Source organism: Zea mays, chromosome 7, assembly GCF_902167145.1.
Source record: "Zea mays cultivar B73 chromosome 7, Zm-B73-REFERENCE-NAM-5.0, whole genome shotgun sequence".
In the NCBI taxonomy this organism is placed as follows: Eukaryota; Viridiplantae; Streptophyta; class Magnoliopsida; order Poales; family Poaceae; genus Zea; species Zea mays.
In genome coordinates, this window is record NC_050102.1 from 21922665 (window position 1) to 21994753 (window position 72089).

Consider the following 72089-nt stretch of genomic DNA (forward strand, 5'->3'; position numbering starts at 1 on the left):
ACCTGTGACTTGGGCATAACCTTTTGCCACAAGTCGAGCCTTGTTCCTCGTCACCACCCCGTGCTCGTCTTGTTTGTTGCGGAACACCCACTTGGTTCCCACAACATTTTGTTTAGGACGAGGCACCAGTGTCCAAACTTCATTGCGCTTGAAGTTGTTGAGTTCCTCCTGCATGGCCAGCACCCAATCCGGATCTAGCAAGGCCTCCTCTACCCTGAAAGGCTCAATAGAAGAGACAAAGGAGTAATGCTCACAAAAATTAACTAATCGAGATCGAGTAGTTACTCCCTTGCTAATATCACCCAGAATTTGGTCGACGGGATGATCCCTTTGAATCATCGCTCGAACTTGGGTTGGAGGTGCCGGTTGCGCTTCTTCCTCCATCACTTGATCATCTTGTGCTCCCCCTTGATCAAGCGCCTCCACTTGAGGTACCTGTTCATCATCTTCGGTTGGGGGATGCACCATAGTTGAGGAAGAAGGTTGATCTCGTCCATCTTGTTCCTGTGGCCGCACTTCTCCCATCGCCATGGTTCGTATAGCGGCCGTCGGAACATCTTCTTCATCTACATCATCACAATCAACAACTTGCTCTCTTGGAGAGCCATTAGTCTCATCAAATACAACGTCGCTAGAGACTTCAACCAAACCCGATGATTTGTTGAAGACTCTATACACCTTTGTATTTGAGTCATAACCTAACAAAAACCCTTCTACAGCTTTGGGAGTAAACTTAGAATTTCTACCCTTCTTCACTAGAATGTAGCACTTGCTCCCAAATACACGAAAGTAAGATACATTGGGTTTGTTACCGGTTAGTAGCTCATACGAAGTCTTCTTGAGGAGGCGATGAAGGTAGACCCTGTTGATGGCGTGGCATGCCGTGTTCACGGCTTCCGACCAGAAACACTCGGGGGTCTTGAATTCTCCAAGCATCGTCCTCGCCATATCGATTAGCATCCTGTTCTTCCTCTCTACCACACCATTTTGCTGTGGTGTGTAGGGAGCGGAGAACTCGTGCTTGATCCCTTCCTCCTCAAGGAACTCCTCCACTTGAAGGTTCTTGAACTCGGACCCGTTGTCGCTCCTTATCTTCTTCACCTTGAGCTCAAACTCATTTTGAGCTCTCCTGAGGAAGCGCTTGAGGGTTCCTTGGGTTTCAGACTTATCCTGCAAAAAGAACACCCAAGTGAAGCGGGAAAAGTCATCAACAATAACTAAACCATACTTACTTCCTCCTATGCTTAGATAGGCGACGGGTCCGAAGAGGTCCATATGTAGCAGCTCGAGGGGTCTTGATGTGGTCATCACATTCTTGCTGTGATGCGCTCCTCCCACCTGTTTACCTGCCTGACAAGCTGCACAAGGTCTATCTTTTTCGAATTTTACGTTAGTCAAACCTATCACGTGTTCTCCCTTTAGAAGCTTGTGAAGGTTCTTCATCCCCACATGAGCTAAGCGGCGATGCCACAGCCAGCCCATGCTAGTCTTAGCTATTAAGCATGCATCTAGACTGGCCTCTTCTTTTGCAAAATCAACTAAATAAAGTTTGCCGTCTAATACACCCTTAAAAGCTAGTGAACCATCACTTCTTCTAAAGACAGACACATCTACATTTGTAAATAAACAGTTATATCCCATATGACATAATTGACTAACAAATAGCAAATTATATCCAAGACTCTCCACTAAGAACACATTAGAGATAGAATGCTCATTAGAAATTGCAATTTTACCTAACCCTTTTACCTTGCCTTGATTCCCATCACCGAATATAATTGAATCTTGGGAGTCTTTATTCTTGACGTAAGAGGTGAACATCTTCTTCTCCCCCGTCATATGGTTTGTGCATCCGCTATCAATAATCCAGCTTGAACCCCCGGATGCATAAACCTGCAAGGCAAATTTAGGCTTGGGACTTAGGTACCCAACTCTTGTTGGGTCCTACAAGGTTAGTGCAAATATCCTTAGGGACCCAAATGCAAGTTTTGTCTCCCTTGCATTTTGCCCCTAACTTCCTAGCAACTATCTTCCTATCCTTTCTACAAATAGCAAAGGAAGCATTTTGGGCATGATAAATTGTAAAAGGTCCATGAACTTTCTTATGAGTATTAACAACATTTCTCCTAGGCATATTGTGAATAACACCCTTTCTATCATGCACAACATGAGAACTAGAAGCAGTCATAGCATAAGAATCATAAGCATGTGAATCAAAAGCATCATAACTTCTAAAAGCATTTCTAGAATTTTTCCTATCATGATACAAAAAGGCATGGTTCTTTTTAGCACTAGTAGCCATAGGGGCCTTCCCTCTCTCCTTAGCGGGAATGGGAGCCTTATGGCTTGTTAAGTTCTTGGCTTCCCTTTTGAAGCCAAGTCCATCTTTAATTGAGGGGTGTCTACCAATCGTGTAGGCATCCCTTGCAAATTTTAGCTTATCAAATTCGTTTTTGCTAGCCTTAAGTTGAGCATTAAGACTAGCCACTTCATTATTCAATTTAGAAATTGAAACTAGATGTTTACTACAAGTATCAACATTAAGATCTTTACACCTAGTGCACGTTTCAACAATTTCTACACAAGATGTTGATTTACTAGCTACTTCTAGTTTAGCTTTTAAGTCATTATTAACACTCTTTAAAGTAGCAATGTTTTCATGACAAGAAGATAATTCACTAGAAAGCACTTCATTTCTTTTAACTTCTAAAGCATAGGATTTTTGTGCCTCTACAAACTTATCATGTTCATCATACAACAAATCCTCTTGCTTTTCTAAAAGCCTATCCTTTTCATTCAAGGCATCAATCAATTCATTGATTTTATCAATTTTATTTCTATCCAATCCCTTGAACAAACTAGAGTAATCTATTTCATCATCACTAGACTCATCGTCACTAGAAGAATCATAAGTGACATCATTACGAGTGATTACCTTATTTTCTCTTGCCATGAGGCAAGTGTGACGCTCGTTGGGGAAGAGGGATGACTTGTTGAATGCAGTAGCGGCGAGTCCCTCATTGTCGGAGTCAGACGAGGAGCAGTCCGAATCCCACTCCTTGCCAAGATGAGCCTCGCCCTTTGCCTTCTTATAATTCTTCTTTTTCTCCCTCTTGTTCCCTTGGTCCTGATCACTATCATTGTCGGGACAGTTAGCAATAAAATGACCAAGCTTACCGCATTTGAAGCACGAACGCTTCCCCTTGGCTTTGGTCTTGCTTGGCTGTCCCTTGCGACCTTTAAGCGCCGTCTTGAATCTTTTGATGATGAGGGCCATCTCTTCGTCATTAAGTCCGGCCGCCTCAATTTGTGCCACCCTGCTAGGTAGCGCCTCCTTGCTTCTTGTTGCCTTGAGAGCAAGGGGTTGAGGTTCGTTGATCGGTCCATTCAAGGCATCGTCCACGTATCTTGCCTCCTTGATCATCATCCGCCCGCTTACGAATTTTCCGAGTACCTCCTCGGGCGTCATCTTCGTGTACCTGGGATTCTCACGAATATTGTTCACGAGATGAGGATCAAGAATGGTAAATGACCTTAGCATTAGGCGGACGACGTCGTGATCCGTCCATCGCGTGCTTCCGTAGCTCCTTATTTTGTTGATAAGGATCTTGAGCCGGTTGTATGTTTGCGTCGGCTCCTCGCCCCTTATCATCGCGAATCGCCCGAGCTCGCCCTCCACCAACTCCATCTTGGTGAGTAAGGTGACATCATTCCCCTCATGAGAGATCTTGAGGGTGTCCCAAATCTGCTTGGCATTGTCCAAACCGCTCACCTTGTGATACTCGTCCCTGCACAAAGAGGCTAGCAACACAGTAGTAGCTTGTGCATTTTTATGGATCTGTTCATTAATAAACGACGGACTATCCGAGCTATCAAATTTCATTCCACTTTCCACAATCTCCCAAATGCTTGGATGGAGAGAAAATAGGTGTGTACGCATTTTGTGACTCCAAAATCCGTAGTCCTCTCCATCAAAGTGAGGAGGCTTGCCAAGTGGAATGGGGAGCAAATGAGCATTTGAGCTGTGCGGAATGCGCGAATAATCAAAAGAAAAGTTTGAGTTAACCGTCTTTTGTTTGTCGTAGTCGTCGTCCTTGTGGGAAGAAGTAGACTCGTCGCTGTCGTAGTAGACGATCTCCTTGATACGTCTTGTCTTTTTCTTCTTCCCATCTTTACGTCTGTGGCCCGAGCCAGAGTCGTTGGATTTGTCATCTTTTGGCTCGTTGACGAAGGACTCCTTTTCCTTGTCGTTGATCACGATTCCCTTCCCCTTAGGATCCATCTCTTCGGGCGGTTAGTCCCTTTCTTGAAGAGAACGGCTCTGATACCAATTGAGAGCACCTAGAGGGGGGTGAATAGGTGATCCTGTGAAAACTTAAACTTATAGCCACAAAAACTTGTTAAGTGTTAGCACAATGATTGCCAAGTGGCTAGAAAGGAGTCTCAACAAAACACAATACCACAAGAGATCAATCACAGAGATGACGCAGTGGTTTATCCCGTGGTTCGGCCAAGACCAACGCTTGCCTACTCCACGTTGTGGCGTCCCAACGGACGAGGGTTGCAATCAACCCCTCTCAAGCGGTCCAAAGACCCACTTGAATACCACGGTGTTTTGCTTGCTTTTTCTCAATCCCGTTTGCGAGGAATCTCCACAAATTGGAGCCTCTCGCCCTTACAATTGAAGTTCACAAAGAAACACAGAGCAAGGGGGAATGAGCAACGCACACAAGACTTCAAAAGATCAGAGCAACAACACGCACACAAGTCGCAACAAGAGCTCGCAACACAACTCAAAGAGTTCACAACTCCACAAGAGCTCTATATGCTATCACAATGAAACGAATGCGCGAGATCGATGTCTTGGTGCTTAGGAATGTTGTAGGAATGCTTGGTGTCTCCCTCCATGCGCCTAGGGGTCCCTTTTATAGCCCCAAGGCAGCTAGGAGCCGTTGAGAACAAATCTGGAAGGCCATCTTTGCCTTCTGTCGTCGGGCGCACCGGACAGTCCGGTGCACACCGGACACTGTCCGGTGCCCGATTTCCTTCCTTAAACAGCGCAGTCGACCGTTGCAGATGCGGGAGCCGTTGGCGCACCGGACATGTCCGGTGCACACCGGACAGTCCGGTGCCCCCTTCCGACCGTTGGCCCGGCCACGTGTCCCGCGCAGATCACGCGGCCGACCGTTGGCCCGGCCGACCGTTGGCTCACCGGACAGTCCGGTGCACACCGGACAGTCCGGTGAATTTTAGCCGTACGCCGTCGGCGAATTCCCGAGAGCGGCCACTTCGCTCGAGGCAGCCTGGCGCACCGGACACTGTCCGGTGCACCACCGGACAGTCCGGTGCCCCAGACCGAAACAGCCTCATGGCTGTACACAGCCAACTCTTATCTTTTCTTCTTCTTTCTGTTTCTAACACTTAGACAAATATATTAGTACACAAAACCAATGTACTAAGACTTAGAAACATACCTTTGCTCTTGATTTGCACTTTGTTCACCCATGGGCATAGATTCACATTTAATCACTTGTGTTGGCATTCAATCACCAAAATATTTAGAAATGGCCCAAAGGCACATTTCCCTTTCAGAAAGTTGTAGGGAATACAAATACCAGGCCAAACACTATAGATGACATTCATGGACCTAAATGGATTAAAGCCATCAGTAGCAAATGCAAGGCGGATATTACGGCGATCTGCGGTAAACTCTAGATGCTTGTTGTCGAAGTTCTTCCACAGGGGTGAAACTGCTGGATGCCTAAGTAAATCATCTTTTTTTCGACTTTCATCTTGCCATCGTGTTAGATTTGCTATTTTGGAGGTCAAAAATAACCTTTGGAGCCTTTTCTTAATTGGGAAGTATCGAAGAACCTTCCTTGGAACCTTATACACATGTTTCCCATCTAGACTCTTCTTTATTGATTTCCATCGTGAAACCTTACATTTTAGACATGAATTCAAATCTAAATTCTCCTTCCAATAAAGAATACAATCATTTTCACATGAATGAATACTTATATACCCAATTCCTATTGTTTTCACCATTTTCTTAGCTTCATAAAAGTTTTTAGGGAGTGTTGAGCCCTTAGGGAGTGCATCATTAAGTAAATCAAGTAGTAGGTTAAAAGATCTATCAGTCCATCCTCCAAGGAGTTTGATGTGGAGTAATCTAATAAGGAAACATAGTTGCATATATTTCTTGCAGTTTGGATACAAATCTTTGCTATTTTCTGCAACCAACTTTTGAATAGCAACTAGCTCCTCACAAGGGTCAACAAAAGAGCTTGTATCCTCAAAATCTCCTCGATCATCTAAACAAACAGCTAAGTCTCTAAGCAAATCAGATATGTCATCATCTTCATTGGGTTCTTCCATAACCTCATTAGTATCATAGTTTCCATGATTCACAACAGAGTTAGTCTCCCCATGCAAGTTCCATATGGTGTACCCTTTTAGAAACCCATCACATATTAAGTGCTCACGTATTTCACTTGCCTCTTTCAAAAATGAGTTAACACACTTTCTACAGGGGCATAAAATCTTGTTCCCTACAGCTGAATTTCTAAATGCAAAAGCCAAGAAGTTGTTTACACCTTGTAAATATGTCTTGTTGTGCCTACATGCATCATCATTTCCATTCTTAGGTTAAATTATATTTAAGCTACATATATCACATTTATATTTATGTTATAATGGATCCATGTTTTATCCACCATCCTTTGTACCACAGATCAATTAGCTTTCAAATGAACTAAAAAATAAAGCACATAATAAGAACTCAAATAGTTGCACCCTCTAAAAAATTCTGTTCATGTGGATGCATCCACAAAATGAAAAAATAAGCATAATATTTTCAATTTAATTAAATGCTCAGACTCAAAATTAGTAAGTAAATAATTATACTACATAAAAATGATGAACAACTAGGGAAAGAGAATTATACCGGTACACAAAGCGAGCTCCAAAGATACTTCAATCAAACGTGAAGATACTTTGCAGGTGTTTATAGTTGGTTTAGTACTGCAAAAGGGGACAATAGAACCAGTTTGAAGTTTTGATATAGATATATGCCAAACATGATTAATATTTTTTATGCAAATTGAGCTACTAGAAGTGATCTACAATTTACATAGACTCTAGAACAACAGTATATTGTACTAGAATTTTTTTATGCAAATTGAGCTACTAGAAGTCTGATTTCTCTTCTTTTGTTGTAGCATGGTTCCAGTTAAAGTCTTTATGAACTTATTTTAGTGAACCATTTTGATTTTATATCTCTACAAATGAAGCAACTTAAAATAGCCCTTGGAACATAGAGAGCTGCAACAAACCGCCAATATAAAAGACCATATTTTTATTGACTTTAGTTTAAGAACCACCAATAAAAACCTCTCCCATCCTTAGCTAGTTCGTTTTATACAAAATCTACTGAACAATCCGCACAATCTAAAAGCACAACCAATGGCATATAATCCTACAGTTCTGCACACACAAAATAACACTCCATTGTGATGCTTATCCAGTTCTCTTTACTAACAAAATAACACAATCAAATTTTATGCTTATTCCTGAAATTTGTCACCAACCAACAACACAGTAGGAGGAGATTCATTACCAAATAAAGGAGCTAACTGAGTAGATCTCCTTTAGCAGTGCAGGTGATGTATTGGGGAGTACCAGGCGATAAAGCAAGTGCTTGCACGTAGAAAAGATGGGCAAGAATAAAAAATTGTTGTGAGAATAAGAAACAAGAAAAATATTTTGCAGTGAGATCTAAACAAAAGAGATATTGTTGGTCGGACTCTCACCAGAGGGTCGGAGGCCGAGGTATGCAGGGATGAGAAGCCAGTCAGAGGCAGTGGCCATCGGGTACACAGGTTGGAGGCTACCGGGTATGCAGACCTTCGAGCGTGGTGGAACCAGCAGCGGCTGCGTGCACAGGTTGGAGGCTACCTCATCGGCAGCTACAACTAAGATCAGTTCGCCAGCACCACTGCCATCACGTGAGGCGCAGAGCTTCGAGCGTGGTGGAACCAGCAGCGGCTGTGTGCGGTGATAATCACCAAGCTCCGAGCGGTGGAACTAGCAGGCCAAATCACCGAGCTCCGAGCAGGGGCTGCACGCGGCGTGGTGGTGAGAGGGCAGTTGGGAGGTGCTCGTGGATCTTGGCAGGGGGCGCGCGGTCGGTGATTTGGCAGGGGCGCGCTCCGGAGGATTTTGGGAGGCGCGTTTGTGTGCTGGCAGCTCAAGATTTGGTGGAAGGGGAAAATGGTTGGAGTAGGGTTTGCTTTTGTGTTTTCACGCGGGCGCGGCGTGCCCAAATTGCACACTGCGTTTATGCCGACTCACGGTGCGAGACTATTGGTACGAATTGCCGACTAACGAAGCGACACTATTCACGTATACATATAGTGACTGATGCTTAGTTGGACTATAGATTTATACCGACTCATTATCTGTGGCAAGATATGCCGACTAACAGTTCAACAATAATAGTATATTTATAGCGACAGTTGTCCGACGCTAATTTGGTGTTGTGGTATAGTGATAACTTATGTAAAAGTAGATGGGCACTATTGTAAATCTATACAAAGTGGTTCGTCTCTCTTGTAAATAGATGAACAGTGCCCTGCATAAAGTACCTTAAGCCAGGTGTTATAACATCATATAGCTCAGCCTCTAAAACACCTTCATGCTATCTTGCATCGAGAAGCCAAATGTATGATTGTAAACTTGTCTCATATGAGAAGAGAAATAGAATGCTAAGGCACATGAGATGAGTCCTCATATCTTACTTCGTCATGCTTTGTGCATTCCATTCAATTACACCCTACCTTCGTCCTTAAGTTGTTAATGTTTCTACTTTTTAACATTATGTTGCCTTGTTTTTTGATTACATACAGCAATTGAAAATAAGTGACCAACAATACTTATACTCAGTAATTGCTTATAAAATTTTGACCAACTCATTTAAAAGCAATGCTCAGTCTTAACCATTTTCCTTGATAAGCCTTACACTACACATGAGCCCCCACCGTAAGTGAGCTTGAAGGATGCTACGATGAGTTCAGAGAGCTCTAGGTCGTGGTCTATCAGTCAACTATGGTTGTGGAGGATCGTTGTCATCATATGATATAATTTATTTACTTGATTTATACAGAAATTGTATAAGTAATAAATATGTGACATTGATTTCTGTACCATGAGTCATCATATGTATGGGCCCTAATCCTAGCGCATATTTGAGATGCACTCGGATTTGTCCTTAATTTAGGGTGTGACATTCATAGTAAGTGCCAATGGTGCTCCTACCAAATGGCAGTGGATAGTTATTTTTTGTGTGATGGCAGAACACTTAGTTCCCAACAAGAGCAGATAGATCCTCTGTTATAGCGTATTTAATCTTGGAAACAAACATTGATGGATGGAAAAAGTAGAATACAGTCTCAAAAGACCATAATCATGCATGTGTGTTACAATTCTCGGTATTGTTCGTGTTAGGTTGTTTCGGAGCTTACCCATCCTATATATCTTCTATCACATCTCTATTTCAAACTTTATGCACGATCTCTGCTGGAGACAGCCTCAGGTGGATTCCTTTTCGGGCCACGTACATGGAATACTTCCACCAAAAACTGGATCCTACATGTGGCAACATGTCCCTTATTACACCACTAGGTATATGTTCGTGCGTTGCCAGTTGCCACGAGGTGGAGGAGCGGCACCTTGACTGCAAATATAATTATTGTTTATTTCTAAACACTAATGTACGTGTGGTCTGGTGGTTAGTCCCAAATTCCTAGAGCAAGGGGCGTGGGTTCGAGTGCTCGCTCTACAACGCGGCGCTGGGCGTGGCGAGAGTGAAGCCGTGGTAGTAACAGGTGCCCACATTATGTTCTTAATAGTATAGAAGTGTCCTAAGTTAGATATGCACTTTCTATTCACTGAGGTCATGATTGTACAATAGCCCTTGTCAGTCATGGGCTCATTGCCACTGTAGTGCACTAGTGCAGCCATTAGCACGATGCCCTAGTGTCACAAATGCATAGGCCTGAGTGATCAAGTTCAATAGATTCAAGATCCGATTTCCCCAAAGTATTAGCTAATCCTTTGAATTCCCCATGGCATGGCGCTGAAGACATCCCTCCCCACACCTGCTGTCAGGGGCTGTCACTATAATAATGAGGCCAGCCAAAACCCCCACTGCGTGATTTCAGTAAAAGAATGGACTCCAGATTTTCAAATATTGTGCATCGACTATATATGCATACCTGTAATGACTTACTCTGGAGTATGTATGAGTTTATGACACAGCTTGGTTGCATTTATATATAGGATCTTAATTGACCCACCTCACTAGATAGGCTAACTACCCCCATTGCGCATTGGATTGTCATCAAAAGAATCTATTTCCAGCTAGAAATATTAGTCCCTATATATTATTTCATGCTAATAACACAATAACTGCTAAATATTTACACATGCCCTGCAAATATCTAAGTGGAATCCAGGTATAAAATAGCTCGCAGTAACATTGAATATATATATAACCCACCAGCTGCAAACTAGCACAGGGATTACATAATTCAAATCTTTTTGCTGATCTTAGTTTCCACTTTCGATCGATCCTGTGTATATATAAACGCTTCTGTATGAATCCTCTGCGTACTATCTCCATGCATCCACATATATTACTCTAACACTTAGCAAGAAATTAACCAAATATTTGCGCCTTGGCGGCGTTGGCGAGAAGGGGTATCCACCATGACAAGGAAAAAGATGGAGATGAAGCCCATCGAGAACGAGGAGGCACGTCAGGTTTGCTTCTCCAAGCGCCGCCAGGGCCTGTTCAAGAAGGCCAGTGAGCTCTCCATCCTGTGTGGAGCGACGGTTGGCTCTGTCGTCTTCTCGACCTCCGGCAGGTCCTACTCTTTCGGCCATCCGTCCATCAACGACGTCGCGGACCGGTTCCTCAGTTCCGTTGCTCCTGGTGGCCTTGCTTCGGGTGGCGCAAGCGCAAGCCATGGTGGTAGTGGTACTACCAGCGGAGCAGTGACAGACACTGTCCACAGGCTGAACATGGAGTACCTGGAGCTGCAGCAGTCTCTAGACTCTGAAAAGAAGAAAAAGGAGAGGTTGCAGGAGGCTGCTGCGAAGGAAATGGGCGGACGCGTGATGCAGTGTCTGAATGCCAATGTCTTTGAGTTGGGCTTAGCCGAGCTGCAAGAGCTGCAGAAGTGGCTGGAAGCCGTGGATGGCGCAGTCAAAGAGAAGGCCAACAGGATACTAGCTGAAGCGAGGGCAAGGCAAACCGCTCGAGGCCCGTCGCTGGTGCCACAGCCACCTATGGAGATGGACATAGCATCCACTTCGCGGCACCTGCAGTCTGGTACTCGGCACATCGGTGCCGATTCAGTGGCTTTGTCTTTCGCTGGTCCTAGCTCGAGCAATAATGGATTCGTTGGTGGATCGCCGGAAGTCCACGATCCCTTGCTTATTGTTAGCGGCGGTCGTCTCCAGGATGTTTGTGGCCTGGGGAGTTTCCCAAACAACCAGAAGAATCATGGTTGATCGATTGCTACAATTTTGATGCGTTTGTTATGAATAATAATATGTATGGTCATCAGTCACAGTCAGATGCATGAACTGGTCATTCACAACGCGTAGTCAAGTGTTCGAGTAGTGTACCCTTTTACTAGCTTCTGATGTTAGATGGTACCATTGGAGTTCTATGTAAAACCTCATGGGTGGCTGCCGATGAGCCCGCCTGAAAAAAAAAAGGAGAGAGAAATATGGTAATGCTTGTGGCTCCATGATGAATCTCGAGAAGCAACAGAACTTCACTGATAGTACCTCGTACTATTCTTTTTCTTTTTGCTCATTGTATGCTGCGACTTCCACCCCCTGTCCTGGTTGTAGAATTACAGAAAACAGTACTAGAAAAAGGGGCTTCGAACCCGATCGTTAATATTAGCTGAGTTAGAACGGGTGCTGACACAAGCATCAGTATGGGTTCTAATTGTTGAACCTGTAGATAAAAAGATTTAGTACCGCTTGGTAATTTCAACGGGTATTAATGTCATTTCGTTAGTAGTTGGAGCCACCAACGGGTACTAATCTTTCAAGCACAAATTAGTATTGGTTGGTAATTTCAACCGGTACTTAAGTTGAAAGGGTCTTTAGTACCGGTTATTGATGAAAACCGATAGTAAAGGGATCTTTTTTATTATCGGGTTAAAAAAAGAGGAAACATCTTCTTTCTACTCACAAATAATTACAATAGAGTGATAAGGAGTTAAAGCACGAATTCCTATGTCTTGATATTCAAATCCTAGCATCACACACGCATATTTCACGATAATATTATGTGAGTTGTGTCATGTGTGTGCACAGGTGTCCCATAGCATAGGCTCATTTATAACTTTTTTCATGTTTTTAGACCTGTTAGTACTGGTTGGAGCCACCATCTAATACTAATGTGTTCTTTAATACCAGACCATATAATCAGGACTAAAGAACGAGGTCTTTAGTCCTAGTTGCATAGTATTGATTAGGAATCCAATACTATATCTAGTTCCTGCCTGATACTAAAGGATATTTCTGCTCCAGTAGAGAGTATTGTGCATATGTTGATCGGTTGGTGGTGGCGACACTTGTGATGTTGTTTTGCCTTATGAGATGACTAAACAAGATTTCTAAGTCATGGTGAACCGTCTCCATAAGATCTCGAGCCATGTGTGTAGATTGACTGATGCTAGAGCCTATTAGTCGAGGGAGTCAAATGTGATACATATCTTCAATCTGTTGATGGCATTACTCCTGGTTCCCATGAGGAGAGCATGCCCAAGTTTTAGTGAGATTGATCTATCTTAACTAAATAGGTGAACCGAGAAATCTTGAAGAAAATTGTGGTGTAAAACTATGTTCAAGAGTATACATAAGCACTCGAACGAGCACAGTTGTATACATTTTATTAGTATTCAAAAATTGCTTTCTTGGATTCACCTATTTTTCCATTTGAGTCTCCCTTGTTTTGCTTTGGGTAGGGCTTGAAAATGAACCAACTCAGCTCGTTATAGTTTGTTAGGATAATATGTTGGATGGGCTCGACTCGTTAAGTAAACAAGTTAAAACTCTCACTTAGCTCTACTCATTCATCTTGCATGCTAGCTCATTTAGCTTGCAAGCTAGCTCCTTAACTAATGAATAAATTAATAGATACTAGATTATTCTATGCATACATCATGAGAAGTAAATAAATAAGTATAATGCGTAGTATACATCATTTCTAAACTTCAACCTCATTCATATAACCTAAAACAAAGCTTAATTGTTACTAGTTTAGGCTGTTAAACTACAAAGTACTTGGCTAGTTTAGCTTTCAAGCTATCTTATTAACTTAACCATATAAAATTCTAGCTTGACTTGTTAAGGAAAGTAAACAAGCTGAGCCAAGTTAAGCTAAGTTATCGTTGAATTGAGTGAGCTAGGGAGCCATTAGTTTTTCATCCAGTCCTAGCAGTGTGCTCTTGATGACTTAGTCACCTGGGTTTGTAACTCAAGGCAAATCATTAATGCTTTGTTAGTTTGTTGTATGTTGTTGCCTAACAATGGTTAAGTGCTGGACATATATACTTGTCCACTCTTACATTCTCTCAAAAAAGAAAGGAGCCTTGCCAAGGTTTGTTTGGTAAAGTATAGCCTTCGACTATAGTTATGTAGATTGAGTTTCGTGTTAGAATAAAATTCACTTTTAACCAATATATACATATGTTGCTTATACCTAAAATAGAAGAAATCTCATTGTATAAGTGACATAATTTTTATATGTTCCACAAGTTGGTGATAATGTTTTCGTCTTCATTGTTTAGTTTCTAGGCTATCGAGTGTATCACATTAGCAACAATATATGGGACCTTCCACAGGGAAGACAATTTATGCATATCTCTATTGCATTAGATTTCGCATAATACCAAATTGTCAACATTGAAAGCATGGCTACATATATGGATATTGTGGTACTTTCATGGTCCTTCTTGGTACTTGTCTGACTAATGCATGCCAACAACCAAAACTTCATCAAGATCACTGAGAGCATCTTAGTGTGCTATTTCTAACTTGTCTTAGGTGTAGGCCTTTATTTTGGTGAATCGTATTCAAGATCATTCAATGCAGGTGACATGAAGAAAGGAGTCAACCTAGTTGATCACTTGCTTAAGCGTAGACTAAAGGTAACTCGGCTACCCATTTGTCTGCAAAAGTTTTCAATTGATCAAATAGATGTTGGTTCTGGACTTGTAGGATTGATCTAGTAGACATTTGACATGGGCATTAATCTATTGGTGCACTACAACAACCTAATCGGCTCAGATCTAGTAGCTATTGCCAAAGTTGAGGAACACCTTCCCCATGACTAGGTGCCACTATTGGTGATGATACTGTTAGCGATAACAAATCTTTGCATGATGTCAAGAAAAATCTTGATGGACTTTTTATATTTATTTTGGTGACTGGCTTTGCTTCAATGCACTTTGTAACCTTGTCTATCACAATGAGCTAATGAATATGTGGGTATACCGCACAAACATTGCTTTGAGGGGTTTAACAATGTTAGGGCACCTTGCAATGAATGGATACATGATCAATTTCTGGCCTACGATGTGCATTTTTGTTGATCATAGAACTGATAGCATTCGTAGCATCATATGATTTGATCAACATTAGCAGCTACTATTTTGGCTAATAAAAACCCCTATCAGAAGGTATCACTAACCAAAGACCGTGGGGCTACGTGATGGCCATAAACACTCAATTAGATATTACCAACCCTTATTCCTATGCTACAGATCATGGGAGGATTCTAGAGGTGCACTTAATTTGTATGGTTCATAAACAACTACAAAAAACATATTGCACACCATGACAGTGACCTGGCTTCTATTAACTATTGTGGCTAGATAGCCCTGTAGAGGTAGTAGAGGTGTGGTTGTGTGCAATCAAGTTTATTACTATGACATCTTAATTTAGTTCTTGTATGTTGACCTCTCACTATGGACGCGATGTTTCATTATTGGTTCTCAATTCGATGGTTATGTCTTGTCTTAGTTCATACTCACGGTCGCTAAGACCTAGTATTTCGTAAGGTGTTCAAAGTCGCATTATCCCTTTGTAAGATGTGAGCATTTCAAATCCATCTAACGTGTCTTCAAACTTAGAGATCTCTTGGATGTATGTTTCTATCCTAGGATATGTGCATGAATATTCATTCATTACATGGTTAATGATTGGCTTCCACGAATGTAGAGTCATCAGATTCTTAGTGATATGGCAAGGCAGAGACCATGCGCTTATGGATTCATACTCAATAACATTATGAGTTACTTTAAAGTATAATAGTAGAATGAGGCAATCTCCCTTCAACATATATAGATGAGCATGACACCATCCCTTTGTTGTTGTGCGTTAAGACCTATTTAAATACATTGTCTAGTATACGAGATCAACATGTGTGGGGATTATTCGGGCTTCATTCCATTCAGTAACAAAGGAAACTAGGGCTCGCAATTTAATTATCATGCAGGTGGGTCATGCAATATTGTATACATTGAGTTCTAGTGTGCAGTTGGCCATCCTACCAATTGAATCTTTATTGCTAAAGACATCATTCTATAGGAAGGATGTTACTAACGAGATCAAATGTCCTTCAGAGTAATGTAGCAACTTCATCTTAGTGATAAGAATGGTATAGAGCTCTTTCTATGTCTACGAGTATCAAGTTTGTGACTCAAATAATACTTTGCTAAGAAAGTAAAAAATATATTTTTTGCATCTTCTAAATGTCATCAATTTGTTGGCACCCAAATATTAACGATGCATGAGCCACAAGCATGATGTAGAGTAGCAATAACTCCTTAGGCATTAGGAAACCAACATGGTGTATGTGGTGAGGAACTTCTTAAGATGATTGAGGGATTGTTGCACTTCCTAAGTCCACTAAATTTTGTCCAAGTTCTTCAATACCTTCTTTAGGTCCTGTCATTTAAGCTTAGAGGTCACTTTGCTCAACACCATATATCATAGGTTCTATTAACTTTTGGGCATCCTTCAAGTTTTTGCTAAGGCCCATATTAATGGTTGATCTAGTATTTCTAAGTAAACTTTGATGCCTCATTTGGAGACAATATAACCAAGCAACTTTATAGAAGGGACTTCAAGGACACACTTCTCTAAGTTACACTCCGTGTTGAGATGTCAAAGGTTCAAAAATGTTTATTTGATGTCGCTAACTAGATGGTCAACCTTCTTGAGTTTGATTATGATGTCGTCCAAGTAGGATTATGGATTTGACATATTTAGACATGTAGACACCTCTGCATGCACCTCTGATAGGTAGCACTGGTTTTTTAAACCAAAAGGCATGAGGCTATAGCATAATGAGTTGAAAGGAATGATCAATGAAGTCTTTAGTTAATGTAACTCTTTCATCTAGATTTGTTGATTGTTGGAGTAAGTGTGAAGGAAGTTAAGGATTTCACACATTGTAGTTGAATCTATGACTTTATATATGTGTGATAAAGGATAAGAACCTTTAGCACATACGCTATTTAGGCCAATATAATCAATACACATTATCTATTGTCAATTATTTCTATGTATAAGGATTGGGTTCACAAGATAGTCCGTACATTAAACTTGTTTAAATAGGCAACTTCTTCTCATCTGGTGCTACGCTTCTGTTCATAGAATCAACATAGAAGATTACTTGATTGGCTTTGTGCCAAGTATAACATTTAGAGAGTGCTCAAGCATCATCTTTGGAACTCCTTGCATGTTAGAGGTATTTCATGCAAATATATCCCTATTCTAGCAGAGGAAGTCAATGAGTGACCTTCCCAAAATATTTATGTGCATTATGCCCATGTGTGTTGTATTGGAATCCTCAAGGTCGAGCTCAATCATCTTGGTTTCCTCCAAGGGCATGGCTATGGTCGAGGTCACAACATTCTTAGATGATTAGGGATTATGTAGGTTACAACCATAAACACATGACTATGTCCAACGTGCAAGCCAGATGCCTTGAATTGGAGGGTTGTTATGCATGCTGTGTGGATATCACTAGTGGTATGAGAAACAGTAGGCACAAAATCTAGAAGACCATATGTGCATTGTGTTAGAAGGGAGGAGGCTACTCCTACTACCCTAGTAGATAGGACCTTGAGCATATGGTATTGGTGCCCCCGCATTTGCTCTAGCTTGGTGGACAAGTTGGAGTTAGTAGGCTAGTTCATATAGGATTTTTCACCAAGGAGATGCACAACTTTATTTATGGTGAGCTTGTGGTTACATGTGTACACATATGTATAGTTAAGTTATACATAAAATCTTGATGTAAGTCATAGTCACACTTGTGGTGGGTTCGGTCAACCACTACTATAGAAAAAATTCACAACAACATTTTCATATCAATTTTCTAAAAAAACTATTAGAGATAATGTTTCATGTTCTCACCTTCAATTCATGCATTCACTTCTAGTTTGTAACATGAACTAATGATGAAACCTCCTTAGACCAAAACACTCGCCTGATTAATAGTTTGAGTCAGTTACCATGATGTTCATTCTATAGTTGTGAACTAGATTTTTTTGTCTTATGTTACTTTTAACCCTCAAATATAGGTTCGATTAGAGATTGATGATGTCACAAGCAGGCAAAGGCTACATTATTGCTTAGAGAGCATTTAAGGGGGTTGTGGGTAAGATTTAACGGTGAGTTATGATGTGAAGGGGAGCTTCAAAGTGAGAACATTAGATACTTTGGAGATGGAGATAATGTATTATTTATTGTTGCATTACTTGTGTTCTACAGAGCCAAACTATAGTCAAACTTCTCTTATCACTAGACCCCCTTTTATTTTATATTTTCACAAAAAATATTGGTTCTAAAAATTTTACAAAGAAGCAAAAGCATCAATTTCTTTGTTTGGAAACTCTAGTTTGCTTCAAACACATATAGTCAGGCATACAACTCTACTATGTTGTTACCATATATATTAATATATTTCACTATAAACCCATGGGTCTAAGATGTATGTGCCATGCTTGCATTGTTGCCAACCGTATTTTAACAAAGGCACAATTAAAGTGGGTTTAGTGATTTCTAGACCCGATTTCCTCAAAGTATGAGCTAATCCTTTGAATTCCCCTAACGTTCAAGAAGTCTTAATCCATTACTATCAACACACCAATTATTATAATACTAAGGCCAGGTACACGTAGCAAACATCATAACCTACCTCAAAATTAATAGTAAAACCTCATAGGTTCTCCTTATTTCCTTTTTAGATAATGGAATGAATTTGATTCATCCTCAAAATAGAGGAATCTAGCCACACTCAATACGGAATAGGTTCACCTTCAAATGACCATACAACCAAAACCTGATAGTTCACATGACAATCCTAAAACAAAATGCTATACATGAGAGCAAAAAAGGTAATTATAGTTGACTCTAGAGTAGCACATGGAAAGGTGATGAGCGACCCAGAGGCATCACTGTGTTGTAACCAAGGTTATATTAAGCGCTAGGCAGGCATTAGGCATATGGGGACTTCTATAGATAGAGCACCCATGGTAGGTTGTCATGCTCATATGGATGTGTCCGTTGAGGATTCCTACTCCCTAATGGTCTAAGGCTTGCTAGTTTGATGCCTATAGGTGTTTCTTGCACAAAGCTCATGTGTTTAGAAAATAAGCTTATACTTTTCATAAGAATGCCAAGGTGTTTGATGAACCACCTAGGCACTTAACAAGGGAGGAAGTGCAAGCCCATGTGAACCAGTTTGCATGTGATACACAAACCTATGGTAAATTGCACAATTGAACACTTCTGCAGAATATTGTTTTAGGAAACTTTCATATTTTCCTAAGTTGCTACTTCCATAGAATATTGATGTGATGCATAATGAAAAGAATATGGGTGAAGCCATATGGAACACATGTTTTGACATAACTTAAAGATCAAAGATAAATTGAAAGCTAGGCTAGATTTGCGGGGTATATGTAATCTGATTTCTAACTAATTCAGCAAACAAATTTCTAACTATAGTCAAATTTCTAACTAAATTAATAATACATATTTCTAACTAATTCAACAATACAAGGCATGCACATGAACTAATTAAGCATCCAAGTCAAAGAATCCATGTTGAATAATGAATAGAAGTATAGAACAAAGGAGATGGAGGAGGAGCAGAGCAAGAGCGAGAGCACGATGGTTGGCAAAAAGGAGCAGAGAAGTGCTGAACCTGGTGGCCTAGACGACTTGACCAAGGGGAAGAGGACACAGACGGCGGCGGTCCTGGACGGCTCGGAAAGAGGACCAATTTGGAGGCGGTCTTGATTGTTTCTCTCCTCTCCCATGCAACACCAGTTGTAGCTTTCGCCTTCTCTCTCTCTCTCTCTCTCGTGCAACAACAGCTCCTGCCTCTTTCCCTCTTATTCACATTCTTTCCCGCGTAGCGGTTCTCGCGCTTTTCCCGCGTGCGTCGAGCTCCGCTTCCACGCGCCTCCTTTCCGCCTCAGCACGCGCAACCCAAATCACGCGTCGCATATGCGCGCCGATCGCGGAATAACCGCCTAGGGCCTAAGCGCAGTGCTAACAATGTCGCTTAGTGTCTAATCATGATTAGGCATGCGTTTAATGGCACTTTTTTGAACATTGGTTTTAACTCATAAGTGGAACAAAAAATGCTAATAGAAATAGTTTATTATTGTTGACAATAAAAGCTTATTTGGTATTTTTACATTGTTTATACCATCTACCAAATAAGAGCAATAGACCCCTACTTGTGCCCTTATAGTTAAATATGGGTGCTCATGTCAAAAACACACCTCCAGCTAGGCCCCTACTAGAGCACCCTACGGTCGTGACATTGAAGCAAGACCCAGCAAGTAGAGTGGATCCTCATAACGCACCTCCATCGGTTCCTCATACTCGTGTCTTACCCAAGTAGAGGCACTTGCACTATGATGAGCAGTGCCTCCACTACTTATCCACGTGTTCAATGGCTAATGAGTGGAGCTCTGCCTCTTCCCCGTGAGGGCGAGAGGATCCTCTAAGTGAGGAGGAGTGGATCTCGTGCCTCCCATGCATATAGCTTAGTTGATAGAGTGTAGAGTACGACGAGCGGGTCCCTATTGTTAGGGTCTATCAAAAAGATTTAAGGGCTCTAATATGGGGCCTCTTTTAGAGCCCGCGTAAAAAATAGGCTCTCCAAAATTAGTTTAGGACTTCTTTTAGAGCATGTGTAAAAAATTGTCTCTCAAAAATGAGGAGAAGCCTCCAAAACAAAAGTAGCGGCCCTGATTGAACGTATCTTGCTCGAGTTGGTCTAAGTTCTCTAGATTTGATGGTGGAATTGTAAGAAACACAATTTATAATTCCTGCCAAAGGAATGTAGCATACCAACACAAAGATGTCGAATAGTCTCTATCTTACTATATAGAAGCAACAATGAGTAGACCAGTTCTAATTCTTTCTAGCTAGGGGTGGTAATGGATCACGATCCATATAATTCTTCACTATTTGTTTGAACTCTTAATTAATTTTAGTTCAAAAAGAATAGAAATAGAACTTGATCCTAATTTGATCTAGTCCTTAAATTTTATAGTGTGAATTTAGAGTCCATTACCACCCCTACTTCTAGCTAAGTTATAGTTTGTTGGTCTCATTCCTTTTTAAGAAACGACATGGTGTGTTTATATTTTCAAAGAACGTTTCATCTCTCAAATTTCAGTGGAAAATTGAGCTAAATATGGAAGAACGATCCTTACTCAAAGACCAAGTGGTCATTTCATTTACAACCGTACAACATGCACTAATTTGGTCACATATGGTGGTCATGTCTTGAAAGGGTCACAAATTATATTATTTTATATAATATATGAAAACATGATATGCTTTTGATTTTTGAAGGGCACGTCATTGTCCACTTTCTTATATATTAAGCCACATTATCTTAACAACAAAACAATAGACTTCAGTTTTTTACCATTGGAAATATTTGCCACTGAATATATGAATATATCAGCTGTGATTAATAACTACCTGTCAACAACGATTGATTTACTGTGTGCCTGCAAGGAAATAATGTCTCTACTTATTGATTATATATGTATAAGCATTTATGTCACATTTTGTACTACATATAATCTGGACACACCTCAGTAGCCACTACGCTATTAAAGACAGCTGTTTGGACTGCTACAAGTGTAATACATAGAGCCAAAAATATTATAAAAGCAGTAGAAGCCAGTACGAATTAAAGGCAAGCGAACAGTCAATTGAGATTTATTTGAGGAAGAATTAGCAAGAGCATTAATTTCTTTTTTTGGAAGAATTAGCACACATACAAATAGGGGTTTAATTTTTTGTGGCAGTGTAGTGCCAGTCATAACATGGCTGTCTTCCGCCAGACCGTTGTGATCCTAAATTCCAGTAAGTACGTGCTAAACATTTATAGATGCCATCCAAAGATAACTGGAATCCAGCTGTAAAATAGCCTGCCGTAAGCTAAACTGGCTCGGAATTTTATATAGGCAATTCAAATCTATGAAGATCTTGGGCGGTTTGCACTTTGATCCTATATATGTTCGTGTGCCTATATAAACGCTCGCGTCAACATACATTACTCATCGATCGACTCTCATATATTAGCAATGGTGAGGGGTGAGATGAAGCCGATCGAGAACGAGGAGACACGGCAGATATGCTTCACCAAGCGTCGGCAGAGCCTGTTCAACAAGGCCAGCGAGCTCTCCATCCTGTGCGGAGCGATGGTTGGCTCCGTCGTCTTCTCAACCTTCGGCACGCCGTTTTCCTTCGGGCACCCATCCATCGACGACGTCGCAAACCGGTTCCTCAGCCCTCCTCCTCCTCCTCCGTCTGATGCTCCCGCTGCTTCGTCGGGTGGTGGTGCTGGTGCTGGTGCAAGTGGAAGCAGCAGCAACGACGGCAGCTGCAGCTGGGCTGTGACGGACACGATCCGTAGGCTGAACTCGGAGTACGCAGAGCTGCGACAGGCTCTGGACTCGGAGAGCAAGAAGAGGGAGACGCTGCAGGAGGCTACAGGCAAGGAGATGGGTGCGCGTATGATGCAGCTACTGAACGCCAACGTCTCGGAATTAGGCCTTGCCGAGCTGCTGGAGTTCCTCGAGTGTCTGGAGGCAGTGGATGGTGTCGTCAACAACGAGACAGCAAACAAGACGACGACGACGCTTGATCTTGAAGCCACCACCACCACCAGCGGCGGCAGCAGCCAAACTCGTCAAGGGTTAGTGCCACAGCCACCTATGGAGACGGTGGTAGCACCGGCACCGGCAGCGGCAGACCTGCAGTACCAGCTGCTTGGTGGTGAGCACAGCGGTGCCGCCGATCCTATGGCGTTCGCAGCTCCTACTACTAGTTGGAGCAGTGAATTCGTCGTTGATGGATTCGAAGTCGACGACCCCATGCATGGTGGTGGTGGTGGTGGTGATGATCTCCATGATGTTTATTATGCCCTTGGGGATTTCCCGGGCGATGACCAGAATCATGGTTGATTATTGCTATGAACTCAATGTATGCGTTATGAATAATGTGGTCAGTCAGTCAGTCAGTCACACATGCATGCATGCACTGATCATCATCCACAATTATATGCGCGTGTCGCAAGTGTGTGTTCTAGTGGTGTCGTGCCTTCATTCTGATGTTAGATGGTTCATGGTTGTCACCGAGATTTATCTATGACTACTCACTACTGGAAACTAGAATTGTCCTCTGAGTGTTGATGAATTTTTCTATGGGTTTTCTTTTTGGCGGTCAACCTGATTTCCATTGCATAAAGTCGTGGGAATGATAAATTACATTGGAGGGATGTTACATCTCAAAGCATAGAGAAGGAAGATACATGGGGGTAGGGAGAGAGAGAAACACAAGCACAGAAAAGGGAACCGTGTGGGCATCTGTTCTGCAGGCAGCCAGAGTACGCTCGAGTGAAGTCAGCTCCACCCTGAAGATCCTGGCATTTCTTCTCTTCCAGAGGTGCCAATCAATAGCATAGAAGGGCGAGAGTGGTGAAATTTTGACCGTGCAGGTTCAGGGTGGGGTAGGAGATGGAACCTTTTGCAGTCAGGTTTCTCCAGGATCTGAATACCGAGTGTTGTCCAAAAGGTCGTTGCAAAGTGACAGTTGAATAGCATGTGTGTGGTTATTTCTGGTGCAGTGTGGCAGATCTTGCAGATATCAGGTCTGTTTGGTGTGGCGCCTCCACCACCACGCCTAACTTGCGACGGTCAAATTGGCCGCCACAACTATGGCGGTTGAAGTGCGGCGGGCTGTGACGGTTTAGGCCATGCACCAAACATGTCTATCATCCTCCACGATGCCTTTCTTTTTGAGGTTCACTCGAGTCTGTAGCCTATCCTTGGATGCTAGCCAAGCAAAAAATCACTCTCGTGGGAGCTTTGTTCTTCTAGATGAAGGCAGATAGGGGGCTTCCTTGCTTTGGGTTTTGAGTAACTTGTACATGAGGCCTATTTCACAGCATCCATGACGTAGTTGAGGTGGTTGTCAAGGACCATGTTGATGAGCATAAGGCGTCCTATGGGATTGAGGAGGCTCGTTTGTCAACCTGTCAAGTAAAAATGTATGATTAATGTGTCGTTTTCCAAAATACCAACATAAAAATGCATAAACTCACAAAAATAGTAGAATTTTTCTGTGTGTGATGGTTGTAACTACTCTGGCGGTTCAGTAAAAAACATATGGAAAATTACGTATAAGGAGATTTACACACGGACAGAGAAACTCAATTGGCCACAAGGATTTGGCATTGACACCGTTGTTTTGGCCTTCACATCCTCGTTTTGATGTTCACACGATCCCAAGAAAAGAAAATATCTTTAAAATAAAAAACAATGAAATCCTAACCCTAACCTACCGGCCCATGCCCCTAACACCCACTCATGGCTAGTTTGAAAACTCAAATCCCTTGAGGATTGCAAGAGATTGACATGGAAATGAACTAACTTTCCCCTCAACCCCCTTCAATCTCCAAGTGGATTTGAGTTTCCAAACTAGCCCTCACAATATCACGCACTCCACCCCAACACCACACATGCTTGGATCGACTCACGCACGCGTCAGTCGTTGCTCCATGCTGGTAACCTCACCCAGGTCGATCGCCTCTAGATTCACGCACCCTACGCTCCCTGAGTCCTCGTTGGTCTCCGCTCCTGAATCAATGTTCTTCCCGTTCCTGGCTCGCTGGTGACCACACCCCCTTTTGTGCTCTGCCTAGGTTAATGGACCTCTGGTTGCTGGCCAAGGTCCACGCCTGTCGATGCTCTAGGGCACATCCCCCACACCCTCCATCGGTCATACTAGGCACAATACCTTCCCCTCTGGTGTTCGTCTTAGAGCGAAGAACCTCCTTTCCCAGTTGGTCTCCCTTTCCTTAGATCTTTCATTATAGTCTTCTTCCCTCCAATTCTAGCCACTGGTGCAGTATGCTTTGCCTTATATGAATTTTAGAATGTTTATCCTTGCATCCAAAACAATGCATCTTTATTGTTGTGCTACCTAATTATATTAATATTTGAAATAGAACTAGTTAACATGTCAAATCTGACATGCTACCTAATGGTCGGTAGTGTGGTAAAGCTCGCTCAATTTAATGGATTAATGGAACCACTAGATTCTTGAATAGTGCATTTTATATTACTGATGTTGCTAAAAACGACACCATTAAGTGTCCTTGTGCAAAATGTCGGAACTACTTTGGACACAAAATCTATAATGTAGAGATGTATTTGTGTAGGAATGGTTTTAAGTAAGGGTATGAAAATTGGACTAAGCATGACAAGGGGATCATTTCACATGATGAATATAATGTGGAAACGGAGAGGGCTTTGATGAAGTTGATCATATGAGTCAAATGTTGGAAGACCTTGCTAGGCACCATCCACCTATGTTGGATGTTGAACCAACAACATATGCCAAAGTTCTCTATAGAGATGGTTGCTAGTGTAGGTCAATCGGTGCATGATAGAACCACGCACTCACACTTGTGTGTTGTAGCTCGCTCGCGTGCTTTCTATGAAGTCATGATGCAACATGTCCATCATAGAATATGGTAATACACTAGGCATAATACATGAACTACTTCCTCCTGACTCCAAGTTACCTAATGACTTCTACCAATTTAGGAAGCTATTAGAGGGTCTTAGTATGCCATATATAAAAATTGTTGTTTGCTATAACAATTGCATTCTATTCTACAAAGATAACAAGAACACAGATGAATGCGATTTTTTGTGGTGCTAACCAATTTATGCAAGGGAGAACAAAGGTTGCACACAAAGTTTTTTGCTATCTTCCAATAACATATAGATTTTAAATGCTATATCTACATGGGGATACGACCAAATTAATGAGATAATGTAGTCCCACAACATGTGGTGAGATGGTGGACCTTTGTGGTGGAGAGGCTTGGCTACAATTTGATTTGGACTATTTAAATTTTGCAAGTGCAAAAAGAAATGTGCACCTAGTAGTAGCAAAACATGGTTTCGAAACATTTGATGTGAATGTTTCACCTTACTCATGTTGGACAGTATTTGTGACCCCATTGAACCTACCTCCTAGCACACTCTTAAGGCTAGATTATATTTTTCCTCTCACTTATTGTTCTTGGTCCCTAGCATCCCGATAGAAAACTGAACATTTTAATGCAACCCTTAGTTGATGAACTTTAATAACTATGTAAGGGGCTCACAACAGGGGATTCCTCATTGAAGTAGGAGTTTACAATGATAGGAATCTACCTTTGGTCAGTACATGACTTTATGGCATATGAGGACTTTTATAGCTAGAGCACCCATGGTAGGTTGTCATGCTCATATGGATGTGTATGTTGATGATTCCTACTCCCTAATGGTCTAAGGCTCGCTAGTTTGATGCCTATAAGTGTTTCTTGCATAAAGCTCATGCGTTTAGACAATAAACTTATACTTTTTCATAAGAATGCCAAGGTGTTTGATGAACCACCTAGGTACTTAACAAAGGAGGAAGTGCAAGTCCATGTGAACCAGTTTGCATGTGATACACAAACCTATGGTAAATTGCACAATTGGACACATGCACTTTGTTTTAGGAAACTTTCATATTTTCCTAAGTTGCTACTTCTGCAGAATATTGGTGTGATGCATAATGAAAAGAATATGGGTGAAGCCATATGGAACACATGTTTTGACATACCTTAAAAGATCAAATAAAATTTGAAAGCTAGGCTAGATTTGGCTAATATATGTAATCATCCTTCCATGCATTCGATATAAAAGAGAAATGGAAAATGGGATATGCCTAGAGGTCCATTTAGTATTCACAAAGATGTTAAGCCAACCATCTTACAATGGTTCGATGAATTATAATTCCATGTGCATATGCATCCAACCTAAAGCATGGTGTGAATCTGCTACAAAAGAAAAAATTTAGACTAAAAAGTCATGACCATTACATCTTTACCGAAAGGTTGCTTCTTATAGGGTTTCATGAGTTTTTACTAGAGAAAGTAAGGTGTTGTTTGGCTGAGCTTAGTTTCTTCTACTGTCAATTGTGTTCCAAATAGCTTAGAAAGAATGTTATCCACTTGCTTGAAGAGCATGTTGCATTGCTTATTTGTAAAATGGAGAAGGTCTTTTCTCCAGACTTCTTCAACGCTATGCAACTTCTAATCATACATTTGCCTTATATGAAGCATGATGGCGGGATAGTTGTGTGCATTTTGATGGATTTTTAAACAAAAAATTAATCATACGCAAATAGCCTCAGAAATTCATGAAATTTTAGGGAGGCGCAACATATGTCCATATATGACAAAAAAATGTTTGGACCAAAAAATCCATAATATGTCATCATTTCTTCCATTTCACTTTCACTTGTTGCATAAGTTACACGAGAAATCATTCTAAGTATCCAAGTTTCAATATAATCAATACTTCACTTTATCATTTACGTATGGAGACTTAAGGTTATCTTCTTATAGAATGTTTATTAGTCTTGGTAACTTATATACAATTTTCGGTCAACACAAGAATATTTTATGAATTTAATTGCAATTTGATGATTTTCTGCAGAAAGAAATTAATAATACACAAATAGCATAAGAAATTCATAAAATTTTACAAAGGCACAACACATGTCCACATATAATGTTAAAAAAATTTGGACTCAAAGAGTGGCTAAATAGTGTCTTACATGGTATTCGACAAAAATTTCATTGCCGATGCTATCCGTATCTGATTAGTTTCGTATTCGATACACGATTATCAATATTTATAATTAAAAACATCTGTATTTTTATTTATATCCGAAGTTATCTATATTCGGATTTGAATCTGAACAAAAATATAAAAATAAATATGATCTCGTTAATATCTGTTCGGATTCTAATTCGATTACACCTCTATCGTTACTCCTCATGCAGTCACTTCCTTTTCTTTTCGTTTTCCCCTTGTGTGTGAGCTGCGACTGCAAGTAAACCCCTCCCTCACCGGCCCTCTTTCTCTCTGTGTCATCACCCTCATTCCGACAGTTCCGCTAGAAGGAAAAGAAGAAAAAAAAACTCTCTTTCTCTCTCTTTCCCAGCCCTCTCTCTCCCTCTCCACCCGGCCGCCACCATGTCAGGCCTCTACAGCCAGGGCTTCTCCCCTGCAAGAACCCTCTCCCCCCAGATTAGGAGCAACCCCGACGCTGACAGGTACTAATTTCTCATCGGATTACTTGCTGCCAACTCTTGATCCAACGATCGCTCCGTTTCCGCTTCCTTCCCTCCTCCCCGCGATTGATTGGGCCGGTGTGCTGACGGTGCCGTCGCTGCTTGCTTCCTCCGCAGCCAGTACTTGGCCGAGCTTCTCGCGGAGCATCAGAAGCTGGGGCCCTTCATGCAGGTGCTGCCGATATGCAGCCGGCTGCTCAATCAAGGTGAGAGATCTTTTTTTCCCACCCCTCGCTTGCTCACTGTTGCTTGCTGATTGGTGACAAATCCTGTGCGCTCGAGCCTCCGAGGGGGTTCCTCTGCAATCGGGACTGGGGAATCGCGAGGCTTCAATGCTCGGATGGCTGCTGATCTTTTTTCTGCGGCTTTTATGCTGGCGGGGATGGTAGAGTTGCCAAGCCGCCGCCTTGATTTGTCTTCTCTTCGCTGGCGTAGAGTGATCCCATTAGTCTTATTGTCCCTGTTTCTAGCCCATTGTTTTGACTGTCTTGCACTCTTGCTACCAAGTTTGGTAACGAGTTCTTAGTTGATCCACCACCAATGATCAAGATGGCTGGAAACAGCATATTGATCAGGGAAGGTTTGTATAGGGGATGCAATCAATTGTTCATCCTATTCCCGCGGCTTGCATTCTGCGGAATAGGATGATAATTGATAACTTAGTTGGATTGCATTGGATATTGATTATTATCTTGTTTAATAAAAAATGTATATTGTTTCCATTTGAGGAAACCATCTGCAAGACTACACACTCTGCTATCCATAACCTATTATTTGAGATGTTGCTTGTCCTTTTTTTATGTGTTGTGTGGTGCTATTATGACACCCTATGTTTAAACAATTATATTATTTTTTTCTTTTCTGACAACTAACTCTGCTGTTTTTCTTTTCTTCGTCATTTGTGTCACGTAGAAATCATGCGGGTATCAAGCATGGTTCATGACCATGGATTTAGTGATCTTGACAGGCGCCGGTTTAGAAGTCCTAGCCCTATGTCCTCACCAATTGTCCGGCCTAATCTACATGGCAATGGATTTGGTCCTTGGAATGGGATGCACCAAGAGGTAGGTGTAATTCTTTAATCGCTGAAATATGCTTTCTTTTTTAAAACATGTTTTTATCCCTTCAGTAACCTTCCTTTGTTATGTGATATTTTAATTGTTTTTGGATTTCCAATTCTTCTAACATTCTGATGACAAGGATAAAATCATGAAGGCTATCATGCTCTATAAAATGTAATAAGAAGAAACTAAGCCTTGGGGAAGACCTTCCCAGGGTGTTGCACTGGACCATGTATTTCACTGTGTAGTGGTGAAGTTTTTTTTAACCGATCCCCAAAAATCTGCTCCCACAGGGAGTTGACCTGGGCCTGCTGGGTGCTACTAAGACACTACAACCACTAAGCTGCAGGAGGATTTATAATGTTCTGTAATGAAGATACTTAAGTCCTAGAGGGTATGTCTATGCCATATATAGTAACGTGTACCTTTAATATAACAGAGATTGGGCTTTCCTCCTCCTGGAACAAGTATGGACTGGCAAGGAGCACCACCAAGCCCTGGCTCTTATATTGTCAAGAAGATCGTTCGCTTGGAAGTTCCCGTCGACTCTTACCCTAATGTACTGCCTCCCCAAACCTGTGCAATTTATCTTTCAGCATTAAATGACATTTTAGTTCTAATATCTTCTATGTTTAATTTTCTCTAGTTCAACTTTGTGGGGCGCATTCTAGGGCCAAGGGGTAATTCTCTAAAGCGAGTTGAAGCATCAACTGGCTGCCGTGTTTTTATTAGAGGGAAGGGTTCCATCAAAGACACAGAAAAGGTAACCAAATATTGTATTGCTTAATCGCATCCCACTTATATGTTTGTCTACTTATGATATCTTAAGTTTAGCATGGTTTTATGGCTAGATAGGTAAAGAGCTTCTCTATTAATGTATTGTCTGTCAAGAAACTCTAGGAACTGCATGCCACTTTGGTTTTCTTGGCTGACTGCTTGTACTAGCATTGTTCAATTAGTCTTGCCTTTTCCATTTCTGCAATAGATTAGACATTAATAATCATGATAAGAAAATACGAGCTAAGCCTTTCCCCCATCGATGGTTAACTGTTAACTACAAAAGTATAAGGACGGACACAGTTTTGGACTTACTTTCGGATAAAAATAAATAAACGAATGCTTACTTAGGCAGCACTTGCTATATATTTTATTAGATCTTGTTAGTTTGGGGGTTGGCTCATAGTGACAGATGGCCTTCTCAAGATTCAGATCCCCTCATGCGCATGGGACCCTTTAGAAAGAGCAGTGTTATAATGACTAATGGCAATAGGTCGCTTATCTTAGGGAAATAGTTTTTGGAGGAATTCTGCCATTTTTGCACTCTCCATTTATTTCTCTATCCTTCCCTTGAAGCATCATTAGTTTGTCCATTTTTATGGCACAAATTCAAACCAAGAAGTGCTTCAATTATATGCTTATTATTTTTTCGCCTCCATTAAATCCAAATAAATATTTATGACATAGAGCTTCAATGGACTGAAACAAAAACGAGAAGTGCATAATTTCAATTGCAATGGCGTTTATTTTTGTTGCTTACCATGTCCTAATGTAAAATTAAGTATTCTTTATTGAAAATGGAAAACATTTGATTTATTTTTCCATTGTTTCGGTATTTGCCTTTTGATTGATTGCATTGGATGGAATATTACAATTTGAGTTGAGAATGAAAATAGGGTTGTCCAAAGAGGAAGGATTGACAAAGAAAAGTTTGACATCTTGTGCTTCATGCTTTTGGCATTTTTATCGCTAATACTTAATTGTAGCACTATAGGAACTTGAACTTTATTATTTACATTTTAAATAAATTTATTGGAAATAGTTGCTAACAGGTTGGTTCCCTGGGCACTGCAATATTTGTTGTTGCTCTAGAAAGTAAATAGAAGTCCCTTCTTTTCTTACTTATCAAGAAGGGCAGATCTAATGTCAGAGGCTCCCACATGAGTGGGGTCTGGGAAACGGATAAATTGAGGCAAGCCTTCCCCGGCAAATGCAGAGAAGCTGCTTTGAACCCACGACCTGGTGATGCAGTGAGACAACTCTCACCACTGTACCAGACCTGCCCTTCACTTCTTTTTTTACATATCAATCATAATATATTGTTTAACTTTGTACTTTTTGTTAAGACTAAAACAGCTTGTTTCCACTTCTTGAAGAAGCTCTAGATAAAAGTAGGAGTTTATTTTTGTAAACAAACCTTTTGTCTGCTCTCTTTTATCTCCCCTCTCTCTTGCCTCTCAAAGTCTCACGTGACAGTAGGTGGCAGCACATAAGGACTAACAGCACCCCCCCCCCCTCTCGGCCTCCCCCTTTCCATCAGCTTCCTCCATGGTGACCTGGACAGATCCAATGTGCTGCTCCTCCAGGAGAGGTCATGAGCATCTAGATCTGGTGCTGCTCAACTTGAGTATCAGCACCAGCATTGTGCACAGGCATCTTGGCTTGGGGGTGGTTACACGGTGATGGATCAGAGTTTAGTGCAGGTGGAGGCAAATCTCCCGACCTCCAGGAACGTTGTGGACAGCGTGGAGGACATGGAAGGGTGTCAGGGTGCTGAAGTCATGGGTGGTGGGGAGAAGCGCTCCTGCTCCCATGGCTGGAAAAGGCTGGACTTTCCCCACTTCTACTTTTGGCTCTCCCTGTTGTAGCACCATATGCAATAGCACTGAAAAAGAATCGTCTTTGGGAAGTTTGCCTGCTTTTTTTTCTTAGAAGCTGGAGATGAGCTACGTTAAACTGGACCAATCCTAGATACAGAGCTGGACTTCCCCATTTCTAACTTTTGGCTCTCCCTGTGGTAGCAGCAGAAGTGCTGAAAATAATCAGCGTTTGAGAAGTTTGCCTGCTTTTCCTTCCTAAAAAAGCTAGAGATAAGCCGTGCCAAACAGGACAATCAAGAAGTCATATTATTTGCCCTTCCCATCATTCTCTTCTTCTTAACTAGGGTATACATTTTGTTTTTTGTTGATTTAGGAGGAGAAGCTTAAAGGAAAACCTGGCTATGAACATCTGAATGAGCCACTGCATATATTGATCGAGGCTGAATTACCAGCGAATATCGTTGACACAAGACTGAGACAGGCACAAGAAGTCATGGAAGAATTGCTAAAGCCAGTGGTAAGTTTTTCTAGTGTACAATAAACTATACCGTGACACTCTTATTTCAACTGCCTAATGTTGTGTCCTGTGGAAAGGTTACATGATCAATGCACCAATCTAATAATATTTATCTAATAATAATATTTCATAAATCACTATTACAGGCAAATGGTGTTGTATCAGTTTGTATCTAGTGACTAGTAGCAGCTAACATGTACCCTATATTGTTCTGTCTTGTCTATCTATTCCAACTGAAGCCAACAACAAAAGGAAATGTACTCCTATATCCTGAAACCTGAAAGCTGGGAGTATGCTATTCAGTTGCAACTTTCTCAAAACATGAAGCATTCATACTTTTGCCTAATAGATGGCCAACTGCATGTATATCATGAATTGCCCTTTAGTAAAATCAAATGGCATTTTGGGGTGCATGTACCTACTACTTCTAAAACATTGTCCAGCTCTCTTTGTGCATGTATTTTGGGTATACAAAGGTTCATGAGTAAATTTGTCTCAAGGGATGCCATAGTACTACAACGTCGAATGGTTAAGATACATTGTCATGCTTCATAATATCACCTCTTTGTCTGCGACTGTATTATTTGGTTAATTGGTTCCATAGAGAAGGTCATACTGAACTCTTAATGCCACTGGCCTAGTTTAGCTTTAGCCTGTTGTGGCTAAGAGCAATTACTGTGTTTCACTCAATGATTCTGTAAAGTGTTTTCCCCTTCGCAGTCAGTCCTCAGGCCTTATATGCATGTATTGTACTTTTTTCGTTATATTCCCTCTACAACTTCTTAGAAATCATGTAGAAGTACGAATGCCTTCCAGTTTCCAAACAAACCTTGAGTTCAGAACTCAAATTGTGCTTCCCTTTGATGTAGGACGAGTCACAAGATTTCTACAAGAGGCAACAGCTGAGGGAACTGGCTATGCTGAACTCAACCCTGAGAGAAGACAGTCCTCATCCTGGAAGCGTATCCCCCTTCAGTAACGGCAGCATGAAGCGCGCGAAGCCAAGCCAGTAGAGGGAAGCTTCTGGCTCTCCTCCAACCCTTGAGTCGTCCACGGCGCGGCACCGACAAGGTGGTGCCCTTGGAACTCGCGCTGTCCGTGTCTGTCTCGTGGGTGCTTGTGTAATAGAAGGTATGCATCTGCTGCTAGACAGGATAGTCTGGGTACCAGGTGCGTCGTCGTCTCAAGGAGACGAGGAGGGATCGGTGGCCGATGAACTGCCTTTGATCTTGGTGGGTGGATCCGGCCGTGCTGTTGTTGTAACTGCTTGTAAGGGTGATGGACATTATTCGTTTTATTCGTTGTTGGCTGTTAACCCTGAGTAGATTATGGTGCTGAGGAGATAGTGGTTTCAGTGGGAGACTAGTTAAACCCTGATAGTAGTGTGAGCTGTTCGTTTAGGTGTTTAATTAGCTTGTACTATTCTCGAATATTTGTCGTCCGCTAGTTCATTTTTTGAACTAAGCCGCGACAAATAAAAAAGAACTCAGGGATAGTATTATTATTCGCGTTACATTGTGTGGAGTTGCAACACTAGAGATGATGACACATCCCGCTCTATGATAGTTTGATGACGACAGCTTTGGATGAACCATGTGGATCTATCTATTAGAATGTTAGTGAATCGATTGGGCGTTGACATGATGCGCACATGATCCATCTGTGTACATATGTATGTGTAAATTAAATCTGGGTCTTGGATCTTTCGTTCAATAATCAATGGCTAGCATATTTTATAAAAGGAGTTCTTTTTTGCGTCTAGCTACATATTAAAAATATAAATCCCTGTGTGTTCGGCCATTAATTGTTTGTCTCAACGGGGCATAAAAATCCCTATACGTTTAGGGGTTATAGATTTAATTTATGTATATGTGCACGCACCCCGTGGTTAGTCCCCCACACTCTACCGTGACAGCGAGCCAGTGAGACTGCAACAGGCAGGCAGGTGTGACCAGCAAAACTCCAAATCCCTACTCCCCCAAGACCTTGTTAACAAGGGTGTATTTGGTTACAATGACAAGACGAGACGGGATAGGACGATCCATCAAATAAGATTATTTGGTTAAGAGTCAAAGGTTGAGACAGAATTATCCTAGTGTTGTCTCCAGTTATCCTTCAAAATTGGAGGGACGAGAGAGGACACCAGGGAATATCCTTGTCAAGGGTTGGGACAGGACTATACCTCATGGATTGAAAAGGATTGGAAAAAAAATTATGATTTTTTTTTGACTTGCTATGGATTGAAACTTCACCCAATCCTCTTCTATCCATATGGATTTTGATGAAACGGAACAAACCCTAACATAGAATTCAAATCTTGCATTGTTCATTGAATCTGATTTTTCAATTGCAATGTTTCGTATCTTAGAATACATAAAATAGAACGTTAGAATAGAAAGATGCATCAAAGAACTAACATTTTTTTTTAAAAAAATATATGTAGTATGGGAGATGTCAATATAAGTGGTGTAAAATTACAGATATATATGTATGGAAGGTTTTCTTGCCATGTAAGGCTCTTTGTTTGATATTTTTTTACAGCTTTAACTAGTAAAGTGCTGCTATGATTTTGGTTTATAAATATAGAATATGAAACATAAAGGTGTGGTTTGTTAACTAGCTGGATGTGAAGTAGGTTTAGAGCCAACAACTATGAACCGTGGAAGCCGATACTTCATATATTCTACATGTTGTTCGAATATATTATTTAAATTTTAAATTAATAGCCTTGTTATTTTTTTAGAATTATGTATGAGAACAATTTCTAGTTTTATGTATTATTTTTAATCTGTTGTTTGTGTTTTATTGAGTTGTTTGTGTTTTATTGAGGTTGTTCATTTTAGATTAAAGTTGGTTATTTGGACTAGAGACAAAAGTATTATATAAGCAGTAGAATAAACCAACATACTGCATTTTCTCCCTGATCATGGCTGGTACTTATATAGTAGTCACGCGGCGCCCTCCTCGGAATGCGTGATGACAGATTGCTGACAGCCGAAGGCCCGCAGCGCCTACAGGGAAAGCTACTGGCGTGCCTGCACTGAAGTCGTCGGCGGCGGCGGCCGTTGGCAGGTTTCGAACCCAAAAGCTGCAACCTGAAGATGCCAGTCCGAGTATACAATTTCGTGCTGCTCAGGGCAATGGATAAGGCTACGTACGGCTCAACAAGTCCCAGCCGGCCAACCGCGCCCACAGGTTGGCGCCTGCTGCAGCCAGCCAGCCAGTGGAGAAGAGCTACACTACAGCTAATAAATGTTTCAGTAAAGAAAAAGGACACATGAAAAAGAAAGGGTAAGCAAAAAAAAAAAAAAATGGAGCTACAGCAGCTAGTAGTTCATGTGACCATGCCTACGAATATACCTACCACATATATACTACTACGCATACCATCATGGGCTCATGACCATGCCCAACAGTAGATGGCACTCTATAGATATTTGTTTAGACCATAGTTACGGTATCGTCTCTTTTAGAACGGAGAAAGTAGCTTATACGAGTCACTCAAGAGTGTAACTTATCCGAACTAGAAATTCGATACTAATTTTATATAGAACAAAAAAAAGAGAAGCGGTCATTTTTCCTCCATAACTACTACTACACCATATTTTACTTTTGTCCCAAAACTAAGGGGTCTTCAACCCTTAAAGCGGCCAAGTCTGGCACACCATGTATATAGCCATGCAAAACATTGTATTGCGTTATGCATAAAATTGCTTACATAACAAAGTTTAATAAATAGGAGATGTGAATTATGCCATGAGAGATGCTGGAGATAGCCTTAGCGATGATTTTTTTTTACTAGGAAACTAGACTAAAATTAAGCTTGGAAATAAACTTTAAACGTTCAAACAAACACGTTAGTAGTTCAGGACAAAATTATAAACTATCCTAGTTTTGTTAAGCCTGTACAAAAAGAACAATAATGATATTTACATTACCGAACTAGTATCATTAGATTCGGCACGCATTATGTCTATGTGATGCCATAAATATCGATAACTGTCTATAAATTTAACCAAACTAATAGTTCAATTTAAGATCGAAACTAAAATTCTATGTTTTTTTTACAGGACGGAGGTAGTATATGTACGTCTCTCGTATAATGCAGAATAGAAATACCGGATTTTATCTAATCCTCTGGTGAAGAGGGAGTAGCACAAAAAGCTCAAGGTTGGACCTCATAGCAATTCCAATTATTCTCTAAGAAACTCCTTAAATCTTAAATTTAAGAAGTAAATAGGAAAATGCTTCTTCAATAGTTATCTAAATAGAATTGCTTCCCAACCATATTTACTCTCCAAGTTTTGACATCCGAATAGAAACTCCCTAAACACAGTTGGCGTCGATTTCTTCACACCCATGTGCTCATTTTTTTCTTTCCTGTGCAGCGAGATAGCCAGGTTCGGCGCGCTTTTTTACCTTTCCCTCGCAGTGAGGCAGCCAGGCCTAACGCACGTGACACAAGCTTCTTCTCGGCCGTCATACCACCACTAGATTCAAAATTAGTAACTATTGAAGACCAAACTATTTTTTACTCCAATAGCTATTAAGCAACTTGTTAAACATGAATTTAGGAAGTTTTTTTTTAAAAAAAAATATTGGAGTTGGAGTTGCTCTCTTTATGTTGTTGTACCGGTTACTGCTTTATTTGCCCATTTTTACCACTGATCGCTGGCACGCAATGACGCAACGACGTTACGCTAGATACTGCTGCACTGACAGAAAAAAGTGTAGGCCTGCACGTGTGCTCGCTCTGTACTGTACTGCCGCTCGATGGTTCATCACAGGTCTGAAGACCCGAGTGGAACCGCCAACGCCGTCAAGACGTCAAAACAGAAGGAACAACAATCTTGCGATCTCCACAGCAACAAGCCAACAACAACCTTGTTTTGTTCGGGTCGAAAAATGTCAACAGATACTTATTTATTACACATGAATAGTTCATCAGGTTTCACAGATCAGTTCATCACCTGCTGCGGCTCCAGCACCAGCAGCATATGTACACAAATCATCAGTTGCATGAATCAGAGAGAGAGAGAGAGAGAGAGAGACAGAGAGGTTACAGGCTCTTCACATTAGCATCGATCGACCGAGCGGTCATCAGATTGGCATGATCAAGGAGCAGGGGATGGATACCAGTAGCAGGGATGGTGTCGTCTATCGTCTCGGCCTCTCAGGCGCGCCCTGTCTCCTCGGCGGCGGCTGGGGTGTGGAGGGCGGGGACGCGCCCGCCGCAGCCTGACCGCTTCTTGCGCTTCCCGGAGCCGGACATCAGAGCCCACACCGGCAGCGGGACGAACCGCGGCTCCGACGGGGAGGAGATGACCCACTGCTTCTCGCTTCCGGGCAGCAGAGGCGGTGACGCCAGCCGCTTCTTCGGCGGAAGTGTGGGCAGAGGCGGTGGCGGGTGATGGTGCTGCTGCTTCTTCGGCGGGAGGGGAAGCGGTGGCGGGTACAGCTGCTTCTTCGGCGGGAGCAGAGGCGGTGGCGGGTACTGCTGCTTCTTCGGCGGGAGCAGAGGCGGTGGCGGGCACTGCTGCTTCTCCCGCTGAGGCGGTGGCGGGGGGCGGGGGGGCAGGGGCGGGCGGTGCGCGGGCGGAGGGAGCGAGCCGGCGGCGTGAGCACCGGACGGGAGCAGGTTGCTCCCGGACGCCTTGGGCCCGCGGATGCGGAGGCGCGCGGCGACGTAGGCCGCGGCGGCCTCCTCGGCGGTGTCGAAGGTACCGAGCCAGACGCGGCGGCGGAGCATCGGGTCGCGAATCTCCGCCGCCCACCGGCCCCACGGGCGCCGCCGCACGCCCGTGAACCTCGCCCCCTCCCCCTCCTCCTCCTCCTCGTCCTCCTCCGCGCCGCACCCGGCGGACTGGAGCAGCACGCGGCTGCGCTTCACGCTCCCCGCCGACGCCGACGCCGACGGCGAGCCCGGATGCGGCGAGGCGCGCTCCCCCGCCTCGTCCTCGTCCTCGTCCTCGCTGGAGGACGAGTCGGTGGCGTCCTCGTCGTGCACGATGATGCGCACCACCCGGCACCGCGGCACCGACGCGGACCTCGCCTCCTCCACCGCCTTCATCACCTCCTCCTTCAGGCTAGGGTCCATTCCCGCGCCTCGGGACGCCGCTTCCTCACCCCATGCAAAGAGCCGCGGCCCCTCAGCCCACGACCGCGGCGGCCATGGGCGCGCTCCTCGGCTAGGGCTAGGGCTAGTGCTTCGATCTGCTAGGGCAAGCAAGCTTAATCGGCGGGCGGATTTCGGGACGGGAGCGGGAAGACAAAGGCGAAGGGGAAATTGGGGACGAACGGACGGGAGCCGAGGCCAGGGGGGAGGGGAAGTATTAGTTGAACAGCGCAGGGGCGTTTCGGTAATTCCGCGGTGGAGGTTCCTTGGAAGGAATCTCCTCCTCTGGGCGGTAGGTGCCCACGTGGCCGGGTGGTCTCCGTGTGGGGCATATTCGCTTCGGGAGCAGGGGGACCGCGGAATGACGGGAGTGCCCTCGGGTTGGTGTCTGGAATATTCGTGCGTTTCAAATTTCGAACTGGGTAAACCGGTGAGGGGGGATGAGTTTCGAGTTGAAGCAGGGTCCGTTTCCAGAAACAGCCAAAGTGAGCTGGGTTTGGATTCGCTCGGCAGCAACCAACCCGACGACGGCGGTTTCAACTTGCGGAACAAGAAGGGGCAACGCGCGCGCGCGCGGCCAATAACTCTAAGAAAGTTTTTTTATATAAAAAGAGCAAGACTACGATTAGGACACTTATAACTAGTTTGAATACTTTAGCATTGATCTCAATCCACGTATATTAAAGTAGATTAGAGTATGTATTAAAGTGGATTAGAGTGTAACTTAAACTAATTTATACCCTAATATATCTTAACACATGTGAATTGTGTTCAATACTAGAGTTCGTATACAAGAAATAGCTACTCCCTATGTTCACAAATGTTAGTCGTTCTTACTTTTCGAGTATCACTTTTAACTTTGACAATATTTATATAAAAATGTTAATATATACAACACATAATTAGTATCATTATATAGATCTTGAATTAAGATTATTTGAAAATACAAATGTTGCTAATATATTCTATAAATTTAGATAAACTTAAAAAAGTGTGGCAGACATAAATACTATGGCGACAAACATTTGTGAACGGAGAGAGTAAGAGACGATAATCTTAAGCTTCTCTATCTTAAATATAGTTAATATACAATATATAGAGTACAAACAGGCTCTCTATAAATATCGGGTACCAAAAAAAAACTCTTCCAGAAACCTCATATTCATACACACCCTCTATAAGAAAGCATTTAACAAGCTTGTAACTACCAAAAAAAATGTTTGCTACTCAAAAGTTCACAAATAAGAGCATTATTAAGTGCAAGAAGGTTAGGGATCAGCACGTCTTAAAAAACGTACGGACATTCGTTAGTTTCTCAAAACATGGTTAGCACGTTTTTAGTTATTCGATAACAGTAAAATAATACTTCATCCGTGCTAAAATATAATTCATTCTACCTCACTTTTTCCGTCCACATTCATTCAAATGATAATAAATATAGACATACATGTAAATTGTATTCATATGCTACTTGTGGCGTAATTGGTTTCTAGGCTCATGGGCGCCCGGCTCGCGACGGCCTGCAGGCACATTTTCACTTGTGTTGTATCTGAGCGTGCAGGTTGGTCTTGTGCGCGTGCATGCAACCATTCACGTGCGCCGCACGGTTAATTGGACGCGGTGAGCCTGAGCGCATTCGGCGGAGCAACCAATCACGTAGTAATGAACATATGATTAGTCTAAAACAAATTATATTTTATAATGGATAAAGTACTTAATTTTCTCTAGATGTTCATGTTTGTTTTGAAAGAAAATATAAATTTCACTTACGAGTTTGATGACCAATACACTATTAGCATTGGTATGTCTTTTTAATAAAAAAAACTTGTCAGAACTTATTTGGTTGCACTTCAATATACTTCGATCCACATATATTGGAGAATGCGACCAGACAAAACATAAGACAAATTCACAATGGCTCCACTTCGTGGTATCATTGCCATCGTTCACTCATTTGCGATTTTCCAGCGTCCATTGCATATTTCCGTATCATCCTTATTTTCGGCCACCGAAAAATCCAATACCTGCCCATTATATCATAATAAAAACTACACACATGATGAGAATGATTGCTCGTTCTGTTTTGTTTCGAAAATAATGTGGGACTCTTCCAGATCCACCTAGCTAACCATTAGATATGCTAGCTAGTTTTTGTAGTCGCAGGTAATGGTTAACTGAGTGATAGGCATGACATAATTTATGCCTCCTAACTACTACATGTGTTAGTTAGTTTATCCTAGCTAATAGCAAATTGTTAGCTGAATAATAGATATAAAATTTGTAAGAAAAATGAATTGTTGTCTATTTGATTATAGAATTTTGGTGTTTATGATCAACATTGTCACACCCAAATTTAGGGGGCAAACTCGGGCGTGTTTCAAATGTGTGCTAGGATCAAGTCTCACACATATGATAACTCATGATACAGAAACGAATGTCACATCTTTACTATATAATATGAGTTCTGTACAAAATAATTAAATAATTACATCATACGAAGACGACGATTCAGAAACCATATTGACTAGGAGACGACGACCTAGACCTCTCACGAACTTATCGTGACATCCTCCATGCTACTCATCCTGCGGTACCTATTCTTGACCTAGGGGATGTGAGTACAGCAAGTGTGAGCTCACATACATTCATCGCTCAATAAGTTGTGGGGAATAATGTGCATGAGCTCACTACAGTGATGGCTCATGTGATGTGTAAAGAGAGGGTTAAAGCTGAGCTTTTCTTTTAAAGTTGGTCAGAGTTTTATTAGCAGTTACTAAGTATAAGTAGATACGAACACAAATAAATAAGAGACCACAATTAATAATAACACCCATAATGCAATGCATATGACAAACTAAGTTTTAGTTCCATAAATTACTCGTGTGAGGGTCCGAGCTGCTCATGACCGTGAGCACGGTTGATATACCAGTTTTACACTTTGCAGAGGTTGCGCGTCTTTACCTGTCGGGTACCGTAATTAGGGGTACCCCCAACACTCCTAAACACGGCTGGTAACCACCCTCAGCGCAAACCGCAAAGACTGATGGACACGGTTCAGGTCAAGGCCTCGTCTACCAAGGGACGCAATCTCGCCTCGCCCGAGCCCAGCCTCGGGCGGGAACAGTAGTCCCGGACGAATTCACGCCTCGCCCGAGGACCTCCTCAGGTGGTGGGCGCACCCTCGACTCGTCCGAAGCCCAGCTCGGGCAGGCTTCGTTGTGAAGCAACCTTGGCCAAATTGCCTCACCAACCGACCGTATCGCATGCACATTTAATACGGGGATCGCCTGACACCTTATCCTGACACGCGTGTCTCAGTCGACAAGGTCGAAGTGACCGCAGTTACTTCGCCCTTTCACTGACCGACCTGACAGGAAAACAGCGTCGCTTGCCCTGCTCCGACTGCTGTGCCACCCTCCGGGGTAAGACTGACAACAGCCGAGTTCAGCCTCGGGCGCAACAGGAAGCTCTGCCTCGCCCAACCTTAGGCCTCGACCTCGGGAGGAGGTCTCCGCCTCGCCCGACCCAAGGGCTCGGCCTCAGCCTCGGCCTCGGGAGGAATCGCGTCCTCGCCCGACCCCGGCCTCGGCCTCAAGAGAAGTCTCCGCCTCGCCCGACCTTGGGCTCGGACTGACCGCGCCACAGGGGATACATCATTACCCTACCCCTAGCTAGCTCAGGCTACAAGGGAACAAGACCGGCGTCCCATCTGGCTTGCCCCGGTAACAGGTAATGATGGTTCCCCGCGTGCGTCCGTGACGTCGGTGGTTCTCAGCCCCCTACGGAAGCAAGGAGACGTCAGCAGGATCCCAGCAGCATCGACAGCTGTGCTTCTACAGGGCTCAGGTACTTCTCCGACGGCCACGTTATCACGTACACAGGGCTCAAGCACTTCTCCGACAACCACGTTGGCATGTACACGGGGCTCAGGCACTCCTCTGCCAGACACGTTAGCGCATAGCTACACTCCTAATTGTAGCTATCGGGGGGAAGGGCGTTCGCCGTTCGTGGTGCTGGCAGCTGCCGCGTGTCCGGCTCTCCGGCCCGAGCGGCTTCGGCGCTGCTTTCGGTGCCACCTTCCGCCACGACAGTCAGAAGAGGTTTCTCCGCCGACGAGATAGCCGGTGCCGCCCACGGACTGACCTCCAACTCTACGGCCTTCTGCTCGTCCTCGCCCCTCGAGTGGGGACATGGGCGAGGGCCTTATGGCAGCAGCATCCGCCCTGAGGTCATCGCTGCTGCTGTTCGGCCGCTCGGAGCAGGAGTCGTCGTCGCTGCTGCTGAAGCGGGCGGCGGCGAGCCGTCCGTCGGCCTTCTGTTGCTCCGCAGGCCCTCCAATCGTGGGGGGTTGTTCGTACCTGCGGAGGTGGAACCGGAGTTCCGTTTGTAATGGCACCTTGAGTGCCGGTGTCTTGTTCATTGTGGCTGTCGGGGCCTGAACATGTATGTATTTTCGGCACGGAGCCGTGTTTTTTCCTCATTTCGAGCACTAGGACTCGTCTGTCGGCTAATTGGACCGCTTAACCAAGTGTGAGTTGCCTCGTGCGAAGGTGACGAGTGAGGTATCCGTATCCCGGAGGCGTAGGAGTCCCTCGGCTCGGTCGGCCTTGCCGCCCGAGGCTTCTCTTGCTTAGTTAAAGGAAATCCTCGGCCGCTCTTTGATGAGCCGAAGCCGGAGGCAGCGGTGTCAGCATGGACAGAGGCAGAGTCGGCTCGAAAAGAAGATTTGGTCGGCCGGAGCCTGGCCGGGCCGTCCACTGGCGGGACCGACGCCGGAGTCGAGTTGCCGAGGCCACAAGCCGGGCTGATGTCCTCGGGGGACAGCTGGCTGAGGCTTCGGGGTGGCCGGCCGAGCTGTCTGTTCGAGCCGGATTCCTGGATGAGACCCTGGCGGCGATGGCCCGGGCGCGGTGCTGATGTCGTCCTTCGGAGTGGAGATCCTCCGACCACATTGCCGTCCGAGGCTAGGTCGGACTTCGCCGAAGGTGTAGTTGACGCCGAGGGTGCTGTTGCTCCCTTCAACTGTCAAGGTCTGAGCCTGCAGGATCAGGTTATCTTGTAGTGTGCGTATGTTTTCTGCGGCCGCCGAGGCCAAAACATACTATCGTCGTGTTGTAAAGCTGCGTTTCTTTTCCTCTTGTTTCGAGTGTCTGGACCTATTTGTCAGTAACAGAATTGTTTGTCCGAGCGAGAGTTACTTTTCACGGAAGGTGATGAGTGAGGTATCCGTATCCCGGAGGCGTAGAAGTCCCTCGGCTCGGTCGGCCTTGCCGCTGACGTGTACTCTTACTCGTCCGTATGTTTCTGCTATCGATATAGTCGAGAAGGCCCGAAAAATCGTTTCGGCAGAAGAGTTTTCGAGCGTGAAGACTTGTTCGGTCCGCAGAGTCACCTATCCGAACGTGAGTTACTTATCGCAGAAGGTGATGAGTGAGGTATCTGTATCCCGGAGGTGTAGGAGTCCCTTGGCTCGGTCAGCCTTGGCTGCTTACGTGTACTCCGTCGTTTTCAGGATCCACTTTCGAAGTAGTCGAAAAGCACGAAAGACGTTCCGGCAGAAAAGATCTTTTCTGAGGAAAATTTTGATGCGGAGGGGGTTCCCCCTTCTAGCCCCGAGGGAGGGTCGGGCTTTGCCAAGGCAAGGCTGACCCTTCCTTGATGGTTAGACTTTGTGTGTGAACGAAGTGTACGAAAGACTTGAAAGCATCTTAAGGGTAGAAGCGACGTAGCTGTCGGATGTTCCAAGCGTTGCTGTAGACCTCGCCTTGATTGTTGGCCAGCTTGTATGTCCCGGGCTTCAGAACCTTGGCGATGACGAATGGCCCTTCCCAGGGAGGCGTGAGCTTGTGCCGCCCTCGGGCGTCTTGTCGCAGCCGAAGCACCAAGTCGCCCATCTGGAGGTCTCGGGACCGAACCCCTCGGGCGTGGTAGCGTCGCAGGGACTGCTGGTACCACGCCGAGTGTAGTAAGGCCATGTCCCGAGCCTCTTCCAGCTGGTCCAGTGAGTCTTCTCGGTTAGCTCGATTGCTTTGGTCGACGTAGGCCCTCGTCCTCGGGGAACCGTATTCTAAGTCTGTGGGCAGGATGGCCTCGGCCCCATAGACTAGAAAGAACGATGTGAAGCCCGTGGCTTGGCTCGGCGTTGTCCTCAGACTCCAGACCACAGAGGGGAGCTCCTTCATCCATCGCTTGCCGAACTTGTTGAGGTTGTTGTAGATCCGCGGCTTGAGCCCTTGCAGAATCATGCCGTTGGCACGCTCTACTTGCCCATTCATCATGGGGTGAGCTACGACGACCCAGTCCACCCGGATGTGGTGATCCTTGTAGAAGTCCAGGAACTTTCTGCCGGTGAACTGGGTGCTGTTGTCGGTGATGATGGAGTTCGGGACCCCAAAACGATGTATGATGTTGGTGAAGAACGCCACCGCCTGTTCGGACCTGATGCTGTTTAGGGGTCGGACCTCGATCCACTTGGAGAATTTGTCGATGGCGACCAGCAGGTGCGTGTAGCCCCCGGGTGCCTTCTGTAAGGGGCCGACAAGGTCCAGCCCCCACACAGCAAACGACCAGGTGATGGGTATCGTCTACAGGGCCTGAGCGGGCAAGTGTGTCTGCCTCGCATAGAACTGACACCCTTTGCAGGTGCGGACAATTCTAGTGGCGTCGGTGAAGCGTCCCGATCCTCTGGGACTCAAATGTGATACAATTACTAGTCCCAGGAGGCTAGTAAACACATTTATACATCAGATGATTCCAGATCTGCTTAAATGAGATAAACCTATAAAGGTGGCGAACAACTTTAAGAGTTGGTCCACAACTCGGGACATATCATCAGAGTGGGGCTGAAGCAGCCTGATATACGCAGTGAAGCAATTCAGCGGTCCAACAGCCACAGGCAAGGTTGGGAACAGTCGTAACTCTTACCCGATCTCCTTTTTCTGAAAAACAACAAATAAGCAAGGGTGAGTACAAACGTACTCAGCAGCCCACCTTCACCCGCGGAATGGGGAAATCAGATATAATGCATGGAATATATGGAGCTCAGGATATTTTGCAGAAACGGTAATATTTTATGCAGAGTTGTTTTGAAAAACATTTTGTATTTTTGCAAAGCGCATCCTCTCCAAAAGGAGCAGGAAGTTGTTCAGTATTATAACAAAAATCCCCTGGACTAAACCATCCAGGTATCTCAGCAGTTCCCACTGGTTTTCATTTTCAAAAACAGCTACTGGACTTCCCGTCCACCATAGCTCACGGCTCAACCGCCGAACCTTTTTAAAAACCACTTTTCTCAAAACCATCTCTTTTTTTTGGAAAACAAAACATTAATTGCCATACCATACTAGACTCGTCCATTCCTGTGGACACAGACTATTCGAATAGGTTTTCAAACTCTTCGCAGAGGTGTACACTTTACCCACTAGTTCGGCTCTGCGATCCCATGGCCAATGAGACCCAAATCCGACTCTCTTTCTTTCCCCGCACGTCCTAACCTTAACGGTTATCCGGAAGGAGTCAGGCCACCACCATGTCCAAACCGGACAAAACTTTCCCCCTCCTTATCCTCCCGGTGCTCCCCAGCCTTCATAACCCTGGGGTTGGACCGTACGAGTTCAGATTGAGTGACTGCCCACACAGTCTCGAGTGGTTGTACTATTAAAGAGTACAAGTAGTGAAGATGACAAACCGGTCCTTATATGAGGGGACAATCCTTCTGCTCACGCCTAAACCAGCTGAGCCAACACCTTAGGCCCTCCCCTAAACCAGGGAGTCCCTGATTATCCCACTCACAAGGTGATAAGGGTGAAAACCCTTCATCACACACATTTTGAAAAGCATTTTCTTTTGAAAACTCACACATGTTCTCAAATCATTTGGAACATATATATCAGGGATTGATTGCGGCAAGCGGCTGGGTGGCCATAATAACTTGTCTCAAAATCATATCATGCATAAAATAACAGGCTGAGGGTTGTGGTTGAAAAATCATAGGTAATTTATGCATCAAAGGGATCCAGTGAGCTTGCCGTGCTTATTTGGCAAAGGGGGAAGGGGAGCTCGCGGAACTGGCTTCTGGCTCCACCGCCTAGCATAGACTTGCGGATCTGGCCTCCATGAGACGGCACGAACGCTCCGATAACTATGCAACATGAACAAGAAAACATATAAACCAGCAAGTATACCAACAAATATTTAGTATAGTGGTCAGAATAGCAATATATGGATGGGTAGAGTCTTGAGTAGAATCTGTGTCATGTGGTGTTGTGATATTACTGGTGGTGGAGCGGAGGTGCTTACCAGGAGGGTGGACTGGAGGCGAAGCGACACTATGCGTGTAGTCGGAAGAGCGGAGTAACTGAGTGGGTAGGGTGTTTTCCTTGGCTGAGGGTGTTGAGTGTGTGTGGAGAGGGAGAGGGTAGTTGGGTGTATTTATAGCTGGGTGTATGTGGTGTAGCACAGTGAAGTTCACTGTTGGTGAGAATAGTGACGAATGAATCGTCTGACTTAGTATGAACAGGAGAGTTATAGGCAGAATATGGGACAAGAGTATTTTGTGAGTTTTCTGGAATATGGACCATGCTTAAGAGATGACATGGTTGGATAGGGAATAATTCGATAAGAATTTAGAAACAAGAATTATTGGAATCGGAGTTTGGAAGTCTGGTTCGAAGGGATCTCAAAGTTAAGCGTGCTCAACTTGGAGAAACCTGGGATGGGTGACCAGATGGGAAGTTCCCACTGGAAGGAAAATCACAGTCACCGGAGTTCGTATGACTGGAATATGGGTCTGGCTGGTCTTAGGTGGACTGGACATCATGATGTATAAGTAGTTGAAATTTTGGGTGATCGGCTAATCGATGAATAGTAACGATGAATAGTGACGATGAAAAAGTTACTAGATATCATCGATGAGTAGTAACGATGATGAATAGTAACGATGATGAATAGTAACACTGAATAGTAACGATGGTGAATAGTGTCAGTGAATAGCAATGATGAATAGTAACGATGAATAGTGATGGTGAATAGTCGTATGAACGAACGATGAACGATGAATAGGAACTATGAACGAACGATGAACGATGAATAGGAACGATCGAATGATCGGACGAACGAACGATCGGAATTCCGGCAGCATAACGGCAGGACAAAGATTATCTGGAAGAACGATGAATAGGGACCATGAACGAACGATGAACGATGAATAGGAACTATGAACGAACGATGAACGATCGAATGATTGAACGAATGAACGATCGGAATTTCGGCAGCATAACGGTAGGAAAAAGATTATTTGGACGAACGAACGGACGAACGATCGGACGAACGGACGAACGAACCATGAACGATCGGACGAACGATCGAACGATCGGACGAACGAACGAACAAACTAAGAACAGGGGACAAACGATCGAACGATCCTTGTGCTAGTGTGTGCTTGTGTGGAACATGGAGTGGGTGTGGGGGGGGGGAAGAGAGTTGCCATGAAATGGCTTGGGGTGGGATGAGAGGAGGCCCTTGCCCCTCTATTTATAGCCATGGTGGGGGGATTAGAGGGAGGGATGAGAGGATTAGTGGGAGGATGAGATGATTAGTGGGAGGTTAGCATGTATTTGTCTTGTATAAGTGAGATTTGCTTGTAGAGCTCACCGTATGACACTGGAGGCATACGTATACGTATGAGCATGAGGAAAGTTATGAAGAAAATATTTGTAGGGACTTGAAAAATGATTCTGAAGGTATTTCTCAAGAGGAAAATACCTGGAGATATATAGGTGGAATATTTGGGCAGTATTTCTGGAAAGAACTTGAAGAGTATCACTAGGGAAATATCTTGGCAGTATTTCTGTAAACAATTTGAGGGGGATCACTGGGGAAATATTTGTAGAATATTTTGAGGAGGATTTTAGAGAGAATATAGACCACTATACTTTATTTGTTGATATCATCTCGCAAACAAACATTTTGAAATGAAATTTGAAATTCATTTTGAATTTAGAGCGAGTTTGAAAAAAAATCAGGATTTGAATTTTTGGGATGCTACAGTCGGCCACCACGGTCGGCCAGTAGAAACCTTGTCGGAAGGCGTTTCCAACAAGGGCTCGAGGCGCTGCGTGATGGCCGCAAGCCCCCGAGTGTATTTCTTGTAAGAGCTCCTGGCCTTCGGCGATGGATATGCATCGCTGGAGGATGCCTGAGGGGCTGCGGTGGTAGAGCTCCTTCCCGTCCCCCAGCAAGACGAACGACTTGGTGCGCCGCGCCAACCGCCGAGCTTCGGCTCGGTCGAGGGGTAGCTCTCCTCGGTGGAGATATTGCAGGTACGGGGTCTGCCAGTTTCGATTAGGCGTGACCCCGCTCCGCTCCTCCTCGACGCGCAGTGCCTCACCCTCGGGGGCCAAGGGTGCCTCGGGCCAAGCCGAGGGTGCCTTGGGCTGAGCCGAGGGTACCTCGGGCTGGGCCGAGGGTGCCTCGGGCTGAGCCGAGGCTTTCTCGGGTTCGGGCGCGTCGTCGGTCTTGACGGAGGGTTGATGCAGGTCTCGGGAGAAGACGTCCGGGGGAACTGTTGTCCGCCCCGAGGCTACCTTAGCCAGCTCGTCCGCAGTCTCGTTGTGTCGTCGGGCGATGTGGTTGAGCTCGAGCCCGTAGAACTTGTCTTCCAGGCGCCAAACCTCATCGCAGTAGGCTTCCATCTTCGGGTCGCGGCAGTGGGAGTTCTTCATGGCTTGGTCGATGACGAGCTACGAGTCACCGCGAGCGTCGAGGCGTCGGACCCCTAGCTCGATGGCGATGCGCAACCCGTTGACCAGAGCCTCGTACTCGGCCACATTGTTGGACACCGGGAAATGGAGACGTAGCACGTAGCGTAGGTGCTGCCTGAGGGGCGAGATGAAGAGCAGGCCTGCCCCTGTCTTTATCAGCGACCCGTCGAAAAACATGGTCCAGAGTTCCGGTTGGATCGGAGCTGTTGGGAGTTGGGTATCGACCCATTCAGCCACAAAGTCCGCCAAGACTTGGGACTTGATGGCCTTCCGAGGGGCGAACGAGATTGTCTCTCCCATGATTTCCACCGCCCACTTTGCAATCCTACCCGAGGCCTCTCGGCACTGGATGATCTCCCCCAGGGGGAAGGATGACACCACAGTCACCGGATGAGACTCGAAGTAGTGTCGCAACTTTTGCCGCGTCAGGATCACCACGTACAGTAGCTTCTGAATTTGTGGGTAGCAGATCTTGGTCACGGACAGTACCTCACTGATGAAGTAGACTGGCCTCTGGATGGGCAATGCATGCCCCTCTTCTCGTCTCTCAACCACGATCGCGGCGCTGACCACCTGAGTGGTAGCGGCGACGTAGATCAAGAGGGCTTCTCCGGCCGCGGGGGGCACCAAGATGGGCGCGTTCGTGAGGAGCGCCTTCAGGTTCCCGAGGGCTTCCTCGTCCTTAGGGGTCCAAGTGAAGCACTCAACCTTTCTTAAGAGGCGGTACAGAGGCAGGCCTCTTTCGTCGAGGCGCGAGATGAAACGGCTCAGAGCCACAAGGCATCCCGTGACCCTCTGTACGCCTTTCAAGTCCTTGATGGGCCCCATGTTGGTGATGGCCGCGATTTTCTCCGGGTTGGCCTTGATGCCCCGCTCGGAGACGATGAACCCCAAGAGCATGCCTCGGGGGACCTCGAAGGCGCACTTCTCGGGATTGAGCTTTACTCCTTTCGCCTTGAGACACCGGAATGTCGTTTCAAGGTCGGCAAGGAGGTCGGAGGCTTTCCTCGTCTTGACTACGATGTCATCGACGTAGGCCTCGACCGTTCGACCAATGTGTTCGCCGAACACGTGGTTCATGCACCTTTGGAATGTCGCACCCGCATTCCTTAAACCGAACTGCATGGTAACATAGCAGTACATGCCGAAAGGTGTGATGAAAGAAGTCGCGAGCTGGTCGGACTCTTTCATCCAGATTTGGTGATACCCTGAGTAGGCATCGAGGAAAGACAGGGTTTCGCACCCAGCAGTGGAATCCACGATTTGATCGATGCGAGGCAAAGGGTAGGGAACTTTTGGACATGCTTTGTTTAGACCAGTGTAGTCTACACATGTCCGCCATTTCCCTCCTTTCTTTCTCACAAGCACAGGGTTGGCAAGCCATTCGGGATGGAATACCTCTTTGATGAACCCTGCCGCCATTAGCTTGTGGATCTCCTCGCCTATGGCTCTGCGCTTTTCTTCGTCGAATCAGCGCAGAGGCTGCTTCACGGCTCGGGTTCCAGCTCGGATATCCAGCGAGTGCTCGGCGACATCCCTCGGTATGCCGGGCATGTCCGAGGGACTCCACGTGAAAACATCGGCGTTTGCGCAGAGAAAGTCGATGAGCACTGCTTCCTATTTGGGATCGAGCTCGGAGCCGATCCAGATCTGCTTGGAGGCGTCGTTGCTGGGGTCGAGAGGGACGGACTTAACCATCTCCGCTGGCTCGAAGTTGCCGGCATGGCGCTTCACGTCTGGTGCCTCCTTGGAGAGGCTCTCCAGGTCGGCGATGAGAGCCTCGGATTCGGCGAGGGCCTCGGCGTACTCCACGCACTCCACGTCGCATTCGTACGCGTGTCGGTACGTGGGGCCGACGGTGATGACCCCGTTGGGGCCCGACATCTTGAGCTTGAGGTAGGTATAGTTGGGGACGGCCATGAACTTGGCGTAGCATGGCCTCCCCAACACTGCGTGGTAGGTTCCTCGGAACCCGACCACCTCGAACGTGAGGGTTTCCCTTCGGAAGTTGGAGGGAGTCCCGAAGCAGACGGGTAGATCGAGTTGTCCGAGGGACTGGACGCGTTTTTCGGGGATGATCCCGTGGAAAGGCGTCGCGCCCGCCCGGATCGAGGACAGGTCGATCCGTAGGAGCCCGAGGGTCTCGGCGTAGATGATGTTGAGGCTGCTGCCTCCGTCCATGAGGACCTTGGTGAGCCTAACGTTGCCGATGACGGGGTCGACAACGAGCGGGTATTTCCCCGGGCTCGGCACGCGGTCGGGGTGATCGCCCTGGTCGAAGGTGATGGGCTTGTCGGACCAGTCTAGGTAGACTGGCACCGCCACCTTTACCGTGCAGACCTCCCGACGCTCTTGCTTGCGGTGCCGAGCCGAGGCGTTCGCCACTTGCCCACTGCAGATCATGAAGCAGTCATGGACCTCGGGGAATTCTCCTGCCTTGCGATCCTCCTTCTTATCGTCGTCGCGGGCCCGGCCACCTTCCGCAGGTGGCCCGACCTTGTGAAAGTGGCGCCGAAGCATGGCGCACTCCTCAAGGGTGTGCTTGACGGGCCCCTGATGATAGGGGCACGACTCCTTGAGCATCTTGTCGAAGAGATTGGCGCCTCCGGGAGGTTTCCGAGGGTTCTTGTACTCAGCGGCGGCGACAAGGTCCGCGTCGGCGGCGTCGCGTTTCACGTGCGACTTCTTCTTGCCTTTCTTCTTGGTGCCGCGCTGAGTGGATGCCTCGGGGACATCTTCCGGCTGGCGGCCCTGGGGCTGCTTATCCTTTCGGAAGATGGTCTCAACCGCCTCCTGGCCAGAGGCGAACTTGGTGGCGATGTCCATCAGCTCGCTCGCCCTGGTGGGGGTCTTGCGACCCAGCTTGCTCACCAGGTCACGGCAGGTGGTGGCGGCGAGGAACGCGTCGATGACATCCGAGTCGGTGATGTTGTCAAGCTCGGTGCGCTGCTTTGAGAATCGCCAGATGTAATCCCGGAGAGACTCTCCCGGCTGCTGGCGGCAGCTTCGGAGATCCCAGGAGTTCCCAGGGCGCACGTACGTGCCCTGGAAGTTGCCGGCGAAGGCTTGGACCAGATCGTCCCAGTTGGAGATCTGCCCCGTAGGCAGGTGCTCCAGCCAGGCTCGAGCGGTGTCGGAGAGGAACAGGGGGAGGTTGCGGATGATGAGGTTGTCATCGTCCGTTCCACCCAGGTGGCAGGCCAGCCGGTAGTCCGCGAGCCACAGTTCCGGTCTCGTCTCCCCCGAGTACTTTGTGATAGTAGTCGGGGTTCAGAACCGGGTCGGGAACGGCGCCCGTCGTATGGCCCGGCTGAAAGCCTGCGGACCGGGTGGTTCGGGCGAGGGACTCTGATCCTCCCCGCTGTCGTAGCGTCCCCCACGCCTGGGGTGGTAGCCTCGGCGCACCTTCTCGTCGAGATGGGATCGACGGTTGCGGTGATGGTGCTCGTTGCCGAGGCGACCCGGGGCCGCAGGCGCCGTGTTGCGCGTGCGCCCGGTGTGGACCGAGGCTTCCCGCATGAATCGGGAAGTCACGACGCGGTGTTCCGAGGGGTACCCCTGCCTTCGGGAGGCAGAGCTTTCGGCCCGTCGGACCACGGCATCCTCCAGGAGATTCTTGAGCTCTCCTTGGATACGCCGCCCCTCGGTGGTTGATGGCTCCGGCATCGCGCGGAGAAGTATTGCCGCTGCAGCCAGGTTCTGGCCGACCCCACTGGAAGCCGGTGGCGGCCTTGCCCTGACATCGTCGGCGATGCGGTGCTGGATGCCCTGGGGTAGATGACGCGCTTCTCCGGCCGGAGGTTGGCCTGCCCATTCCTGCCCGATGTCCCGGCGGAACGGCTCAAGTGTTCCTGCTCCCTCGTCGAGCTTGGCCTGCATCTCGCGGATTTGCTCGAGCTGTGAGTCCTGACCCCCGCAGGGACTGGGACCACAGCTAGCTCTCGGAGGATGTCAACGCGAGGCGCAGGCCTAGGGGGATCACCGTTCTCCGGTATACCAAGATGGTTGCCTTCGCCGGGACCCCCTAGATCGACGTGGAAATATTCACGACTTGGGCCGCAGTCCTCGTTGCCGAGGCTGCGGCTACCGTCGGAACAGTCGGAAAGGCAGTAGTCGCATGCGGTCATGAAGTCCCGCATGGCACTAGGGTTACCAAGTCCGGAGAAATCCCAATAAAAGTCGGGCTCGTCATCTTCCTCGGAACCCGAGGGCCCGTAGGTCGAGACGGCCGTCAGCCGGTCCCAGGGTGACCGCATACAATACCCCGGAGGGCTTGAACTCACCCCTATGAAAGTGTCCACCAAAGCGAGGTCGCTTGGTGGGTCGAGGCTGAATCCGAAAGGCACGAGATGGGAATCGGTCGGTACCTCTTGGTCGACGGGCAGTGACGAAGTCACGTTAGGGGCAGACTGCACCGTCGTCTCAGGTACGAGGGTGACGCCCAACAAGTCTTTTGCGAGCGTGCTGGCGTCGTCCGTCCGCTTGGAGTTGGCGTGTTGCGGGGAAACGGTGCCCGTCTTCGTCTCAGACGCGAGGTCGATGCCCGACGTGTCCCCCGTTGGGGCGCCGGCGCCGTCGACTCGCTCGACAGCCGACGAGGTGCCGCCTCCTGCTTGGCCTTGGTTGCCCCGCCTCCTCCTCCGTCGGCGGGGGAGGCGACGGGATAAACCCGAATGTTGTTCTTCCGCCACATGGGGAAGACGTCGTCGATTCCGCCGCCGACGGGCGGGTTGTCGGCCGCCATTGTCGCTGTCGCGTGGCGGGGGAAGGAGTATCATGTCGTAGCTGCCGTCGAGGGACATGAACTCAAGACTCCCGAAACGGAGCACCGTCCCGGGCTGGAAAGGTTGCTGGAGACTGCCCATCTGGAGCTTGACGGGAAGCTATTCGTCAACATGCAGCAGGCCCCTACCTGGCGCGCCAACTGTCGGCGTTTCGACCCCGGGGGGTCCCTGGACCGACGAGTAAATTGTCGTCGCGTGCCCCAGCCCAGATGGGTCGGTGCGAGACGGAGCGCGAAGGGGGGAAAAGCTGGAGGGAGACAGGCGTAAAAGGGGAAACCCGCGGCCTTCGTGTTTGTCCCGCACCCAGGTCGGGTGCGCTTGCAGTAGGGGGTTACAAGCGTCCGCGTGGGAGGGAGCGAGAGGCTTACGCGCGCGCCGTCCCGTCCTTCCCTGTGTGGCCAACCCTCTGTAAGAGGGCCCTGGACCTTCCTTTTATAGGCGTAAGGAGAGGGTCCAGGTGTACAATGGGAGATGTAGCAGTGTGCTAACGTGTCTAGCAGAGAAGAGCTAGTGCCCTAAGTACATGCCGTCGTGGCAGCCGGAGAGGTTTTGGCACCCTGTTCGTGTGGTGTCGTGGCCGTCGGAGGAGCGCTGGAGCCTGGCGGAAGGACAACTATCAGGGCTATCGAGTCCTTGCTGACGTCTCCTTGCTTCCGTAAGGGGGCTGAGAGCCGCCGTCCTCATTGAGCATGCGGGGCACCATCATTACTTGTTTACCGGGGCGAGCCAGATGGGACGCCGGTCTTGTTCCCCGTAGCCTGAGTTAGCTTGGGGTAGGGTAATGATGGCACCTCCTGTGACGTGGCTGATCTGAGCCCTAGGTTGGGCGAGGCGGAGGCTCCTCCGAGGTCGAGGTCGAGTCTGTCTTTCGAGGTCGAGGTCGAGTCCGAGCCCTTGGGTCGGGCGAGACGGAGACCGTCGGCTGAGGCCGAGGTCGAGTCCGAGCCCTGGGTCGGGCGAGGCGGAGTTCGTCGTCCTCCGGGGCCGAGGCCGAGTCCGAGCCCTGGGTCGGGCGAGGCGGAGTTCGTCGTCTTCCGGGGCCGAGGCCGAGTCCGAGCCCTGGGTCGGGCGAGGCGGAGTTCGTCGTCTTCCGGGGCCGAGCCCGAGTCCGAGTCCTGGGTCGGGCGAGGCGGAGTTCGTCGTCTTCCGGGGCCGAGCCCGAGTCCGAGCCCTGGGTCGGGCGAGGCGGAGCTTCCTATGGCGCCTGAGGCCGGACTTGGCCGCTGTCAGCCTCACTCTGTTGAGTGGCCCAGCAGTCGGAGCGGCACAGGCAGCGCTGTCCTCTTGTCAGGCCGGTCAGTGGAGCGGCAAAGTGACTGCGGTCACTTCGGTTCAGTTGACTGAAGGGTGCGCGTCAGGATAAGGTGTCTGGCCATCCTTGCATTAAATGCTCCTGCGATACGGTCGGTCGGCGTGGCGACTTGGCCAAGGTTGCTTCTTGGCGAATACTGGGCCTCGGGTGAGCCGAAGGTGTGTCCGTTGCTGGAGGGGGTCCTCGGGCGAGACGTAAATCCTCCGGGGTCGGCTGCCCTTGCCCGAGGCTGGGCTCGGGCGAGGTGAGATCGTGTCCTTTGAGTGGACCGATCCTTGACTTAATCGCACCCATCAGGCCTTTGCAGCTTTGTGCTGATGGGGGTTACCAGCTGAGATTAGGAGACTTGGGGGTACCCCTAATTATGGTGCCCGACACAACCATTCTCCCCACAAGAGGCCAACTTTTGACAAAAGAGACAATAAGAGATTTTTGACAAACCAAAAGCTCTATTCTACTATTTTCAAAATTCTCAAGTGGTAGCTGATCCATTAGTTGCTTTGGCCTTATTTTCTCCCCCTTTGGCATCAAGCACCAAAACGGGATCAATTTTGGCCCTTTAACCCCATTGCCTCACCAAAATCTTCAACTAAGAGTAAAAAGGCAATAAGAGTACAAAGATGAACTTGGAATTAGTTACTCTTTCATCGGAGTGCAGTGGAAGTCTTGCATGGTCCAAGTCTACCTTTTCCCTTTCAAACCTCCTTTGAGACTAAATTAAGCAAACTCAAGCACACAGTTAGTCTCAAAGGGTCAAGTTGTAGAACATCTCCCCTAAATATGTGCATCACTTGCAAACGGACTTGTGAGGTCCGGGGAGTGCTTGTACAACTTGAGCACCACAAATAAACAACGAGATGCATTAAGGAACATGATCAAGGCATAAAACACATGTATGCTATAAATCAATCCAGGTTCCGCGAATCTAAGACATTTAGCTCACTACACAGCTTTCAAAAGGTCGACTCATCTAGAGGCTTGGTAAAGATATCGGCTAGCTGGTTCTCGGTGCTAACATGAAACACTTCGATATCTCCCTTTTGCTGATGGTCTCTCAAAAAGTGATGCCGGATGTCAATGTGCTTTGTGCGGCTGTGTTCAACAGGTTTATCCGCCATGCGGATAGCACTCTCATTATCACATAGGAGTGGGACTTTGCTCAGATTGTAGCCAAAGTCCCGGAGGGTTTGCCTCATCCAAAGTAGTTGCGCGCAACACTGTCCTACGGCAACATACTCGGCCTCAGCGGTGGATAGGGCAACAGAAGTTTGTTTCTTAGAGCTCCACGACACCAGGAACCTTCCTAAGAATTGGCACGTCCCCGATGTACTCTTCCTATCGACCTTACATCCAGCATAGTCGGAGTCTGAGTATCCAATTAAGTCAAAGGTAGACCCCTTTGGATACCAGATCCCGAAGCAAGGCGTAGCGACTAAATATCTAAGAATTCGCTTCACAGCCACTAAGTGACACTCCCTGGGATCGGATTGAAATCTAGCACACATGCTTACACTAAGCATAATATCCGGTCTACTAGCACATAAATAAAGTAAAGACCCTATCATAGACCGGTATGCCTTTTGATCAACGGACTTACCTCCTTTGTTGAGGTTGGTGTGTCCGTCGGTTCCCATTGGAGTCTTTGCGGGCTTGGCGTCCTTCATCCCAAACCGCTTGATCAAGTCTTGCGTGTACTTCGTTTGGGAGATGAAGGTGCCATCCTTTAGTTGCTTCACTTGGAACCCAAGGAAATAGCTTAATTCGCCCATCATCGACATTTCAAACTTTTGAGTCATCACCCTGCTAAACTCTTCACAAGACTTTTGGTTAGTAGAACCAAATATTATGTCATCGACATAAATTTGGCACACAAAAAGATCACCATCACAAGTCTTAGTAAAAAGAGTTGGATCGGCTTTCCCAACCTTGAAATCATTAGCAATTAAAAAGTCTCTAAGGCATTGATACCATGCTCTTGGGGCTTGCTTAAGTCCATAGAGCGCCTTAGAGAGCTTACACACGTGGTCGGGGTACCGTTCATCCTCAAAGCCAGGGGGTTGCTCCACGTACACCTCCTCCTTGATTGGCCCGTTGAGGAAAGCGCTCTTCACATCCATTTGGAACAACCTGAAAGAATGGTGAGTACCATAGGCTAACAATATGCGAATTGACTCTAGCCTAGCCACAGGAGCAAAAGTCTCCTCAAAGTCCAAACCTGCGACTTGGGCATAACCTTTTGCCACAAGTCGTGCCTTGTTCCTTGTCACCACCCCATGCTCATCTTGTTTGTTGCGGAACACCCACTTGGTTCCCACAACATTTTTCTTGGGACGAGGCACCAGTGTCCAAACTTCATTCCTTTTGAAGTTGTTGAGCTCCTCTTGCATGGCAAACACCCAGTCCAGATCTAGCAAGGCCTCTTCTACCCTGAATGGCTCAATAGAAGAGACAAAGGAGTAATGCTCACAAAAATTAACTAATCTAGAACGAGTAGTTACTCCCTTGCTTATGTCACCCAATATTTGGTCGACAGGATGATTCCTTTGAATCGTCGCTCGAACTTGGGTTGGAGGTGCCGGTTGCGCTTCTTCCTCTATCACATGAACATCTTGTGCTCCCCCTTGATCACATGCCTCTTCTTGATGAACCTGTTCATCGTCTTGAGTTGGGGGATGCACCATTGTTGAGGAAGAAGGTTGATCTTGCTCCTTTTGTTCCAGTGGCCTCACATCTCCAATCGCCATGGTGCGCATTGCGGACGTTGGAATGTCTTCTTCATCTACATCATCAAGATCAACAACTTGCTCTCTTGGAGAGCCATTAGTCTCATAAAATACAACGTCGCTAGAGACTTCAACCAAACCCGATGATTTGTTGAAGACCCTATACGCCTTTGTATTTGAGTCATAACCTAACAAAAACCCTTCTACCGCTTTGGGAGCAAATTTGGAATTTCTACCCTTCTTCACTAGAATGTAGCATTTACTCCCAAAAACTCGGAAATACGAAACATTGGGTTTGTTACCGGTTAGAAGCTCATATGAAGTCTTCTTGAGGAGGCGATGAAGGTACACTCGGTTTATGGCGTGGGAAGCCGTGTTCACGGCTTCCGGCCAAAACCGCTCGGGTGTCTTGAATTCTCCAAGCATTGTCCTCGCCATATCTATGAGTGTCCTGTTCTTCCTCTCTACCACACCATTTTGATGTGGTGTGTAAGGAGCGGAGAACTCGTGCTTGATTCCTTCCTCCTCAAGGTACTCCTCCACTTGAAGGTTCTTGAACTCGGACCTGTTGTCGCTCCTTATCTTCTTCACCTTGAGCTCAAACTCATTTTGAGCTCTCCTTAGGAAGCGCTTGAGGGTCCCTTGGGTTTCAGATTTATCCTGCAAAAAGAATACCCAAGTGAAGCGGGAAAAATCATCAACTATAACAAGACCATACTTACTTCCTCCTATACTTAGATAGGCGACGGGTCCGAAGAGTTCCATATGAAGTTACTCCAAGGGTCTTGATGTTGTCATCACATTTTTGGCATGATGAGAGCTTCCCACCTGTTTCCCTGCTTGACAAGCTGCACAAGGTCTATCTTTTTCGAAAGTAACATTTGTTAGACCTATTACGTGTTCTCCCTTTAGAAGCTTGTGAAGGTTCTTCATCCCCACATGTGCTAAACGGCGATGCCACAGCCAGCCCATGCTAGTCTTAGCAATTAAGCATGCATCTAGACCGGCCTCCTCTTTTGCAAAATCAACTAAATAAAGTTTGTCGTCTAGTACACCTTTAAAAGCTAATGAACCATCACTTCTTCTAAAGACAGACACATCTACATTTGTGAATAAACAGTTATATCCCATATTACAAAGTTGACTCACAGACAACAAGTTATATCCAAGCGACTCAACTAAGAACACATTAGAAATAGAGTGCTCGGATGAAATAGCAATCTTTCCTAACCCTTTCACCTTGCCTTGGTTCCCATCACCGAATATGATTGAATCTTGGGGATCCTTGTTCTTGACGTAGGAAGAGAACATCCTCTTTTCCCCCGTCATGTGGTTTGTGCATCCGCTGTCGATAATCCAGCTTGAGCCCCCGGGTGCATAAACCTGCAAGGCAGATTTAGGCTTGGGTCTTAGGTACCCAACTCATGTTGGGTCCTACAAGGTTAGTTACAATAGTCTTAGGGACCCAAATGCAAGTCTTGTCTCCCTTACATTTGGCCCCTAATTTCCTAGCAATTACCTTCTTATCCTTTCTACAAATAGCAAAGGAAGCATTGCAAGCATAATAGATTGTAGAAGGTTCATTCATTACTTTCCTAGGAACATGAACAATATTTCTTCTGGGCATAGCATTTTTCCTAGCCAAATTTCTATGATGCATAGAAGAACTAGAAGCAAACATTGCATTTGAACCATAAGCATGTGAAACAACATCATTGCAACTCCTATCATGATGAACATTCCTAGAATATCTCCTATCATGGTATAAGAAAGCATGGTTCTTTTGAATACTATTTGCCATAGGGGCCTTCCCTTTCTCCTTGATGGAGATGGAAGCCTTATGGCTTGTTAAGTTCTTAACTTCCCTCTTGAAGCCAAGACCATCCTTAATTGAGGGGTGTCTACCAACCGTGTAGGCATCCCTTGCAAATTTTAGTTTATCAAAATCATTTTTGCTAGTCTTAAGTTGGGTATTAAGACTAGCCACTTCATCATTCAATTTAGAAATTGAAACTAGGTGTTCACTACAAGCATCAATATTAAAATATTTACACCTATTGCAAATTGCAACATGTTCTACACAAGATGTTGATTTATTGGCTATTTCTAACTTAGCATTCAAATCATCATTTATGCTCTTTAAGCTAGAAATAGAGTCATGGCATGTAGACAATTCACAAGAAAGCATTTCATTCCTTTTAATTTCTAATGCAAGAGAATTTTGTGCCTCTACAAATTTATCATGCTCTTCATACAAAAGATCCTCTTGCTTTTCTAACAACCTATTCTTATCATTCAAGGCATCAATTAATTCATTAATCTTATCAACCTTAGTTCTATCTAGGCCCTTGAATAAACACGAATAGTCTATTTCATCATCATCACTAGACTCATCCTCACTTGAAGAAGCATAAGTAGTATTGTTTCAAGTACATACCTTCTTCTCCTTTGCCATGAGGCATGTGTGATGCTCGTTTGGGAAGAGGAATGATTTGTTGAAGGCGGTGGCGGTGAGTCCTTCGTTGTCGGAGTCGGACGAGGAGCAATCCGAATCCCACTCCTTTCCAAGATGTGCCTCGCCTTTGCCTTCTTATAGTTCTTCTTCTTTTCCCACTTTCCACTCTTCTTTTCCTGGTCACTATCATTATCGGGGCAATTAGCGATAAAATGACCAATCTTACCACACTTGAAGCAGGAGCGCTTCCCTTTCGTCTTGTTCTTGTTGGGGTGCTCCTTGCGACCCTTTAGCGCCGTCTTAAACCGCTTGATAATGAGGGCCATTTCTTCCTCATTAAGCCCGGCCGCCTCAACTTGTGCCACCTTGCTAGGTAACGCCTCCTTGCTCCTTGTTGCTTTGAGAGCAACGGTTTGAGGCTCGTGGATTGGGCCATTTAACGCATCATCCACGTATCTTGCCTCCTTGATCATCATCCGCCCGCTTACAAATTTCCCAAGAATTTCTTCGGGCGACATCTTGGTGTACCTAGGATTCTCACGAATATTGTTTACAAGATGTGGATCAAGGACAGTAAAGGACCTTAGCATTAGGCAGACGACGTCGTGGTCCGTCCATCGCGTGCTTCCATAGCTCCTTATCTTATTGACGAGGGTCTTGAGCCTGTTGTACGTTTGGGTTGGCTCCTCCCCCCTGATCATCGCGAATCTCCCGAGTTCGCCCTCCACCAACTCCATCTTGGTGAGCATGGTAACGTCGTTCCCCTCATGTGAGATCTTGAGGGTGTCCCAAATCTGCTTAGCGTTATCCAAGCCGCTCACCTTATGGTATTCATCCCTACACAATGATGCTAGAAGAACAGTAGTAGCTTGTGCATTTTTGTGAATTTGCTCATTAATAAATATAGGACTATCAGTACTATCAAATTACATTCCACTCTCGACTATCTCCCATATGTTTGGATGGAGAGAGAACAAGTGACTACTCATTTTGTGACTCCAAAATCCGTAGTCCTCTCCATCAAAATGAGGAGGTTTACCAAGTGGAATGGAGAGTAAATAAGCATTGGTACTTTGAGGAATACGAGAGTAATCAAAAGAGAAGTTAGAATTAACGGTCTTCTTTTTCTCGTAGTCGTTGTCGTCATCCTTTTGGGAGGAGGAAGATTCGTCGCTGTCGTAGTAGACTATCTCCTTGATGCGCCTTGTTTTCTTCTTCCTCCTGTCTTTTCTTTTGTGGCCCGAGCCTGAGTCAGTAGGCTTGTCATCCTTTGGATCATTGACGAAGGACTCCTTATCCTTATCATTTACCACCATCCCCTTGCCCTTAGGATCCATCTCTTAGGGCGATTAGTCCCTTTCTTGAAGAGAACGGGCCCTGGTACCAATTGAGAGCACCTAGAGGGGGGGTGAATAGGTGATCCTGTAAAAACTTGAAACTTAATCCACAAAACTTGATTAGGAGTTAGCACAATTAAGCCAAGTGGCTAGAGAGGAGAGCTTGCACAACACGATAACCACAAAGAGATCAACACAGAGATGGCACAGTGGTTTATCCCGTGGTTCGGCCAAGTCCAACACTTGCCTACTCCACGTTGTGGCGTCCCAATGGACGAGGGTTGCAATCAACCCCTTTCAAGCGGTCCAAAGACCCACTTGAATACCATGGTGTTTTGCTTTCACTTTACTATATCCCACTTGCGAGGAATCTCCACAACTTGGAGCCTCTCACCCTTACACTTTGATGTTCACAAAGAAGCATGGAGTAAGGGAGGGATGAGCAAGGCACACAAGACACGAAATCAGAGTACCAACACGCACACAAGTCACAACAAGAGCTCACAACACAACCCGACGAGTTCACAACTCAAATGGAGCTCTAGTTGCTATCACAAAGAATCAAATGCGCGGAATCGAAGTCTTGGTGCTTAGGAATGCTTAGAGAATGCTTGGTGTACTCCTCCATGCGCCTAGGGGTCCCTTTTATAGCCCCAAGGCATCTAGGAGCCGTTGAGAGCATTCCAGGAAGGCAATTCTTGCCTTCTGTCGCTTTGCGCACCGGACAGTCCGGTGCACCACCGGACACTGTCCGGTGCGGATTTCTTTCCTTCTTTGGCGAAGCCGACCGTTGGCGCTTTGGAGCCGTTGGCGCACCGGACACTGTCCGGTGCACACCGGACAGTCCGGTGCCCCCTTCTAGTCGTTGGCTCGGCCACGCGTCGCGCACGGATTACGCGGCCGACCGTTGGCTCGACCGACCGTTGTCTCACTGGACAGTCCGGTGCACACCGGACAGTCCGGTGAATTATAGCCGTACGTCGCCGACGATTTCCCGAGAGCAGCAAGTTCGTCTGAGTAAGCCTGGCGCACCGGACACTGTCCGGTGCACCACCGGACACTGTCTGGTGCACCCAGACTGTGCTGACTTTGGCTGAACAAAGCCATCTTTAATTCCAACTTGATTTTTCCTGTTTCCAGCACTTATACATAATACATTAGTCTCCAAAACAATATACTAAGTCTTAGAAACATACCTTTATACTTGATTTGTAGTTTGTCCACCATTTAACACTTAGGCACTTATGTTGGACACTAAATCACCAAAATACTTAGAAATGGCCCAAGGGCACATTTCCCTGCTTCTCGCGTTGACATCCCGCGGGAGCTAGCTGTGGTCCCAGTCCCTGCGGGGGGTCACGACACATAGCTCGAGCAAATCCGCGAGATGCAGGCCAAGCTCGATGAGGAAGCAGGGCAACTTGTGCAGCTCCGGCAAAACATCGAGCAGGAGTGGGCAGGCCGAGCACTCACCGGAGAAGCGCGTCATCAGGCCTGGGACGTCCAACGTCGTATCGTTGATGATGCCAGGACAAGGCTGCCCCCGGCCTCCAGCGGGGTCGGCAAGAATCTGGCTGCAGCGGCAATACTACTCCGAGCAATGCCGGAACCATCCACCACCGAGGGGCGGCGTATCCAGGGAGAACTCAAGAATCTCCTGGAGGATGCCGCGGTCCGACGGGCCGAAAGCTCTACCTCTAGAAGGCAAGGGTGCCCCCCAGAGCATCGCGCAACGACTTCCCGACTCATGTGGGAGGCATCGGTCCACACCGGGCGCACGCGGGACGCGACGCCTGCAGCCCCGGATCGCCTCGGCAACGAGCACCACCGCTGCGACCGTCGAGCCCGCCTCGGCGAGAAGGTGCGCCGAGGCTACCACCCCAGGCGTGGAGGACGCTATGACAGTGAGGAGGATCAGAGCCCTTCGCCCGAACCGCCAGGTCCGCAAGCCTTCAGCCGGGCCATACGACGAGCGCCGTTCCCGACCCGGTTCCGGGCCCCGACTACCATCACCAAGTACTCGGGGGAAACAAGGCCGGAGTTGTGGCTTGCAGACTACCGGCTGACATGCCAGCTGGGAGGAACGGACGACGACAACCTCATCATCCGCAACCTCCCCATGTTCCTCTCCGACGCCGCCCGGGCCTGGCTAGAACATCTGCCTCCTACGTAGATCTCCAACTGGGACGACCTGGTCAAGGCCTTCGCTGGAAACTTCCAAGGTACGTACGTACGCCCTGGGAACTCCTGGGATCTTCGAAGCTGTCGCCAGCAGCCAGGGGAATCCCTGCGAGAGTACATCCGACGGTTTTCAAAGCAGCGCACCGAGCTGCCCAACATCACCGACTCGGATGTCATCGGGGCGTTCCTCGCCGACACCACTTGCCGCGACCTGGTGAGCAAATTGGGGCACAAGACTCCCACCAAGGTGAGCGAATTGATGGACATCGCCACCAAGTTCGCCTCTGGTCAGGAGGCGGTCGAAGCCATCTTCCGGAAGGACAAGCAGCCTCAGGGACGCCAGCAGGAAGACGTCCCCGAGGCATCCGCCCAGCGTGGCACGAAGAAGAAGGCCAAGAAGAAGTCGCAAGCGAAGCGCGACGCCGCCGACGCAGATCTTGTCGCTGCGGCCGAGCACAGGAACCCTCGGAAGCCTCCCGGAGGGGCCAACCTGTTCGACAAGATGCTCAAGGAGTCGTGCCCCTATCACCAGGGTCCCGTCAAGCACACCCTTGAGGTATGCGTCATGCTTCGGCGCTACTTCCATAAAGCCAAGTCCCCGGCGGGAGATGGCAAAGGCCAAGACAACAACAAGAAGGAGGGCGACAAGGCAGAGGAGTTCCCCCAAGGTCCACGACTGCTTCATGATCTACGGTGGGCAAGTGGCGAACGCCTCGGCTCGGCACCACAAGCAGGAGCGCCGGGAGGTCTGCTCGGTAAAGGTGGCGGCACCAGTCTACCTAGATTGGTCCGACAAGCCCATCACCTTCGACCAAGGCGACCACCCCGACTGCGTGCCGAGCCCAGGAAGGTACCCGCTCGTTGTCGACCCCGTCATCAGCAACGCCAGGCTCACCAAGGTCCTCATGGACGGAGGCAGCAGCCTCAACATTATCTACGCCGAGACCCTCGGGCTCTTGGGGATCGATCTGTCCACGATCCGGGCCGGTGCGACGCTGAAAGGGAATTAGGCTTACACCTATTCTCTAATTGATTTTGGTGGTTGAATTGCCTAACACAAATAATTGGACTAACTAGTTTGCTCTAGTCTATAAGTTCTACAGGTGCCAAAGGTTCACAAAAAGCCAATAAAAAGACCAAGAAAAAGGTTCAACAAAAAGAGCAAGGGATAACCGAAGTGTGCCCTGGTCTGGCGCACCGGACTGTCCGGTGTGCCACCGGACAGTGTCTGGTGCACCACCAAACAATGTCCGGTGCACCAGGGGACTCCAAGCTGAACACTTCACCTTCGGGAATTCTCAGTGGCGCTTCACTATAATTCACCGGACTGTCCGGTGCACCACCGGACAGTGTCCGATGCCCCAGGGGAGAGCGACTCTGAACTCGCCAGCTTCGGGAATCCGCTCCGCTAAAATTCACCAGACATGTCCGGTGCACACCGGACTGTCCGGTGAGCCAGCGGAGCAACGGCTACTTCACGCGCAACGGTCGACTGCAACACATTAAATGCGCGCCTGCGCGCGCAGTGGAGCAGTGCACGCGCGGGTGGCACACCGGACAGTCTACAGGACTTGTCCGGTGCGCCACCGAACAGCCAGGCGAGCCCACACGTCAGAGCTCCAACGGTCGGAACCCAACGGCCTGGTGACGTGGCTGGCGCACCGGACTGTCCGGTGCGCCCGTCGACAGCAGCCTCCACCAAACGTCTAGTTTGGTGGTTGGGGCTATAAATACCCCAACCACCCCCACATTCAAGTCGTCCAAGTTTTCAACCTTCCAACTACTTACAAGAGCTAAGCATTCAATACAAGACACACCAAAGTGATCAAATCCTCTCCCAATTCCACACAAGGCTTTAGTGATTAGTGACAGAGATTTGTTGTATTCTTTTGAGCTCTTGCGCTTGGATTGCTTCTTTCTTTCATTCTTTCTTGCGAACAACTCAATTGTAACCAAGGCAAGAGACACCAATTATGTGGTGGTCCTTGCGGGGAAGTTTGTTCCCATTTGATTGAGAAGAGAAGCTCACTCGGTCCGAGGGACCGTTTGAGAGAGGGAAAGGGTTGAAAGAGACCCGGTCTTTGTGACCACCTCAACGGGGAGTAGGTTTGCGAGAACCGAACCTCGGTAAAACAAATCCGCGTGCCACACTCTTTATTCGCTTGCAATTTGTTTTGCACCCTCTCTCTCGGACTCGATTATATTTCTAACGCTAACCCGGCTTGTAGTTGTGATTAAGTTTGTAAATTTCAGATTCGCCCTATTCACCCCCCCTCTAGGCGACTTTCAATTGGTATCAGAGCCCGGTTCTTCATTAGAGCCTAACCGCTCGAAGTGATGTCGGGAGATCACGCCAAGAAGGAAATGGTGACCGGCGAGAAGCCTGCTACAAGCCACGGGAAAGCTCCATCGGGAGAATCCCACAACAAAGGGAAGGGGAAGGAGAAGGAATCTCCTTCACACAAGTCGCGTCGGAGTAGTGACAAGAAGAAGAAGATGAGGAAGGTGGTCTACTACGAGACCGACACCTCATCACCATCCACCTCCGGCTCCGATGCACCGTCCGTCACTTCTAAACGCCATGAGCGCAAGAAGTTTAGTAAGATCCCCCTACGCTATCCTCGCATTCCTAAACATACGCCTTTACTTTCCGTCCCATTAGGCAAACCACCAACGTTTGATGGTGAAGATTATGCTAGGTGGAGTGATTTGATGCGATTTCATCTAACATCACTCCACAAAAGTATATGGGATGTCGTTGAGTTTGGTGTAAGGTACCATCTATAGGGGATGAAGATTATGATGAGGACGAAGTGGCCCAAATCCAACACTTCAACTCACAAGCCTCAACTATACTCCTCGTCTCTCTAAGTCGAGAGGAGTATAATAAGGTGCAAGGGTTGAAAGGTGCTATGGAGATTTGGGACACGCTAAAGACCGCGCACGAAGGAGACGAGGTGACCAAAATCACCAAGCGGGAAACGATCGAGGGGGAGCTCGGTCGCTTTCGACTTCACCAAGGGGAGGAGCCACAAGACATGTACAACCGGCTCAAAACCTTGGTGAACCAAGTGCGAAACCTCGGGAGTAAGAAATGGGATGACCACGAAATGGTTAAGGTTATTCTTAGATCACTTGTTTTTCTTAACCCTACTCAAGTTCAATTAATTCGTGGCAATCCTAGATATACACTAATGACTCCCGAGGAAGTAATCGGGAATTTTGTGAGCTTTGAATTGATGATCAAAGGCTCAAAGAAGATCAACGAGCTTGACGGGCCCTCCACGTCCGAAGCACAACCGGTCGCATTCAAGGCGACGGAAGAAAAGAACGAGGAATCTACTCCAAGTCGAACACCCATCGACGCCTCCAAGCTCGACAACGAGGAGATGGCGCTCATCATCAAGAGCTTCCGTCAAATCCTCAAGCAAAGGAGGGAGAAGGATTACAAGCCCCGCTCCAAGAAAGTATGCTACAAATGTGGTAAGCCCGGTCATTTTATTGCAAAATGTCCTATTTCTAGTGACAGGGGCGACGATAAGAAGGGGAGAAGAAAGGAGAAGAAGAAGTACTACAAGAAGAAGGGCGGCGATGCCCATGTTTGCCGGGAGTGGGACTCCGACAAGAGCTCCACCGACTCCTCCTCCGACGAGGACGTCGCAAACATCACCGTCACCAAGGGTCTCCTCTTCCCCAACGTCGGCCACAAGTGCCTTATGGCAAAGGACGGCAAAAGGAAGAAGGTAAAATCAAGATCCTCCACTAAATATGAAACCTCTAGTGATGAGGATAATGCTAGCAATGAGGAGGATAACTTACGCATTCTTTTTGCGAACCTAAACATGCAACAAAAAGAAAAATTAAATGAATTGATTAGTGCTATTCATGAGAAGGATGATCTCTTGGACACCCAAGAGGACTTCCTTATTAAAGAAAATAAGAAGCATGTTAAGGTTAAAAATGCTTACGCTCTAGAAGTAGAAAAATGTGAAAAACTATCTAGTGAGCTAAGCACTTGCCATGAGACTATTGACAACCTTAGAAATGAGAATGCTAAACTTATTGCTAAGGTTGATTTAAATGTTTGTGATGTTTCAATTCCCAATCTTAGAAATGATAATGATGATTTGCTTGCTAAGATTGAAGAATTAAACATTTCTCTTGCTAGCCTTAGGATTGAGAATGAAAAATTGCTTGCTCAGGCTAAAAAACTAGATGTTTGCAATGTTACAATTTCCGATCTTTAGAGATAAAAATGATATATTGCGTGCTCAGATTGTTGAACTTAATTCTTGCAAACCCTCTACATCTACCACTGAGCATGTCACTATTTGCACTAGATGTAGAGATGTTGATATTAATGCTATACATGATCACCTTTCCATGATTAAACAACAAAATGATCATATAGCTAAATTAGATGCTAAAATTGCCGAGCATGAACTAGAAAATGAAAAAATTAAGTTTGCTCGTAGTATGCTTTACAATGGGAGACGCCCTGGCATTAAGGATGGCATTGGCTTCCAACAGGGAGGCAATGTCAAACTTAATGCCCCTCCTAAAAGATTGTCTAATTTTGTTAAGGGAAAGACTCCCATGCCTCAGGATAACGAGGGTTACATTTTGTACCCTGCCGGTTATCCCGATGACAAAATTAGGAGAATTCATTCTAGGAAGTCTCACCCTTGCCCTAATCATGCTTTCATGTATAAGGGTGAGACATCTAGTTCTAGGCAACCAACCCGTGCTAAGTTGCCTAAGAAGAAAACTCCTAGTGCATCAAATGACCATAGCATTTCATTTAAAACTTTTGATGCCTCTTATGTTTTAACTAACAAATCCGGCAAGGTAGTTGCCAAGTATGTTGGGGGCAAGCACAAGGGGTCAAAGACTTGTGTTTGGGTACCCAAAGTTCTTGTGTCTAATGCCAAAGGACCCAAAACCATTTGGGTACCTAAAGTCAAGAACTAAACTTGTTTTGTAGGTTTATGCATCCGGGGGCTCAAGTTGGATCATCGATAGCGGGTGCACAAACCACATGACAAGGGAGAAGAAGATGTTCTCCTCCTATGAGAAAAACCAAGATCCCCAAAGAGCGATCACATTCGGGGATGGAAACAAAGGTTTGGTCAAAGGATTGGGTAAAATTGCAATATCACCTGACCATTCCATTTCCAATGTTTTTCTTGTTGATTCATTAGATTACAATTTGCTTTCCGTATCTCAATTATGTCAAATGGGCTATAACTGTCTTTTTACTGATGTAGGTGTCACTGTCTTTAGAAGAAGTGATGATTCAATAGAATTTAAGGGAGTGTTAGAGGGTCATCTATACTTGGTAGACTTTGATAGAGCTGAACTCGACACTTGCTTAATTGCTAAGACTAACATGGGTTGGATCTGGCACCGCCGACTAGCCCATGTTGGAATGAAGAATCTTCATAAGCTTCTGAAGGGATAGCACATTTTAGGATTAACAAATGTTCATTTTGAGAAAGACAGGATTTGTAGCGCATGCCAAGCAGGAAAGCAAGTTGGTACTCATCATCCACATAAGAACATCATGACGACTGACAGGCCACTGGAGCTCCTACACATGGACCTATTCGGCCCGATTGCTTACATTAGCATCAGCGGGAGTAAGTACTGTCTAGTTATTGTGGATGACTATTCTCGCTTCACTTGGGTATTCTTTTTGCAGGAAAAATCTCATACCCAAGAGACCTTAAAAGGATTCTTGAGACGGGCTCAAAACGAGTTCGGCTTAAGGATCAAGAAAATTAGAAGCGACAACAGGACGGAGTTCAAGAACTCTCAAATTGAAGGCTTCCTTGAGGAGGAGGGCATCAAGCATGAGTTCTCTTCTCCATACACCCCACAACAAAATGGTGTAGTGGAGAGGAAGAATAGAACTCTATTGGACATGGCAAGAAACATGCTTGATGAGTACAAGACTTCGGATCGGTTTTGGGTCGAGGCGCTCAACACCGCCTGCTACGCCATCAACCGGTTGTATCTACACCGAATCCTCAAGAAGACATCATACGAACTCCTAACCGGTAAAAAGCCCAATATTTCATATTTTAGAGTCTTTGGTAGCAAATGCTTTATTCTTGTTAAAAGAGGTAGAAAATCTAAATTTGCTCCTAAGACTGTAGAAGGCTTTTTACTAGGATATGATTCAAACACAAGGGTATATAGAGTCTTTAACAAGTCCTCAGGACTAGTTGAAGTTTCTTGTGACATTGTGTTTGATGAGACTAACGACTCTCAAGTAGAGCAAGTTGATCTTGATGAGATAGGTGATGAAGAGGCTCCGTGCATCGCGCTTAGGAACATGTCCATTGGGGATGTGTGTCCTAAGGAATCCGAAGAGCCTCCAAATGCACAAGATCAACCCACCTCCTCCACGCAAGCATCTCCACCAACTCAAAATGAGGATGAGGCTCAAGTTGATGAAGGAGAAGATCAAAGAGATGAGCCACCTCAAGATGACGGCAATGATCAAGGGGGAGATGCAAATGGTCAAGACAAGGAGGATGAAGAACCAAGGCCGCCACACCCAAGAGTCCACCAAGCAATCCAACGAGATCACCCCGTCGACACCATCCTTGGCGACATTCATAAGGGGGTAACCACTAGATCTCGTGTTGCACATTTTTGTGAGCATTACTCTTTTGTTTCCTCTATTGAGCCACACAGGGTAGAGGAAGCACTACAAGATTCGGATTGGGTGGTGGCGATGCAAGAGGAGCTCAACAACTTCACTAGGAATGAGGTATGGCATTTGGTTCCTGAAAGGGAAATGTGCCCTTGGGCCATTTCTAAGTGTTTTGGTGATTTAGTGTCCAACACAAGTGCCTAAGTGTCAAATGGTGGACAAAGTACAAATCAAGTATAAAGGTATGTTTCTCAGACTTAGTACATTGTTTTAGAGACTAATGTATTGTGTCTAAGTGCTGGAAACAGGAGAAAACAAATTGGAGAGAGATAGCTTTGTTTCAGCCAAAGCCAGCTCTGTCTGGGTGCACCGGACTGTCCGGTGGTGCACCGGACAATGTCCGGTGCGCCAGGCTGGCTTAGGCGAACTTGCGGCTCTCGGGAAGGAATTAACGGCGTACGGCTATAATTCACTGGACTGTCCGGTGTGCACCGGACTGTCCGGTGAGCCAACGGTCGGCCGGGCCAACGGTCGGCTGCGCGATCTGCGCGAGACACGTGGCCGAGCCAACGGTCGGGAGGGGGCACCGGATTGTCCGGTGTGCACCGGACAGTGTCCGGTGCGCCAACAGCTCCAAGGCTGCCAACGGTCGGCTTCGCCAAATAAGGAAGGAAATCCGCACCGGACAGTGTCCGGTGGTGCACCGGACTGTCCGGTGAGCCAAGCGACAGAAGACAAGAATTGCCTTCCTGGAATGCACTCAACGGCTCCTAGCTACCTTGGGGCTATAAAAGGGACCCCTAGGCGCATGGAGGAGAACACAAAGCATTCCTTGAGCACTCTTGATCACTCACACTCCATTCTTGCGCACTTGTTCGACATTCTAGTGATTTGAGCTCCATTCTAGTGTACTAGTCTTTTGAGCTTAAGTCTGGGTCTTGTGTGTGCGTATTTGCTGTGATCTTTGTGTATTGTGTGAGTTGCTAATCCCTCCCTTACTCCGTGCTTCTTTGTGAACATCTTTGTAAGGGCGAGAGACTCCAAGTTGTGGAGATTCCTCGCGAACGGGATATAGAAAAGAAAAGCAAACACCGTGGTATTCAAGTGGGTCTTTGGACCGCTTGAGAGGGGTTGATTGCAACCCTCGTCCGTTGGGACGCCACAACATGGAAGTAGGTAAGTGTTGTACTTTGCTGAACCACGAGATAAACCACTGTGTCTACTTGTGTTGATTCTCTTGTGGTTATTGTGTTTCGCTAAGACTCTTCTCTAGCCACTTGGCAATACTGTGCTAACGCTTAACCAAGTTTTTGTGGCATTAAGTTCAAGTTTTACAGGATCACCTATTCACCCCCCCTCTAGGTGCTCTCAATTGGTATCAGAGCCATTCTCTTCAAGAAAGGGACTAACCGCCCGAAGAGATGGATCCTAAGGGGAAGGGAATCGTGATCAATGACAAGGAGAAGGAGTCCTTCGTCAACGAGTCGAAGGATGACAAGCCTACCGACTCGGGCTCGGGCCACAAACGAAAGGATGGGAAGAAGAAGAAGACAAGGCGCATCAAGGAGATCGTCTACTACGATGACAGCGACGAGTCCACTTCTTCCCAAAAGGACAACGATGACAACGACTACGAGAGAAGGAAACCGGTTAATTCGAACTTTTCTTTTGACTACTCTCGTATTCCGCAAAGTACAAATGCTCATTTGCTCTCCATTCCACTTGGCAAACCTCCTCACTTTGATGGAGAGGACTACGGATTTTGGAGC

At 46.3% G+C, this 72089-nt stretch overlaps 2 protein-coding genes across 2 annotated transcripts; one reads left to right on the forward strand and one right to left on the reverse strand.

The window, feature by feature from the left end:
• Nucleotides 1-27566: 27566 nt before the first annotated feature.
• On the forward strand, nt 27567-33581 carry LOC100283658 (nucleic acid binding protein). Its single transcript, NM_001156559.2, has 7 exons — nt 27567-27799; nt 27935-28023; nt 28730-28881; nt 29318-29437; nt 29525-29641; nt 31849-31992; nt 32862-33581. Exons 1-7 carry the CDS (start codon nt 27720-27722, stop codon nt 33003-33005), a joined length of 846 nt encoding a protein of 281 aa, NP_001150031.1. The 5' UTR covers nt 27567-27719; the 3' UTR covers nt 33006-33581.
• Nucleotides 33582-36850: 3269 nt separating this feature from the next.
• LOC103632136 (ethylene-responsive transcription factor ABI4) lies at nt 36851-38882 on the reverse strand. Its single transcript, XM_008653974.4, has one exon. It carries the CDS (start codon nt 38087-38089, stop codon nt 37166-37168), a length of 924 nt encoding a protein of 307 aa, XP_008652196.3. The 5' UTR covers nt 38090-38882; the 3' UTR covers nt 36851-37165.
• Between the last annotated feature and the right edge of the window lie 33207 nt (nt 38883-72089).

Excerpts from the sequence above, each read along its gene's own strand:
- LOC100283658 (NM_001156559.2), top strand. The coding sequence starts at position 27,720 with ATGTCAGGCCTCTACAGCCAGGGCTTCTCCCCTGCAAGAACCCTCTCC. Across the intron at positions 28,882-29,317 it reads GGAATGGGATGCACCAAGAG|AGATTGGGCTTTCCTCCTCC; the intron begins GTAGGTGTAATT and ends TTAATATAACAG. Across the intron at positions 29,438-29,524 it reads CCGTCGACTCTTACCCTAAT|TTCAACTTTGTGGGGCGCAT; the intron begins GTACTGCCTCCC and ends AATTTTCTCTAG.
- LOC103632136 (XM_008653974.4), bottom strand. The coding sequence starts at position 38,089 with ATGGACCCTAGCCTGAAGGAGGAGGTGATGAAGGCGGTGGAGGAGGCG.